Source organism: Rana temporaria, chromosome 2 (assembly GCF_905171775.1).
Source record: "Rana temporaria chromosome 2, aRanTem1.1, whole genome shotgun sequence".
Taxonomy (NCBI): Eukaryota; Metazoa; Chordata; class Amphibia; order Anura; family Ranidae; genus Rana; species Rana temporaria.
Genome location: NC_053490.1, coordinates 171,453,668 through 171,525,756, shown reverse-complemented (window position 1 = coordinate 171,525,756; position 72,089 = coordinate 171,453,668). Strand labels below are relative to the sequence as shown.

The following is a 72,089-nucleotide window of genomic DNA, read 5'->3' as shown; positions in this document are numbered from 1 at the left end:
GCCGAGTGACGCGATCGACGGTCGAATCTGTCCTTCTGAGGAGATCGTAGCACTGAGCGGCGTTCAATGACTGATTGCAGTTGAGCCTTTTTACCATCGAGGTTCCTGAATCGCCACACCCCTCACCCCGCTTACACGCGCCCCATTCACAAGAAGACACCCAGTGTAGGAGGAGGAAGAGAATCCACCGCGGAGGATGAAGAGGCAGATTTGGCACTTCCGCATAGCAACAGCTATTTAGGAGAGACAAGCAGTAGGAGAGTGATTCAACACCAGGATCCCATCACAGCTGACATACATCCAGTCCTCTGAGGAGACGAGCTGAGATCCAGTACTTATTATGCTGTCTTTCACCTAATATCTGGTGAGTACATTACCTATAGGGGGATGATAGCAGTGTGAAGCATACAGTCCTGTAGTGCTTGGAGAAGATTTTATCTACATTTTCTGCTTCAGCAGTGATATGTGAATTGACACTTCATCACACACACAGCTTTGTTTTTTGACTGAGCTGTTCATTCAAAGAGACTGATAGGAGTTGCCAAACAAGTGTTTTGACCCTGAGAGCTTCTTTATCAGCTTATTTAGGTTATGAGATTTTTTGAACTCATGAGTCACGGTAGTGACCAAAAAGCGCTGTTAATGTTTTATTCAGTTTCCCTCTGATACATATTTTTTAATAAAAGTGAAATATTCCTTTAAATTTCGTACCTAGGGGGGGTGTATAGTATGCCCGTGCTTAGAACTGTTAGAACTGTTAGAACAAATTCAATTACCAGGCCCTTTAGGTCTGGTATGGATATTAAGGGGGAACCCCACTGTCAATTAAAAAAAAATGATGTGGGGTTCCCCCCCCAAATATCCATTCCAGACCCTTCAGGTCTGGTGTGGATTTTAAGGGGAACTCCACCCTAAATAAAAAAAATGACGTGGAGTTCCCCCAAAAATCCACACCAGACCCCTTATCCAAGCACGTAACCTGTCCGGCTGCAGAAAAGAGGGGGGGGAACAAGATAGCGCCCCCCTCCTGAACCGTACCAGGCCACATGCCCTCAACATGGGGAGGATGTCCCCATGTTGATGGAGACAAGGGCCTCAATCCCCACAACCCTGGCCGGTGGTTATGGGGGTCTGCAGGCGGGGGGCCTATCAGAATCTGGAGAACTCCTTTAGGAAGGGGACCCCCAGATCCCAGCCCCCCTATGTGAATTGGTAATGGGGTACATTGTACCTCTACCAATTCACTAAGGAAGTGTAAATAATAGTAAAAAAACACACACACACACACTGTGGGAAAAGTCCTTTATTAAAAGAAAAAAAATCCAGCTGTGGTAATTCACTCTCGATCCCCACTTCAACGTTGTCAGTATCCAGCGATGAGTGATCTCCTCTCCGCGGGGTCCAGCGATGAGAAGATCCATCCAGGTCTGGGAATCAAAGCACACGCATTGCCGGCCACCTGTCTCCACCGGAGACAGCCCGGCGAATGGCGCGGCTTGAGCCAGTGACAGCTCTTATATAGGTGAGGCGGGGCCACCCATCGCGTGACCCGTCGTCTCTCCCCCTCCTCTTTTCTGCGGCCGGCCAGGTTATGTGCTCGGATAAGGGGTCTGGTGTGGATTTTTGGGGGAACTCCACGCCATTTTTTTTTAATTTGGGGTGGAGTTCCCCTTAAAATCCACACCAGACCTGAAGGGTCTGGAATGGATATTTGGGGGGGAACCCCACGTATTTTTTTTTAAATTGACGGCGGGGTTCCCCCTTAATATCCATACCAGACCTGAAGGGCCTCGTAATTGAATTTGGGAGATCCCTACGCTTTTTTTTTTTATGAATGAATTTTCTCTGAATTGCTGGGAGCCAACAATTCATTATAGCTGTGAGTGAAGCACGGGAAACATATGCTATTTCACAGGCATACTAGACACCCCCCTAGGTATGAAATTTAAAGGAATATTTCACTTTTATTGTTTCACTTTAAGCATTATTAAATTCACTGCTCCCTTTTTTTTGCATTGATACATGTCCCCTGGGGCAGGACCCAGGTCCCCAAACACTTTTTAGGACAATAACTTGCATATTAGCACTTTAGATTTCTCCCATAGACTTTAACAGGATGTTCCACGGCTTTTCGAATTTGCCGCGAACACCCCAAATTGTTCGCTGTTCGCTGAACAGGCGAACAGGCAATGTTCGAGTCGACCATTAGTTTGACTCGAACTCGAAGCTCATCCCTATTAATAACACATGCACAAATACTGTATGTCGTATTTATGTTTAATAGCATGCATTCTTTGTATTTATTTTTGCTGTAGATAAACATAATATAATACTGCATGCAAACTGCCTTTGGTGTGTGTACTGATTTGTTTTATGTACCTTTAGGGTTCACTAATCCCTACTGAGGATGAGCTGGTTTGTGTTTAAAGGATTTAGGGCCATTTCCAAAATTATTAATTTGCACATAGATGCATAATAATATTTTATTTGACCTGAAATTTGTGTGCTTACTGATTTACTTTGCTGTGCCTGTAGGGTTCATTAACTTGGGATAAGCTAGTTTGAGCTCCGCTGAGCATTAAACTTTACAAAAATGAGAACTCTAGTCACTACAGGGGTCAATAAATGTGCCTTTAATATGTGCCTTCTTTTACTGTCCCAAATCCATCTCCTGATAGTTCAATCCTTTTGGAGTCACTCTGCACATGCTCAGTTTGGTGTGTATTGCTAGAGAGTTTTTATTTTCTTGGGAGGGTACATGTGATCAGCAAAAGACCAATAAGCATTGACCAGACAGAGGTTCAGGGGTCCTGCAGCCTCATAGGACAGTCAGTGGAGACTGAAAGCTCTTCCTACAAGCTTTAACCAGACACTGATAGAAGTCACATGAATGCTATATACTGCTGATGAGAAAAGGTATATAGCAGTTTATATTTACTAAAATAATTGCATTTCCATGTTCTGTGTACTGTGGGGGACCAGATATAGTGAATGAAGGGTCCTGAGTTAAGTAACACTTTAAATTACATATTGGTTTACTGGAGTCAGCATCTTCAGTTAAAGGTGTTGTAAATCCTCGTGTTTTACATTAAGGTGAGAACAATTATGACACTGACCAGCCCCCCAGCCCCCCGTTTTACTCACCTGAGCCCATTCATTCCCATGGTGGAGACGCACTCTACCTCTCTGCTTGTTGTCTCGGCTCATGATTGGATAGATTTATAGCAGTGCAGCCATTGGCTCCCACTGCTGTGAATCAAATCAAATGACACAGGCACAGGGGGCGGGGCCCGGGTCCAGCATTCTGTGTCTTTGGACGCAAAAGCCGGACTCGGGAGTGCACTCGCTTCTCCTAGGTGGTTTACCGATGCAGGGAGGAGCTGATAGCGCCGCCGGGAGACCCAAGAAAAGGTGGATCAGGGCCACTCTGTGCAAAACTAATTGCACAGTGGAGGTAAGTATGACATGTTTGTTATTTAAAAGTATGAAAAAAGTCTCTCCAAAAGAAAATCAAGATTTGGGTACACGACAGAGAATTTTCTATCAACTGGTATTTTGAAAGGCTATCTCCAGGAAAATAATAAACCCTTTCCCACCCGTGCTAATGATAGTGATTGGGAGGTAAGGGGGGGGGGGGCTGCAGATTACCTTTAAAGCATCATGTGCCTTTTCAAAACACACACATCAGCCTCCAGATCAGAGGTATCATATTGGTGGCCCTCCAGCTGTTGCAAAACTACAAGTCCCATCATGCCTTTGCCTGTGGGGGTCATGCTTGTAACTGTCAGCCTTGCAATGCCTCATGGGACTTGTAGTTTGAGACCCCTGCTCTATATAATACGTTTTCGCCCTAGTAGGGATAAATAGCTCAGATCTTGTAGTCCTGATCAGCATAATGCTCCATGGAACTGATCCATGGGGCAATACTTTCTAAAAACATAAAACAAGCCTCAATATAAGAAAAACAATCTTCTAATCGCCAACTTATGCAATATGGACAGTTTACTTAATCATGCAATATTGTCACATTTAACCTTACTTTAAATGGAACAATATACAAATATAAATATACATTTAAATATACACACTATCTGGCCTGTAAATGCCAGGAACAAAAACCATTTTTGAGTAACCAGTAGCAAATATCAAATGAAAATTGCTCATAAAAATGCACGAGGAAAAGATGTGTTCCATATGTGTCTTCAAGCTGTTCCTACAAATACCATCAGACCCATTTGGGAAATAACAGAAATGTTCATGCTATATGCTCGATATGTGTTTCCTCTTGATAATGTAGCAGAGTATATTTATGTCAAAATTAACATAACTGTCACCGCTTTGCTTCCAAAGTATCCACCAGCAGAGCACAGTGAATTAAGATGTTATTATTTGAGCTCACACGCAGCTGAAACTTGGGATGTTTTGTGATTTCATGTTGTTACAACGCACATTAACATAAAGCAAAGTGCTGCTCTGGTGGTTTCCGAAGTAGGGAGTAACAGGTGATGGGAACACCCAGAGGAACTTTTCCGGCATGATGTCTTGTGCTTATATTTTTATCACTTTTCACACTCTTGAGTTATCTAAACTGCTTGTTTCCTCTATGTTTTTAAAGGAAGTCAATCTTAGATACTGTTTATTCCTGCCCCACGGCACATACTGCATTTATCTGGAGAGAAAACGGATTTGGTTTCTTCCCATGCCTGGTTTTTAAAAAAGCCAGTCTTTCATAGGGGGTTATTTACTAAAGGCAACTCCACGTTGCACTACAAGTGCAAACTACAATGCACTTGAAATTTATCTGAAAGTGCACTTGGAAGTGCAGTCGCTGTAGATCTGAGGGGGACATGCAAGGAAAAAAAACTATATTTTAGCTTGCACATGATTGGATAATAAAATCAGCAGAGCTTCTCCTTATTTCAGATCTACCCCTCAGATTTACAGCGACTGCACTTCCAAGTGTACTTTCAGTGCAATTTCAAGTGCACTTTGCATTGTAGTTTGCACTTGTAAAGCAAAGTGGATTTTCCTTTTGCCTTTTGTAAATTGTTCCCGTGGTGTCTACACATAAAACAAAACATAACCATTAAGATATAGCACAAGCAAAATAGCAAATATAACAGTAATGTGCAGCAATACATTACCACATCATGTCCTTATATGAGTTACTGTACTTTACAATATAATTGTATACAGCAATTATCAAACAAATGTACATAAATAGTGTGATGAAAAATGTACGTGTGGTATTCAGGACTGGGACAAGGGATAAGAGGAGGCAACTGCCTTGGGTGCAGTGATTTATTGTGGGAGGAGAGCGCAGTCTGCCAGGTACTGCTGTGACCAGAGCAGATTTTGTATCACAACAGACAGCCAGTGGCCTTGGTCCTGCATGTAGGGCAGATCATAGCACTACATGAAGTAGGAGATGGAAAGTCGGCAACTCGCTCATCCAAAATGATGATATTATTAATGCAGGTAGAGTGCAATAAATACAAAGCCTTGTGCTTTTCGGCCTGAAGTGTTAATCATAGCCAGATCCTAGCAATACATCTGCCTCCCTGCATGCACAGTGCACTGTACTATTTCCTCAGCAACAGTACAGAATGGAGCAGGCAGGTCACATGAGGTTTGGAAGGCATTGGTTGTCAATGCTTTTTTAGACCCTCCCACTCCTCTACTTGCCTACACCGTGGCTTCTGCCACCCCCCCCCCTATTTTCTTCACTCCTACTCTCTCATTTACATTGTCCCCAATGTCTCATTCATATGGGGCACAATTTTTCAGCCCCCTAGTCTCCTGTTTATTTTTGACTCCCTCCTCTGGACAATCTCAAAACCATTCCTTCTCTGTATAGTGACTCCTCCCCCTGTGCCCTTTCCCTCAAGTCCCCTCTTCTCTTGCCCTACTGACAAATTGAGTGGTTCTCTCTTTGTCTCTTTGGTGCTGATGCCCGCCTTAAGTACTCAGCAAACAGGTAACACGCTTTAACATTCAATAGATTTTTATTAAAAATGTTATGTACAAAACATAGCACAAGAAAACATTTTATAGTTGCCAAGAAGATGTTAGACAGCTGGAACGTAGCTGTCGAGAATATAAAAACATCCAACAGTATGAATAGCATATTAATAAACAAAACCTATAGGCTGCAAGTTAGAGTAGGTATCAATGAGCCAGGTAAAATTTTTGCAGGCCGTGAAACAATAAGCAGATCAAAACGTCTGAATAAACAGCATGATCTGCATCGAGGAAATAAGAAAGAAGGAAAGAGAGAAGAAGAGCAAACAGGTAACACACTTTCAAGCTTTATATAATTTTTATAGCTCTAAAGACAACTAGTCACCCAGTTTCCATTTTTAATAGATGCCCATTCACATGTGTGCCCCGTACAGGGCTGTCTTTTACTGGCAAGGGGATGCAAAAGTGTTGCATGCATCCCAGTGCCGGCGTTCCATTAATTTCTACTGGGACCTGCATCTGCATGTCATATTAGGACACAATGCCTGTGTCTGTGCAGCCACATGTCCCAGTACTCCCAAAGAGGGAAAAAGTTCAGACCCGTGGCCATGAGCTCTTTTAAAATCTATGGGACCTGAACATGAAAAATTAAAAATGTCCCCAATTTTACAAGTCTATATACAGGTGTGGACAGTGTCTCAAAAACAAAAAACAAAAACCTAGCTGTTTTTCAGCACTAACTATACAAAAATACAGGCCCTAACTAACAGGCTGAGCAAACCCACAGCTTGTCAGCTTTCACATATACAGCTTGTTAGCTTTTACCAACCTCTTGAGTTTTTTTACAGACAGGACTTGTTAAATTCCCAGGCCAAAAGCACTGTCTGTTTGTCTCAAGTGAGTATAAATTGACCAATTGGAGAGGACCAAGACATAAACTGGATCATGGATCAGAGATCCTTAAACGTATATACTGTAACAGGAGCCTGGGAAATGTGTAATCTACGAACAAGACTTTTCGGGATACTCTACCACAATATTTATATGTATCTCACTAGAAAAACAATGTAACATTAATTTACAGTACATAAGCAAATTAGTCAAAGATTTATTGTCAAAATAATCATCACATACTGATGCTGCAAAACTGACACTGCTAGACAGTCAGACTTGGGGGTGGTTAAATTATAACTTTTTCTAGAGCTGCACTGTACAACATATGTGGTCAGTGTCTCTCAAATAATACATCCAATGTTTATTTCAAGCTAACATTTGCCTAGTCTCTCCCTCTTATATTGCTACCTACCCAAGCTGCTTACATACTGTCCATCCACTGAACAATATCTGTGAGTAATACACTATTTAATGCCTTTTCAAGTGCTCACATACTGTCCTGATTATATCAAATGTTCACCAAACAAATACCTGCTGTCAACATTTTGAAAAATGTTGATAATTATTGAGAATACAGGAATTGAAATGTCTTCTGCCATTTTATAAACTTTTTAGACAATGCAGTGCGGTGCTCATTAAAAAAAAAAATAGACAAATAAAGTATTGTGTCACTGGCCAGTTTTTATGAAGTTAAGGGCTTTAGTTTTATTTATGTTTTCAAGAATAAACTTTCTTTTTTGTTGTGGTTGCTACTTCCACTGGTCAATTCAGGTCGATATCTGTATGATACTAACATCAAGTGTTGTCAAAACTACCTACAAAAGTATTTTAATTAATCAGATTAGGGTCTGCTACTGCTATATTTAACTAAATGTAAATGTTAACAAATCAATTGCTTAACCAAAATATGTGATGCATGAATATGGTGTGTTTGACATTCAGACACTTTTGATCCATTATTATATACAGGATTTATATAGCGCCAACAGTTTACGCAGCGCTTTACAATATAAAATATTGTATATAAAGTATATAAAGCCAAACAAAATACATAAAGGCATGACTCTAGCTAGTGATTGAAATTAATGGTGTTTTTCCTATGTTGTCCTCAACTTCACATTAAACGGACATTCTTCCTGCTATATAGAGCTTTCTTTTCTTTTTCTTTTTTATTTGTTTGTTTGTTAAATGTTCCCTACCAGAGTGCTCAGCTACCAATTATTTTCTTTAATTAGCTTGCCTATTAGCCTTGAAAATGGCCAGAATTTAGCATCAAGATTCGAGCCCCATAAATGTATTGGGGTTTCCTGGAAAATATTAGGTTCTGTTGGTTTTAATAACTTGCTGTGAATCAAATTTAGACATATTTATGCATCTCTAGTCAATATAGGGACATTAGCAAAGAGTTTAGCATCATTGTCAATAGTAGCAGTGTTGAATGAGGGAGATTTTGAGTGTGTCTGTGGACAGAGTGTTAAGTGGGAGAGATATCTGTGCAGTGGAGATCTCATCACAAATTGTATAAATGCTGTGAAAATTTTAATTTCCCTCCTATGGAAGACTAATGCCGCGTAAACACAATTAAAAATTCTGACAAAAAAGCGTGTATTTTTTTCCAACGGAACTTTGCCTCAAACTTGTGTTGCATACACACAGTCACACAAAATTCCGACCGTCAAGAACATGGTGACTTACAACACTACGACGAGCCGAGAAAAATGAAGTTCAATGTTTCCGAGCATGCCTCAATCTGATTCCGAGCATGCTTGTTTTTTTGCGCGTCGTAATTGCATACAGGCGATCGGAATTTCCGACAAGAACTTTTCCCGTCGGAAAATTTGAGAACCAGCTCTCAAATTTTTGCTGTTGGAAATTCCGACAGAATAAGTCCGATGGGGCCTACATACGGTCGGAATTTTCAACCAAAAGCTCACATCAAACATTTTTTGTCGGAAAGTCCGATCGTGTGTACACGGCATAACACTTGCCCTACTAGTTTGGAATGGAAACACAGAATATACTTTTTTGTAATGGGAGTTACTAATGCGCTAACCACACTGGGAAGAAATACACAACGACTAAAATTATAAATATACACAAGCAGCAGCCATAGCAAAAGAAGTGTTCACACACTAAAAACAGTTTGTTAAAGAAGGGGTGAAATGGCGCTTACTCAAAATTATCTATTAATAAATATATGGCAAAGATTCCTGTGCAAATAAATACTGTTCCTGTCCAAATAAATTCCTGTGAAAAAAAAATCTGATAAATACAATATATCTTAAATAAATAAATATAAAAGGAAATGTTATATTTATTTATTTAAGATATATTGTATTTATCAGATTTTTTTGCACAGGAATTTATTTGCACAGGAACAGTATTTATTTGCACAGGAATCTTTACAGAATAGAAGTATTTTCACAAATTAAGGGAACAAGAGCCATATTTCCTAATAGGGTAGATCAGAACAGGCACACATGGTCAACTTGCTCAGGCCATTTTTCAGCTTTCAGCGCTGTCACATTTTGAATGACAATTGCGCAGTTATGCTACACTGTAACCATGTGATATTTTTATAATTTTCTTCACACAAATAGAGCTTTCCTTTAGTGGTATTTAATCCCTTCTGGGTTTTAATTTTTTTCCGAAAAAAAAAGCGTGAAATTTTTTTTCTTTGTTTCTGTCAGTAAATTTTGTAAATAAGTAATTTTTCTCCTTCACTGATGGGCGCTGATGAGGTGGCACTTATGGGCACTGATGAGGCAGCACTTATGGCCACTGATAGGTGGCAACTTTCACACAAGTTGTGCACATCTTTCTTCAATAGAGAGAAATCAGTATATATGGTTTCTATTTGAGATAGACTTTACAATCCTGTATAACCTGCATAATGTGTGCCAGCGTGGGTTCTGCCACCACCACCCTGTACCAGCACCACCAGATAGAGAGCGCCACCGCCATGCTGTACCCGCACCACCAGAGAGAGCGCCATCACCACGCTGTACCCGCACTACCAGAGATAGAGTGCCACCACCACGCTGTACCAGCACCACCAGATAGAGAGCGCCACCGCTATGCTGTACCCGCACCACCAGAGAGAGAGTGCCACCACCATGCTGTACCCGCACTACCAGAGATAGAGTGCCACCGCTATGCTGTACCCGCACCACCAGATAGAGAGCGCCACCACCATGCTGTACCCGCACCACCACAGAGAGCGCGCCACCACCATGCTGTAGCCGCACCACCAGAGAGAGAGTGCCACCACCATGCTGTACCCGCACCACTAGAGAGAGAGAGCCACGCTATACCCGCACCACCAGAGAGAGCCACGCTGTACCCACACCACCAGAGAGAGAACCACACTGTCCAGCACCACCAGAGAGAGAGCCACGCTGTACCCACACCACCAGAGAGAGCCATGCTGTCCAGCACCACCAGAGAGAGAGCGCCATGCTGTCCAGCACCACTGGAGAGAGAGCAGGTCAGTGTCACTGGGCAGTGTGGGCACAATAGGAGACAGAGATTACTAGCATTGTATGGCCATAATAGGATTGAGACATCGTAATATAAAGGGGTCTGCACTGTAATCATTGCAGTGCCCCTTTACAGTGCAGTCCCCTTTATATCATAGTGTCCCTGCGCATTACAGGTGGCGGACCGACACCAGCCACCCCCACGAATGTCTACCGACGACCCCCCCCCAGTTCCTCTGGAAAAGATGGCTGCTCAGTCTAAAATGCCCTGACCTTTTTTTTTGTCCCAGTCTGGGCCTGGTCTTAAATAATTAATATTTTAAGAATTCTTAACCACTGTACTGTACTGTATTGTGAAAAAAAAGGTCTAAACACACAACTCCAGCTCAATGATGTTGTTTTAATCTGCATAAGTACAGAATACAAATGAAAATTCTGTACTGTAATGTACAATTCAATGATGTACAGCACGTCGGGTGGGGAGAGCTGGTAGTAAGTCCAAGTGGTCTTTAAACAGGTAAGTCGGTAAACGAGGAGTATCTATACAGTAATTAGTGCTAAAAAATTGCACTGTCACTGTACTAATGACACTGGTCGGGAAGGAGTTAAACATCTAGGGTGATCAAAGGGTTAAATGTGTGCCTAGCCAGTGTTTGTGTACAGGTGCTTTTTAACTAAGGGAAATAATGGATTTTATTTCCCGCTTTGCAAGGAAAGAAAATCCATTACTTTCCCGCTAACAGGACAGGGTTCTGCCTTGTTTACATAGACATAGCCCTCTCCTGAGTGTCTTCCCTGCGATCAGCAGGTGCTTAATCACAGCACAGCCGGGTCGCCCACAGTGCACGCGCCCCCTATCCGGAAATGCTGAATTAAAATCTAGTTTGTAATCTGGCCCAGGATCGCCTTACCACCGTATATGTAAGATATATGGTCTGAAAGTGGTTAAATCACATATAAGTCCACTTCAACAATATAAGGATTTAGTTTAAGGCAGCACATTGTAAAAGGGACATAGAAGTTTACTAAAATTGCTACTTCAATTAAAAAAATATTTATATAAAATTTGTATGGTAATTTTGTAGAAAATACATCTTAGGTGACTTAAAGTGGAACAATACTCACTTCCAATCTAGCTCCCTCACTTAGGCCTCGTACACATGACCGAGAAACTCAATGGGCGAAACACATCGTTTTGCTCGTCGAGTTCCTTGTGAAGCCATCGAGTAACTCGACAAGCCAATTTTCTCCATTCCCGTCAAGGAAATAGAGAACATGCTTTCTTTTTGGTTCGTCGAGCTTCTCGACAGTTTCCTCGACGAAAATGTACACACGACCGGTTTCCTCGGCAAAAAAATATCTCCCATCAAGTTTCTTGCTGGTTTTTGACGAGAAACTCGGTCGTGTGTACGAGGCCAGACACTGACACCTTCTATCCAGTTACTTCCAGGTTAGGCCCCATGCACACGAGACGCTGCTAAACTCGAGTTCAGAGGCATTTGGGCATTTTTTTCAACTGCCCCTGAACACATTTAATGTTATCCTATGTGTCCATGCACACGATTAAGTTTTTTGGCGTTTCAAAGCAGTTGGGTTTAGGGCCGTTTTTCCAAACCCAAAATTTTGGGTTCAGAAGCTTTCAGCTTTTGCGTTTTAGATGCAAATCGCGGCAAAACGCGGCAAAACGCGGCACAAATAGTTTGATTCTGAGCTTGGGGAGGGTCTACAGTGTTTTGGGGATAAACGCTGACAGCCGCAAATCGCGGTAAAACGCCGCAAATCGCGGCAAAACGCTGCGCAATTCGCGGCAAAAACGGGCGTTTTAAATGCTGGTTTTTGCCTTTGAAAAGCTGAGATTAGAGGCGTTTGTAATAGCGTCTCGTGTGCATGGGGCCTTATGCCGCATACAGACGGTCGTTTTTTGTGATGAAAAAAAACGACGTTTTAAATCATGAAATAAAACGACGTTTTTGAAACTTCATTTTCAAAAACGATGTTGCCTACACACCATCGTTTTTTCACAATGCTCTAGCAAAGCGAGGTTACGTTTCACCACTTTTTTCCATTGAAGCTCACTTCATAACTAGCTTCTGGGCATGCGCGGGTTTAAAAACGTCGTTTTAAACGTCGTTTTTTGCTACACACGGTCAATTTCTGTGAAACAAAAACGACGTTTTGAAAAACGACACAAAAAATTCGAGCATGTTCGAATTTTTTTTTGGTCGTTTTTTGAAGACATAAAACGACGTTTTGCCCACACACGATCATTTTAAATGACGTTTTTTAAAACGTCGTTTTTTTTCATCACAAAAAACGACCGTCAGCTAAACTGGCCAGGTGGAGCTAATGTAACTCCTGTGCAATTAAAGCTCCACTTTAATTACCATTTTAAAATATGTACAAGGCCATAATGAATTGCTGACAAATATACTTTTTATTCCAAGAACTAGTGGACATCATTTGTGCATGAAAGAAAAACTATCTTCCTTTAGTTTCGAAAGGCTTTATGGGTTAGAGTAGTTATGATGGGCCTTGCCACATGAGGTAGTACTAATAATGGCAGAAACAGTAATGCCATTTGAAAAAGGACTTGCTTTTAGTGTAACTAATAAAATCCACAGTTATCATTATCGAAAGCTGGGAAAGAAATATTTTTATGCAGGGAATCTGACCTGTGGGGTTCATGCAAAGATTTTTTTCTTAAATTGGTTGTAAACCCATACAGACCACTTTAACCTACAGGAAAGCCTACACGGTTTAGGAGATATTTGCAAAAAAGACTGCACCGATGTCTACAGCACATGCGCGCCGTAGACAACGGCGCAGGCGCACTCAGCGTGTCGTTAGTGAGGGCGATCGTGCTGTCGCTGACGGCTCCCGCACGCATGCGTGGGAGTGACGTCATCGTGGCTCCGGCCAATCACAGTGCCGGAGCCGCGATACCCGGAAGTGTCTCGGGTATCAATGGCGGCAGCGGAGGTGAAGAATGAGAGTCACTTCGGGGGCTTCGATCTCAGGTAAGTAATTTATAATGAGCTAGTATGCTATGAATACTAGCTCATTATGCCTTTCTCTTGCAGGGGTTTGTTTTTAAAGAAAGGCTTTAGAGGGTTTACTTCTTCTTTAAAGTGTTGCTAAACCTAAAAATGTTTTTTCTTACCTTAATACATTGCTTGCATTAAGGATAAAAAACATTTCCAGTGTCCCTGTGCCCCCCCTTTTCCCTGAGTGAAGTGGAAGATAGGGGAGAAGAGATCAGGGCTGCATCTTTTCTCCCTGTACTTCCTCTTTACACTGCATTCAAGCATTGCTGCTCTTAATCAAAGGAAGTGGGGGCTCCGTAGACACACAGCTCGGGAGCGTGGGGACTACCTCTCCCCATAGCCAGCGGCTGGCTATGGTAGTCCCGTAAAAGGAGCCAAGATCACTGCCGGGGACCCCAGAAGAGGAGGATTGGGGCCGCTCTGGGCAATACCACTGCACAGAGCAGGAGAGTATAACATGTTTGTTATTTTAATAAAAATTTTAAAAGATGAGTTTAGTAACACTTTAATGTGCGGCAAATTTAGCAACAGTTAAGAAGTTGCTTTTCCTGGTCCAAAACTGCAGGAATCAAGAGGTTAATCGCAAAGGACTTGTTTTTTTTTATTTTTGAATATGTAGCTGTATTATACAAATAGTGAGTTCTGAACTTCTCACCTTGTTCCATAAAGAAAATCATCAGCCTAGCACTTCCCATCACTCACTACAGGGACATAGAACTGTTATTGCTCACACTATGAAACTAGTAAACTGCAAATACCGACTTAAAATTGTTCATAGTCACTTCCTTTACACTTCATGCACAGTGAGAAGTATTCAGTGTACAGTACTTTATATACTACTACATGTCCAATATTTTCTGCAATCATGTTAGTCAGTTCATTATACATTCAGGAAAAAGGCAAGTTTTCCATTCCAAACATGGAACAATTTTATTGCCCGTTAGCTGCTGATTTTACTATCTTGGCCTTGATACCAGCATTTATTATTGAAAACAGATTAAAGATATATTTCATCTGTATTCCAGGAACCAGAAGCTGCATGACATACAAGAATAGGGAAATGCTTTGTGTGACAGACCTACAGGTGGCCCTGACTATTGGAAAATCGTAGAATCATACATGCTGAAATATAAAGATACAGCTTTTGACCAAAACTGGAATGCAGGGGTCACATGAGTGTTTCCATTTAACTGATGGAGCAGCAGGAGCACGTTGATGATTCCCAAAACAATTTTCTTGAATAAAAAAAAATTAAAAAGCAGCAGTGAGGCAAATCACCTTATTTATAATAGAGCCTCAAAGACATTAGGGGCTAGATCCACGTAGCGTATCGTAATTTTAGTCCGGCGTAGTGTATCATAATAACGCTACGCCGCCTCAACTTTGAGAGTCAAGTGCTGTATTCACAAAGCACTTGCCTCTAAAGTTACGGCGGCGTAGCGTAAATCTGCCGGCGTAAGGGCGCGCAATTCAAATGATAAAGATGTGGGCGTGTTTTATGTAAATTTGACTTGACCCCACGTAATTGAAGTTTTTTTTTAACGGCGCATGCACCGTCTGTGGGGGTATCCCAGTGCGCATGCTCCAAATTAACCCGCAGCATGCCAATGCTTTCGACGTGAACCTAATTCTACGCAAAGCCCTATACGCAAACGACGTAAAATGTTCAAAATTTGACACGGGAACGACGGCCATACTTAACATAGGATACGCCTCATATAGCAGGGGTAACTATACGCCGAAAAAAGCCTTACGGAAACGACGTAAAAAAATGCGCTGGCCGGACGTACGTTCGTGGATCGCCGTATCTAGCTCATTTGCATACTCGACGTAGAAATCGACGGAAGCGCCACCTAGCGGCCAGCGTAAATATGCACCTTAGATCCAACAGCGTACTAGCCCAGCTTCAGACGTATCTTGTTTTGTGGATACAAAACAAAGATACGCCGGAGCAACCTAGCAGTTACGTGGCGTATCAATAGATACGCCAGCGTAACTGCTTCGCGGATCTGGCCCTAGATTGTCATCCATTCCAGCTGCATGTGTAGACTGTAGTGTGCAATGTATATGTGCACCTTTAGGGTAGAAAGACTGATGAATATTTTGATGGGAACAAGCCTTGACACCTTGCTGCTATGCTGCAGACCACAGGGGGAAGATGCCCCTAGCACATTACTCATGCACAAAGCAAACCAGCATATCCAGGATACCGAACAGGAGTTATGCAGTCTTATCTCTCTGTGTGCATCCTACACTTCTGCCATCTGTGTGATGACATCATTCGACTCCGCCCTACGTCACTTGACTTCCTCAGGGCTCCTCTAAGAAAAAAGCCAAGAGGGAATAAAACATAGACTGAATTATGTACAAGTATATTGGAGTTTAATGGCACATAAAATAGGAAGGACTCACAAAGACACACATGATTAATTTTTGTCTTTATAAATTAAAGCGGGGTTCCACCCGCAATTTTTTTTTTCAAAGTCAGCAGCTACACTGTAGCTGCTGACTTTTAATAAGGACACTTACCTGTCCTAGGCGGGCGCGATGTCGGCTCCCCCGAGGCCGATCACTCAATCCTGGCAGATCCCGGCGCCGCCATCCTTACTGAAGCCTTGCCTTGCGGCTTCACTGCCCGTTTCCTACTGCGCATGCGCGAGTCTCGCGGCACTTTTGTGAATCGGCGGCTGCTTTCTTGGATACACACGGTTCCCAGAAGGCAGCGCGCCCCATTCCCCAGACAACGCGGAGAGGACGAGGAAGAAGACCTGCCGTGGTATGGGAAGAGGCAGATTAGAAACTTACGCATAGCAACCGCCATTTCTGGTAAGTAAAACATTTATTTTTTTCAATTTTTTTTTCATTTTTTTTACAGGATTTTGGTGTATTTTTTAAAAAAAAAATTTTTAGTGGATGTCCACTTTAAGAGGCACGGTGGATTGCATATAATTATTGCTTTTTAAATGCTTATATCAGATAGTAATTGTGTGTAAATAATGTAATAGTTATATGTAGTGCTGTTTAAAGTTTTTGGAGGTTTGGGAATCACAAACAGCATAGGCGTGTGCACAGGGTGTGCCAGGTGTGCCTGGGCACACCCTACCCTGTGTGATGCAGATACCCCCTGTTTAAACCCATGATATTTCACCAAACCCCCCTAACGGGGCTCCTAAAAAATGTGTAAAAAAAAATAAAAAATTATGATAAAAAAAAATAATACAAATAATAACTACTGACACCAATTGTCAGTATATACACACACACACATACACATATGTGTTTGAGCTTTGAGGTGCACACTCGTATAAAAAAAAAGGCTAGCTGGCTGCATAAAATATAAAGTGCCCTACTAACAGTGCAAGGGAGTCATTTGACATTGAATCAATACAGTACTGAGGATATTAAAAAAACATATTCTTAACATTAATCATAATTATTTAGTAACTCAATTTATTCATAAGGAAAACAATTAAATAAGAATTGGTATACTTTTAAATGTTGATTGATGGCACAAGATCAAGGCTGCTATATATCAAAGGATTTTCTTTCTCCCTATTGTAGCCATCCTATTAATGAATAGCATCATCTCGTCAACATCTTTGTGATATAACAGTTTAAATCCTTGCTTTTTAGGTTTTTGCACTGGAACACTTGTAAATATGGGTAAATTCACTGGAACACAATGGTAAGCATCATGATTATGATTTTTCAATAAAAAAAATAAGGAAAAAATGCAATGGAACACATTACAAATGCATGTAAATGGACATGTGGAAACATACAATGAATGTGAAAGAGCTGTGTAAACTGTTGGCGCTATATAAATCCTGTATAATATAATAATGCAGGAATTATGGTGAGAGCTATCCCCTAACATTTCACAGATGAGAAAAAAAAAATGATTGGCAGAATTACTGTCATTGTTATTGGTCATAACTGTGGCATTTCATGAACATTTATGCTTTATTTGCATTTACAGCTAACACTTGGGACACTAATAATTGTTATGCTGATCCATGCAATTACTTACTTACTTATGTTGGGTGGTATACATATTATCATATGCATCCCATGGCATATTCAGTGTAATCACAATTGAAATTTGTAAATGTATGCACTGTGGCAGTAACGGATGTAATTACAGTATCAACAATATTTAACTGATGCATCTAAGTATTATAATTCAAAGTGGATGTGTAAAAAATATGCCTCTTCTCTAATGATTTAGCACACTAAAGCCTCATACACACTAGTAGTTTTTTTGTTCAACCCAGCAGGGCTGAATGAAAAAAACGGACATCTCAGGAGGAGTCGATGTACTAACTATCAAATGTTAGTACAGCGATCTCTCCTACTCTTCTATTGTGTTCTGACAGGGGAACCACCCACCTCCAGAACACTCCAGACAGTGAGCCATTGGCTGAGAGTGCTGATCGGGAGCAGATCGGCAGACCTTTTTCTGTCATGTCCCTTCGACAGAAGACAGCCGAATGGACGGCTTCTGTCGAACCGTATCCAGTAGACGCAGGCCAAATGTTGGGCAGTTTCTATTGAACCCACAGATGCCGTCTGATATTCAGCCCATGTGTACTATGCTTGAAATTGAATCAACGGGGTTGATTTACTAAAGACAAATAGGATGAAAGTGCAGTTGCTCCAGAGCTTAGTAAATGAGGGGAAGCTCTTCTGACTCCCATCATCCAATGACGTGCAGGCAAAATTGCTGTTTTTTTTCTTTGCATGTGATTGGGTATTCTTTGCAATGTGGGACTTCACCTCCTTCACTAAGCTCTGGAGCAACTGCACTTGCAAACTTTACCACCTATTTGCCTTTAGTAAATCAACCCCAATGAGTTGCAAAGTTCAGACAAATCTAAAGTCTGCTGCCACCAGGAAAAACATTCCCATCCATAAAACAACATTCTTCAGGATCCCCAGCCTTGCCAAAGCCACAATACAAACACAAAAAGTAAAAAGCTTTTTTTTGCTAAATTGAAAATGTAATGGAGTGTCCCTTACCCCTGGGTGGTTGATAGTGACCCTCATGCAGCTTGGAAGGCTAGCATCTCAATAACAGGTCCGGGTCCTTTATCTATGACAAGCAAAGCAATTAGGCCGCATACACACGATCAGTCCATCCGATGAGAACGGTCCAAAGGACCGTTCTCATCGGTTAACCCGATGAAGCTGACTGATGGTCTGATGTGCCTACACACCATCAGTTAAAAAAACGATCAAGTCCAACGCGGTGACGTAAAACACAACGACGTGCTGAGAAAAATGAAGTTCAATGCTACCAAGCATGCGTCGACTTGATCCTGAGCATGCGCAGGTTTTTAACCGATGCTTTTGCATACTAACCGTCGGTTTTGACCTATCAGTTAGGCATCCATCGGTTCAATTTTAAAGCAAGTTCTAAAATTTTTGACCGAAGGATAACTGAGCAATGGGGTCCACACACCATCGGTTTGGACCGATAAAACGGACCTTCAGTCCATTTCCATCGGTTTTGACCGACCGTGTGTACGCGGCCTTAATTGTGCTTCAGTCACTTTAGTCTATTTACCTTTTATTGCTGAACTGGAAACTAGAAGAGAGTGTTTAGGGGTTCAGCATACACAAAAGAGCACAAAAGAGTACAGGTCCTCTTAAAGGAGAAGTATAGCCAAAGCTATTTGGCCTATTCTTCTCTTGTGGATCACAGGAGTGCAGTTCGTTCTGCCCTCCTGTGACCCGTTTTCAGCTGACAGTGGGCTAATATCCATTGTTAGTTGATGTCAATCAGCTGGTCCATTTTCATTAAAGATCTTACCTTGCTTTGGAGCAACTGCACTTGCAGAGTGCACCCGCACTTGCAAAAGTGCACAGCCATTACTTCTGTAGTTGATTCTAAAAACACACAGTTCAAAAAAAAAATCTCAGCTCTAGTAGCAGCTATAATCTGATGTCACACACATTTGCAGAGCTAGAGCACAGAGTTCCCTGATATCTAATAGCTGATTGGAGGGATTTGACACATCACCCTATACACAGGCTCAGAAAAAAATACACAGAGATATAGCTATGGGTCAACTGCTGTGTGCAGCTAAAGCAGAATAGTTTGGATCGGCTGCACACCTACACACAGATGATGATTTGATTCCTTTATTGAAAAATCATAATAGCTCAAGGATGGGTACAGACACGGGAAGAAGAAAGGCAAGGTTAATGCTTTTCACCCGATTTATGTGCTTTGTCAAAACCACACAGGTACAAAAACAATACACTCTATTATATGAAGCAGATAACATGACAATTTAGGTGTATTCAATTAAGTGATTGCACAAACCATTCTAAAAAAGCCTCCCTGTTATAAAAATTACAAATGTAAAACATACAGTCTACCTCAAAACAACACAAATTATAAAAAAAAAACAGAAAAGGTTCTATACTATAGCATCTATTCCTATATGGGAAACAAACATTTATTCCCATAGGGGGAGAGGTAAATGCACACCATAAGACTATGGGCCTGATTTACCAAGCCTTTACTCCATGACTCATGGAGTAAAAGCAGGAGTAGCAGCCGTTTGGCCATTTACTAAAGAAATACGCTGCTAGTGCAGTGTATTTCCCTAGTTACTAATGTGCTCCGTGCGCCCAGGAGAGGGTGCATTGTGCACCAGTACAGACCTGGCGCACGGCACATTAAACTGTAAATTGCGGGGGTTCGGGCGGGAGTTTATTAGGGGGGGAGGTGGGGGGATGCAGGGGAAGTGAAGTGACATGTGTTTTGAAGTGTTTGGTGGGCCGAATTGAAAGGGAAAGTGTTTTTTGAAAACAGATCCCCGTACGCTTGCACAGTGCGCCTGAACCTCGGGAGGTTCATTTGCATACTGGGCATGCGCAGAGAGAAAAGTCAGGGATTCCCGTGCGCCTTGTCAGTACGCCGTGAAAATCTTGGTAAATACCAAGCGGCGTACCCGTGAATGCGCTGCGTGACGCGGCACACGGGAATCTCCGAGCTTTTTTCAGCCCTGAAGGGGAACTCCGCGCCAAATTTCAAACTTGAAATCGGCGCGGGTCCCCCTCCAGGGCTACATTAGGCTCTTAGGCTTGGTCCGGAACGTGAGGGGTTAAACCCACGCCGATTCCGCGCGGGGGTCCCCCCCAGATCCAAACCAAGCCCTCATCCCAAGCATGCAGTCTGGCCCGGACAGGAATGGGGGCGGGGACGAGCGAGCGCCCCCCCCCTCCTGAGCCGTACCAGACCGCATGCCCTCAACATGGGGGAGTGTGTGCTGTGGGGGAGGGGGGCACTGCCCCCCCCACCCAGGGGGCACTGCCCCCCCACCCCACAGCACTCTTGCCCCCATGTCGATAGGGACAAGAGCCTCTTCCCGACAACCCTTGCCCGGTGGTTGTGGGGGTCTGCGGGCGGGATCTATCAGAATCTGGAAGACCCTTTTAACAAAGGGGACCCCCAGATCCTGCCCCCCCCTATGTGAAATGGTAATGGGGTACATTGTACCTCTACCATTTCACCCCAAAAAAAATGTCAAAGTGTTAAAAATGACAGTAGCCGGTTTTTGACAAATCTTTTAATAAAATCTTCTTTTCTTCTTTCCTTCGGGTTTCTTCCGCTGCTTCTTTCTTGGGTCTTCTTGTCCACATCTTGCCCGACGTCTTCTTCTATCTTCTCCGTCCGTCCTTCAGCCTTCTGGTCCCGCATCTTGCCCGTTGTCTTGTCCTGTCTTCTTCTCCGTCCGTCCGCCAGCCTCCTCGTCCGCATCTTGTGTCTTCTGCGGTCTTCTTCTCGGTCCGCCAGCCTTCTCGTCCCCGGACCCAGCGTTTGAATTTGATTTGGCCGCCGTGTTCCCGCTCCTGGGACCCGCCCCCCTCTGACGCCACAAGTAAACTCCTTAGAAGGTCATGTGCGTCAGAGGGGGGCGGGGTCACATGAGTGTGACACGGTGGGAACTTCTTCTCCGGGCGGCGCGATTGAAATTGAATTCCCCCGCTGTGTGACGCTCTGTGACCCCGCCCCCCTCTGACGCACATGACCTTTTAAGGAGTTTACTTGTGGCGTCAGAGGGGGGCGGGTCCCAGGAGCGGGAACACGGTGGCCAAATCAAATTCAAACGCTGGGTCCGGAGAAGACACAAGATGCGGACGAGAAGGCTGGCGGACCGAGAAGAAGACCGCAGAAGACACAAGATGCGGACGAGGAGGCTGGCGGACGGACGGAGAAGAAGACAGGACAACACAACGGGCAAGATGCGGGACCAGAAGGCTGAAGGACGGACGGAGAAGATAGAAGAAGACGTCGGGCAAGATGTGGACAAGAAGACCCATGAAAGAAGCAGCGGAAGAAACCCGAAGGAAAGAAGAAAAGATTATTAAAAGATTTGTCAAAAACCGGCTACTGTCATTTTTAACACTTTGACATTTTTTTTGGGGTGAAATGGTAGAGGTACAATGTACCCCATTACCATTTCACACAGGGGGGGGGTCAGGATCTGGGGGTCCCCTTTGTTAAAGGGGGCTTCCAGATTCTGATAAACCTCCCGCCCGCATACCCCCACAACCACCGGGCAAGGGTTGTGGGGATGAGACCCTTGTCCCCATCAACATGGGGACATCCTCCCCATGTTGAGGGCATGTGGCCTGGTGCGGTTCAGGAGAGGGGGGGCCGCACTCTGTCCCCCCCTCTTTTCTGCGGCCGGCCAGGTCAACGTGCTCGGATAAGGGTCTGGTGTGGATTTTTAGGGGGACTCCACGCCATTTGTTTTTCAATTTGGGGTGGAGTTCCCCTTAAAATCCACACCAGACCTGAAGGGCCTGGAATGGATATTTGCCGGGAACCGCACGTCTTTTTTTTTTTTGGTTTTTACGGCGGGGTTCCCCTTAATATCCATTCCAGACCTGAAGGGCCTGGTAATTTAATTTGGGGGAACCCCTACACATTTTTTTGTTTGTTTTATGAATGAATCCCTTTAGAATTGTCAGAGCCGACAATTCATTATAGCCGTGTGTGAATTTTTAAATGACTTTTTTCCTTCTGAATGTCATTTTGTGCAGGGGGAGTTCTAAGTGCGGGAAAAATGCGCTATTTCACATGCTGACATTACACCCCCCCTAGGTACGAAATTTAAAGGAATATTTCACTTTTATTGTTTCACTTTAAGAATTATTAATTTCACTGCTCCCGAAAAAACGGCCGTTTTAAAAAATAAAAAAAGCATTGATACATGTTTCCTGGGACAGGACTGAGGTCCCCAAACACTTTTTAGGACAAAACTTGCAGATTAGCCTTTAAAATGAACACTTTTGATTTCTCCCATAGACTTCTATAGGGAGTTCGGCGCGGCTTTACATATTACTTTCAATGCGCCGGCTGCTACGCTGGTTCATGCGCCCAATTAAGCCTCCACCCGGAGTACTAATTAACGCATGAACCAGCGCAGCGCACAGAGCATAGTAAATCAGGCCCTATGTGTCACCACAAATAGCGCATGGACAGGGAAAAGATAATATTTAAATAGTCATCAATTCTTGTACCATCCTGATAAATGTCCAAAGTGCCAATAGGATTGTTTTTCAGCTCTAGCAACAGGGGGTGGGGATCTGATGTCACACATATTGCCGAGCTAGAGTACAGAATTCACAGATATCTGATAGCTGATTGGACAGAATTTACACATTACCCTATACACAGACTTACAAGCTCATAGAAAAATACACAGAGCTATAGCTACAAGTCAACTGCTGTGAGCAGCTATAGTTATGGGTAACCTACTGTGTGCTAGAAGCAGGTAAGTTGTGTCCCGGGAGGCTGTTGTGTTGGAAAAAACTGGCAGAAGTAGCTCAAGCAGATAGTAGAGAGATCAGAGAGGAACTACACTCAGTGCTTGGAATTCATGCTAGTACACTTTAATTTCTCATGTATGAGATTTACAACCACTTTAATACATTTTTCTAACATTGTCCAAATGACAACTTCTACTTACATCCTATGCAACAATCTTTAGGAAAACATACATTTTCCATCCCAGCTTCCTCCAGATATCCACCCCAGCAGCTAGCTAAAGTCCTTGGGCCCTGGCACATTCACTAGGTTGAGGCCAGGTCCAAGTGTAGAGACATTCCAAATACACGTCTTTTCCAGGAAATTCCAGGGGAAAAACACTCTGGGAATACGCCACTAAATATTTATCATCTCCCAAACCACACCTCTGACCAAGGACCCCGATGATTGGTTTGATCAGATAAATAATCATAACTCTGGAATTGACATTCCCACACTGCTTTCTGGAGCATGCCCTGTAGTAATGGAGCAAAACCCAAACAACCCACTGAGCTTAAAGGGGTTGTAAAGGTAAAAAAAATGTTTTCCTAAATAACTCCCTTGGACTACAGAAGTGTCAGGACGCCCACTAACACACAGCTCCTTTCTCTATCTGTAACGTAGAGAGTGTCCTGACACTTGTGTAGTCCAAGGGAGGGGGCGAGCACGACACTCCACACCAGGGAGAAAGCCTTGCATTACTGTGTGTAGTTACAGACAGAAGAACAGGAAGTGAGGATTTCTCAGAAGAAATAAGGACATTTAAAAGCAAAATCGAAGGATGAGTTAAGTCAAGGAGGACTGCACTATGGTAAAGGAAGCTATTTAGGAAAAAAATTGTACCTTTACAACCCCTTTAAGGAAGGACTGCAGATCCGATAAAAAGGTAAAAACCAGCCTGCGCTATTTACAGTTCATTGACAATCCTTCAAATTTAGCTACAAAATAGTCTTTTACAGCAGTTTTTCTCAACTCCAGTCCTCAAGGTGCCCCAACAGGTCGTGTTATCAGGATTTCCCTCAGATTAAATGGCTGTGGTAATTACTAAGGCAGTGAAACTGATCAAATATCCTGTGCAACATAATGGAAAGCCTGAAAACATGGACTTGAGGACTGGAGTTGAGAAACACTGTTCTACAGCAAGAAAGAAGAGGACATACTTTTCTACTTAGAATGCGGCTGTTTTCTAAAGAAAACAAACTGAACTACTTTTTACAGTTTTTGTTTTAATACATGACAAATGTTTTTAGCTGATTTAAACTGAAAATTTAATTGGGCTGTAAAAAGTATTTTTGAAATTATGCTAAGACGTTAAAGCTTCTATTTGATTTTATCTATCGGGATTATATATTTTTTATTAGGTCCGATATGCAATAATAGTGTTTTCTGTGCTGACATTTTAGAAAGGCACAGACAAGAATATTTACAGTCTAGTTTTTCTGGACTCCATCATAGTCTATTTCCCAATGCAAGAAAATGGTGTCCATTGGCTGTATTTAGTGGTTTTAAAATCTGCTAATTTTAAAACTGTATTCTACGTTTTAATTACAACACAATGGCTAGCTTAAAATTTGCAACTGGGGCATTCACAAGTCAGTTGCTCAGCACATCCTAATCTTTGACGCTTTTCATTCACAGAAAAAGAAAGTTTAACACAAATATATAACTGTGGAGAATCATCACAATGTTCCTTTGGTTGCTAAAAGACACATGCAGATATCAATCTACACCCCAGGGGTTGTATATCCTCACTGACATTCCTTTCTGTGTCTTTTAAGACACAGCACTGCACTACAATAGTCTTATTCAGCTTCATTTAACATGCAGTCTATATAGCCCACAAGGCAGAATGCCACCAACATATTCTGGGCACAAGACAAGAAAATGTATTATAAAATGTGTTGAAATAGTGTTATTAATTACAGTGCAAATCAGCTAAATACATTTAGTGTTTGTCAACTCTGCCTTTAATAACATTCTAAGGTGTAGTACTATATCAAATAGCATACAATCGGCTGTGTCAGCCTGCAGTCTCTATAACGGTTAAAATATATATGACATGTTTGCTTCCCATAGGCCATTCTTTATTACCCTTAGCTGGAACAAAATTACTTACACGTTCTGATGAGGTGTGTTTTAAATAAATAAGGCTCTTTTGGTAATAATGACCTAGAAACGTAAAAAATGCATTTTAAATTCATAAGCTCAAAACATTTATATCACGTTTATAAACATTTATATCAGGATTAAAGGCCCACAACTGCAAAAAGAATATTGTATTATGGTAATCATAGGGTTAACCCTTGAACTAATAGAATTCAGTATTTATTTATATTTTTCAAAATGTTTCCATGTAGACCAATGCCTAGATTCACGTACGTTGCCGCAACTTTGCGGCGGCGTAGCTTAAGGCATTTAAGCTACGCCGCCATAAGTTAGCGAGGCAAGTACATGATTCACAATGTACTTGCCTGCTATGTTACGGCGGTGTAGCCTAAAGCGGGCGGGCGTAAGGGCGCCAAATTCAAATGTGTGTAAGGGGGGCGTGTTTTATGTTAATAAGGCTTGACCTTACGTTTTTGAAGTTTTTTCTTACTGCGCATGCGCCGGGCGCCTACATTTCCCAGTGTGCATTGCGGCTAAGTACGCCGCACAGGCCTATTGATTTTGACGTGGACGTAAACTACGTAAATCCCGATTCACGGACGACTTACGCAAACAACGTAAAATTTCGAATTTCGACGCGGGAACGGCAGCCATACTTAACATTACTATTCCATGTAGGGCTAAGCTCTAACTTTAGGCGGCCTATCTCCAACGTAAACAGCGTAAAAGTACTGCATCGGCCGGGCGTACGTTCGTGAATCGGCGTATCTACTAATTTACATATTCTACGCCGACCGCAATGGAAGCGCCACCTAGCGGCTATCCGAAATATTGCAATCTAAGATAGGATGGCGCAAGCCGTCGTATCATAGATATGTTTAAGCGTATCTCTGTTTGAGCATACACTTAAACATAAGTCGTGTAGATTCTGAGTTACATCGGCTTATCTACTGATAAGCCAGCCTAACTCTTACTGAATCTACCTACAAGTGTTCAACAAAAGTGAAGCCTCGTACACACGTCTGAGGAACTCGATGGGCGAAACACATCGTTTTGCTCGTCGAGTTCCTTGTGAAGCCGCCGAGGATCTCGGCGAGCAAAATTTTTCCATTGCCGTTGAGGAAAAAAAAAAGAAATGCTTTCTTTTTGGCCCGACGAGATCCTCGGCGGTTTCCTCGTTGAAAAGTGTACACACGACCGGTTTCCTTCGGCAAAAAAAAAAACAAAACAGTAAGCTTCTTGCTAGTTTTTGCCGAGAAACTAGGCCGTGTGTACGAGGCCTGACAGTTACAGAGGTTGGAACAACTAAAATAACTGTGCCAGGGCTGCTCAAAAATGTAAATTATTTTTTTCCAAATGAAAGAAAAAAAATGTCTGTACATGCTGAGTTGGGCTTAAATGCTTAAAGCGAAGCTCCAGTCCTCCCACCAAAAAATACTGTAACTGCTAACTATTAGAGCACTTACCTGTCCAGGGATCCCGCAGGGTCCTCACCCAAGCCGCTTCTTGAATCGCCATCTTGGTTAAGGAAAATCAGTAGTGAAGCCTTGCTGCTTCAATGCCGGTTTCTGACTGCGCCTTCACGAATCGCGATGCACTTTTTCAATGCATACTTCATATTCCCATCGCACATATTCCTGGGTGTGTTCTCGAATGTGGGTGCTGTAGCAACAACCAGCTGGATACTGGTACAAGTCACAATGAGGATATTTGCCAGCACACCATGGAACTACGTAAATAGCGTCCAAACGGATGATTTATTGCATGATCACAAAACAAGGAGTGTGCAACGTTTCAGAGCCACGCAGGGCCCCTTCGTCAGCCATGTGATGACATGCCTGATGAAGGGGTCCTGCATGGCTCCAAAACGTTGCACTCTCCTTGTATTGTGATCATGCAATAAATCATCCGTTTGGACGCTATTTACGTCGTTCCGTGGTGTGCTGGCAAATATCCTCCTTGCACTTTTTCAATGGGCTGGCTGCAGCAAACTCAGCAGGAAGTATGAGCAGGTACCTATCAAAACTGGGTAATCTCCCCCGCCCCCAACAGGGTGGCGGAGGAGGCAGAGAGGCAGAGCTTCCCCTTTAAAGCTGAACTACACTTCATAAAATGCTAACCTCTATTTTACCAACACGACTGTTGGATCCCTCTGATGTCTACCTGCGGTTTGCGGGTAGGCAGCCCATTAACTTCAAAACCCGCAAAAACGCAGGGAAAACAGTCCCTGGCTCTTTTTTCAAATTATGCCACATGGTGTCACATGGTGTCACATGGTGTCAGATGGTGTCACTGTATCATACAATTTGTCGCATGAATGTTGCATAAAAATGAATGGCATCCATGCCTGTTTGCTAAAGAGACGAACATTTTGCCTGTGGGCCGAGAAAATGCATGATTTTTTTCAAGCATTCTGGACCCGCTCGAGTGTGAAACTAGCCATAACAGAAGACTGTGAGCAGGTGGGTAAGTTTGTTTTATTGCAGAACAGACAGAGCAAGTTTCTTCTGCAATAGAACGCGACTTGCTCACATTTTTTTTTTTTTTACAGAAGGTTTGTTGCACTTTAAAGCCAATTGAAAGCTACATGTCTACTTAAGACTACCCTGTCTACAAGGTGACAATGCTGCTTTGTGGTTTCATTGCAGAATAAACAGTGTTGTCAACCAGTAAATTAAAAACATCAGATCTTCTAGGTAATAAAGCTACAGCAAGATCAAAAGGTATTAAACTATGTTATACGAGGACTCGTAAAAACAAAAACCGCTGTGATTTTGCCGGTGACAGCATCATATATGTCACTTTTATTTTTCCCATAGCGCCACTTTAAAATTTAAAAGAATACGTTTCTAAACCAGAACATAATTTATAATCAATTGTATATGAAAGTGAACTTGATTTGACATTGTACCGCAGGCAGCAACACTACAGTATTTGCTTTTACTTTTTTAAATATACGTCTTTCATAAAGTAAGGCTTTGTTCGCACTAGTGTGATTTCAGATGCAACTTAACGACCAGTAGAAAATCTGTGGGTCTTGTATTATAAAGTTTCAAACATTTAGACATATTTGCTCTCTATGATCCTTTTCCCTAACATGCTTTTCTTCTATATTTGGGAGATGGAATTAAAGCCCTTCTGCTCTATATATATATATATACATTATTCAACATGGCCCAGTTTGGACCAAGTCTGAATTTAATATCACATTGTTGCCTTGATTCAGACACTGCGCAAATAAACATTTTTAATTTTTTTTCAAACACGTGAAAGGAAATCTTAAATTAACTTTTACGTTTTTAAGATGTGGTTTGTAAACTGTTGCCGCTCTGTAGTATTTTAGGAACGCTCATGTCTGATGTTATGACATATATGTGAAGGGTTATTCAGTTCACAAGATAAAGTGCACATTTCACATCAAATATTTACAAACCAAAACAAAAGTCTCTAAACTGAGATTTTTAGGAGCCAGGTTTGTCTGCAGTGATAGCCCAGTTTGTGATCTGTTGCAGTGATGCTGTCCAGACAGCCAGCAAGGGACAGGGATAGGGGAGAAAAAGGTTGCTGCTTTGTAGGAGGGAGCAGGCGGGGTCTGCCAGTGACCGATGTACAAGTATTTGACTAGTGGATTTCAGACACATGCACATACCAAGGAAAGGTCTCATATGTTCACTGATGTCCACTGAGATGTTACAGGAGACTCTGTGCAGAGGACAACTTACAAAGTGCAATTTATGAACCTTTAAATTCCCTACTTTTCATCATTCCTTACTAGTAGCAGGACAAATAATAAGGTAAATAACAATTAATTGTATTCACTTTTTTTAAATATGTTCAAATACGTTTGTTTTAAATGTGCCTTTTATTTTATTTAGAATTTAGCATTTTTTTACCTGACAATACTTTTTTAAGGTAAATTGCAGAGTAATATATACAGTAAATGTTTACCTGTAAATGATTTAATATGCAGAAATCAATAGCAATATTATTTGTACATACATGTATCTAATACTTATATAGCTAACTATTCAAGGCAATAATGTATCACGCATTATTTTTATTATTATTATAATGATATCATAATTTGTATGCCTATTTGTTAAAATGTGTTTAGTTTTTAACACAAATGAAATAAAACAATATTTTGTGTTATAAAAATGATATATATTAATGAAATTATTACATTGCTCTTGTTTAAATACTGTTTTATTTTTTTATTTTGTTGCTAGATTTTAAGTTTAAGCCTTGTTTTGCACATTAATAGAATTATTATGCTATAGGTTAAATCACAAAGTAGCAAAATAAAAAATGTCATGCATGTCCTTTCCTGGGACCACCATTTATGAACAAAGACCAAATCATATTTATTTGACATTGGACATTTGGATTTTAAATGTGCCACAAGTAAGCAAGGACTATGTTACATGTACCCAAAATAAAGATTAAAAAAAAATAAAAGTTAGATATTTTTATTATATAAAAGGTATATATATATAAAAAAAAAATATATGTGTAACGTGATTTTTACTTTCCTAGTGGCACACTTAAAATCCTTGATTGTCTTATAAATGGTTTGGAATTTTTATTCTATAATTTAGTTTAAAATAATAAAATAAAAGTATAAAATAAAAGATTAGGTTATAATACAGTTACACTCTTGTCATTTTGCTCAGGTCCTGCCTGGATATACTGATCGATTATCCTTCTGTACACCTGCTTATATAAAAGAAATAGCATTTTTTAACCTAAAGCACCATGCAGATCACAGAGCAGTCCGCAGGTTTGATGTTACTGCTGTTGTCTGCAGTTGCAGTTTTTGGAGAAGAGAATGGTCCATCCCTTCAGCCATTACCTAATGAAGGACTTTCATATTTGGGAAGCGTGCCCACGACAGCAAAGTCAGCTGATTTCAGGACTTTGAATACTAAGATGTTTAACCACACCGCATTTTCAAACAAAGGTTTTGCTGGTGAAAGAAAATTGACTCCAATGTGTGATAGACAAGCTAGGATTCAGGACACATTCAAATATATTACCACAGTGGTGTCATGCCTGATATTCATAGTGGGCATCATTGGTAATACAACACTTTTAAGGATCATCTTTACAGATAAAAGTATGAGAAATGGTACCAATTTACTGATTGCCAGTTTAGCTTTGGGAGATGTCCTTCACATCATCATTGATGTGCCAATCAATACATTTAAGGTAAGAAAGGCAGAATTTTCCTCTGTTACTTGTAAGATTATGATAAATTTGTGAAATTTATGCTTTTATCATATAAATGTTTACATGTATATGTATGTATCTAATAGTTATTGTGGCGCGAATACCAACTTGGATAGTACATCTGGAATATACAGTATAAGAGATTTCAATTAAATGTGTTTGCTCGATTTAATTTATTAATTGGTTCTGGTAAATTTGTGAAATTTATGCTTCTACCATATAAATGTATAAATATATATGTATGTATCTAATAGTCATTGTGGCACTACCAACAACTTTGATAGTACATCTGGAATATATAAGACATTTAAATTAAATGTGATTGCCCTTTTTCATTTATCAATTGGTTACTTTGGGAGTATATTACACCCAACCATTGATCGTCATAACAGAAATGCTTGAATAACTCAGAAAAAATCAAGGGATATACCATAGTCATGGTTTAATTTTATTATTTTATATCATCCATGTCATTATCCTGTTTACCTGTCTTATTATATGATCATTAATAATAACAATATATGAGCCCCTCTCTTATATTTATGATTTTGGTTTTATGCAGTTGGATCCTACAGGTAGCACTTTGCAGTTTTTTATTGATAATAAATAAGTACTAACTGAATAGATCACAGCATATATTTTTTGGGTTTTATTAATGTGTGATGTGTTTATAAACTGGGATACAATTATTATTAATGGATGTTTATTTAATTCACAGTTTTTTTTTCTCCAAATGCTAGAATGCATGGATGATGATTTTATCCAACTTGCATAACAAAATTAAGGGAGTAAAAATGTAACCATGTGTTTAAAAAAAAGGGCTCTTATGTCGTTTGTATTGTTTTAGAAAATAATACGCTCATTCATTAAGTAAAGCCTTTGTATGAGTTGTACACTGCCTCTAGGAATACATTTAGTAAGTAATTTTAATGCATTGAAATAACGTCAGGAATGATGTGCTATGATCTAAGAGGAAGGAGAAGGGCAAGTACTGTAAATATACAAAACTTGACATAGAGGTTAAAGCAAAGAGGAAGCCATTTATAATCCTAGACAAGTCATGTAGACTGCTGAACTGGGATCAGATATTACATAAGAGGATTAGCACTGTAAGCTGTGTATCACAATGCTGCCATACAATGCTATAGGGAATTAGCTATGTTACTGAAATGGAAACATAGCTTGTCTCTTTTGACTTGTATGAAATATATACAAAATACAATTGCAAAAAAATGTATACAAGATATAAAAGCTTCTTTAAGGAGATGTACTGTAAATATCTTTACTATCAGTCACATTTCCCCTTGAGCTTAGACTTATTCTAAAATAAATATACATTCTTTGTATGAAACCTACCTAATCATATGGTCAGTCTGCCACAAACTGTTCATGCCTAGCAAATGTAATACTTGGAGCATTTCCATAACAAGTTACCTTACAGTAATAGGTTACAGGAAGGGAATCTTTCACAAGTAAAGCAAGACTTTAAGGTTGCAGATTGTAGTAATGTAGAAATTACTTATTTTTTTAATTTGGCTTTTGCATTGCCAAGTAATCAACAGTGGAAAATATGTGTTTTTTTTTTAAGTGTCTTCTTTTGAAACAGAAGCATGAATTGTTGACATATCTGTGCATGGACAATACAGATAAGTTATTCATAATGTCCACGCTGATGTTGAATATAACATTACATTGTATTGTTAATCCAGGCACTGACAGATTCAGTGGAAACATGCTACTTTACTCACTAGTAAAAGACTGAAAACGCCATCCCCAGGGACAACGGGCTTTCAGCATGCTGCTTTGTAGAATGTTATCTATGTTTCTTTGAACAATATGTGTTACATAACCACGGGAACTGCAACTCTAAAACCAATGTAATAATAATATATTTTATTTCACCAAGTCCATCTATGTCCTTATAGCCTATGGAACTAGTTCCCGGACATTTTGTTACCTAGATATTAATGATAATATAATTTAGTAAAGATACCAGACATGTCACATGTGCATTCGTTTTCGTCCAAATGCATTTTCGTCCAAATTTCAGGTATTTTCCTTAACGTTTTAACAAAAGAAAAAGAACGCACCGAATACGAAAAACCGAAAGATCCGATATAAACAAATGCTTTATTTTAGTTTTCGTTGGTCGAATGTGCCTAACCTTAACTCTATTAGTCCAAGATTATTCTACATAGAGAGAAAAGTTTCGACATTATAAAGAGAAAAGATTAGACAGTATAGAGAGAAACGATCGCTGCTGGAATTGGGTGGGGGAAGTAAAATAAAAATAATGATGATGATGAATTTTATTGGCTGATTGTTATCAAAGAGGAGGAGCAGTAAAATAGCTAGAACTAACTTGACAATTCAACATGAACGACGAAGATTCGACAAAGCATCGAAAAACATACAAACGTCGAATCTGTTATTGAAGGCTTATGGTGTCTGTTGATAGTTCTAAGAAGATTCGACGAAGCAGCTAAACTGTACGACGCTGCAATCATACATTTCTGGTCAAATGCTCGGCCCATAGGCTATAGAAAAATTCTAATGTTGGTTGACTAGTAATAATAATTAATACATATAATTATCACTAGTCATACAACATTAGAATTCTACTATAGCTTGTAGGCGGAACAATCGACCGGAAAAATATGATTGCAGCGTCGTACAGTCTCGCTGCTCCGTTGAATCTTCATTGAACATTCGACAGACACCATAAGCCTTCAATGACAGATTCAACCTTAATTCGTTCGGATTTTCGGACAAATTCAATTTCCAACGAAAAACGAAATAAATAAAAACAAATTTCGGGAGTAACTAAATACATTTATTTTTCTGGACGAAAACGAAATTCCGAAATGAAATATTTCAGCGTGCACAAAAGATACCATATTTAATGATTTCTAACCAGCTATGTAGCTTATGAGAAAACTATAATTAGAAGGAAAATATAATAAGCCTGTCACATTTTTAAGGCAATCATGGTGCTGTATAGACTGAGAAATCTTCAAAAACTGCTTTTGTTTCTTTACTTTATGCTGCCTCAGACACTTAATAAGCTGTGGCATAATATCAGTAATTTAACTAATTTAAGACACAATTCTGGAGCTTTTGAGGAAAGCAGCAATAGGGTCACGTCTGAGAACACGGTATACTGTGTACTATAGGGATTACTATAGGGTGAACAAATTATGGAATGCTTTACATGTAAATTCACATCAGTCCCTGCCCTCAATGAGCTTTCAATCTAAAATCCCTCTATCAATCATGCATAGATACATATGTCCAATTTAGACAGGAGCCAATTAACTTACCAGCATGTCTTAGGAGTGTGGGAAGAAACCACCCATGACCTATGTAGACCTTGGCAAGCACAGGTAGAACATTCGATCTTCATGCAGATAGAGTACTGACTGGGATTTGAATCAAAGACTGTGTTGTGTTATTCATCATGGTTGTCCACAGGGCCAGTGCTAGACTATTTTGCGCCCTAGGCAAAACCAGCTTTTTGCAACCCCCCCAGGAAAAAATAAAACTGAATGATCTAATATAAGCATAAATGGGGGAGGTCAATCTGTTAGTCCTTGTACACACGAACGAGGAACTCGTCGGAAAAGACACATCGTTTTCCTCGACGAGTTCCTTGTTAGGCTTGTCGAGGAACTTGACAAGCTTGCTTTGAGTACACACGGTCAAGACAAAATCTCCTCGTTCTCAAACGCGGTGACGTATAACACATACAATGGCAGGGGAAGTTCGATTCCACTGCTTTTGCTAATCTCATGTTACTGCGTGTTAAGTAAAAGTTTGGTAAGAGACAATTTGCACTTTTCAGTCTGTTACATCGTGAAAAATGTGTTATCTCCATTCGACATGTGCACAGAAAAAAATGTGGGTTTTTTTTGTTCCGTTTCGTATCGTTCCGTAGGTTCGTTTACGTTCGTTTTTCGTAAGACGCCCGTTTTCCTGTTCGTTACCGTTCGTTTTTCGTACGAAGAGATTTTTTCGTATTCCGATCGTTTCGTATTTTTGTTACCGTTTTATTTTCGTACATGCGGGATGGTTCATTATTCTGTTTAATTCATGTTCGTTACTTGTTAGACAATAATTTTCGTGAATTTTCGTCAATGATTTGCATTCTGTATTTTTAATTCCTTTTTCTGTTCGTATTTTCAGTCGTATGTTCATATGACATCTATAACAATTTGTTATAGATGTCATATGAACGTGCGACAGAAAATACGAACAGAACAAGGATTTTCGTCATTTTGTACTTTCGTAAATATATCGCGGGATTCGCGGCACTTTCAACACGCGGCTCATCCATATTAACTATTGTTAAGCCCCATACACTTGGTCAGACTTTTTTAACAACAAACATAAAAACTATCGTTTTCCGTTCGTTCTCAGAAAATTTGTTAGTTTTTAAACTCCATCAGAAAACCATTTTTGGGTTCAAAAGTCTGGCCAACTGATCTCCCTTCAGATGAAAATCCACAGAAAAGTTTATTTGGCTTTACTGTACTACTCAGCACAAAAGAGAAGCTGCTTCACTAACTACACTCACTGCCCATTCAAAAAAACGAAAATGACATCTATAACAAAAGATTTGCATTCTGTATTTTGAATCCTTTTTCTTTTGGTATTTTCAGTCGTATGTTCATATGACATCTATAACAAAAGATTTGCATTCTGTATTTTGAATCCAAAATACGAACAGAAAAAAGGAATTCAAAATACAGAATGCAAATCTTTTGTTATAGATGTCATATGAACATACGACTGAAAATATGAACAGAAAAAGGATTCAAACAAAATACAGAATGCAAATCTTTTGTTATAGATGTCATTTTCGTTCTTTTGCCGTTTTCGTTTTGTCGTATTTTCGTCGGATCGTTCGTTCGTATTTGCGGTTGTTCGTTATGCGGCTCATTTGTAATCCCGTAGTTTTCATATTTTGATGCTTTCATTTTTTCGTATGTACACATTATACCGCGGGTACGAAAATGAACATTTTTGTACGAAAATAACATTCGTACGAACGGGAATGCACATATCTAATCTCCATTACAAACGCTACTTTTACTGAAGGTGCGCTCCCGTCTCATACTTTATTATGAGCATGCGTGGGTTTTTTAGCATACACACGCTCGCGTTTCTCATCAAAAACCAGCCCGACGAGGAAATTGAGACTCCCGTCGAGGAAAAAGAGAACTTGTTCTCTTTTTTCCTCGTCGAGTTCCTCAACAGTTTCCTCGATGAAAAACGTACACACGACCGTTTTCCTCGGCAAAAAAGCTCTCCCACCAAGTTTCTTGATGGATTCTATCGAGGAAAATGGTCATGTGTACGAGGCCTTAGAGTGTTTTATAAGGATAAGGGTGGGAGAGAGAGAGCGGGGGACGAGGAGGGACAGGACAGAGAGATCCCTAGCCATGTCCCTGTCTGCAGTCTCTCCTCTGCCCCCTGGCCCAGTCTTTGCCTGCGGGTAAGTGTGTATGATGCCCATTACCTTCCATGCCAGCAGTAAGACATTTATGATGGCCAGCAGTGGGCAGGGTCCATTCACCTTCTTGATCCAGGGGTTCTCTACTCCTTCCAGCGGATCCCTGACTGTCTGCACCTCTCGCCCATCCTTGTCCTCTGGGCTCCCAGTCAGTCTGTCCTCAGGGCCGCTGACACTATTGATGTTGGAGCAGAAAAAAGGTTAGAGAAGGAACCCAGGCTCTGGGAGGCACTCCCATGCCGTGGATGCTGCACCCGCTGTTGCTTGCCTTTTTGGGTGTCAGGGAGGCAATGGAGCTCTTCTCTCTCCCAGTCTCTCAGGCCTAGCTACCCCTAGCTGTTTGCCTACCCTGCGGCCTCTGTCTTCGGAACCATCTGCTTACCGTATGGAGATATATGCCCGCCCCCCCGAGGGCCTTTCTGTTTGCTTCCCTTTCATGGTGATGTTTTCCCTATAAAAATAATAATGACCTGCTGAGGGATTTCTTAACCATCTAAAGTCCACTTTCATCTCCTTCTGGCCCAGGCCATTTTTCAGTTTTTAGCACTGTCACACTTTGAAGAACAATTACTTTTTATTGTTTTTTTGTTTACAAAAGTTTATTGGAAGTACGAATGAGCAGTTACATAATGTAGTTGATCAAAAAGTTCAACAATAAGTCAGCGGTAATACAAACATTGCATCTTAAGATAGACCTTTTCTTAGGTGGTATTTAATCACCACTAGGTTTTTTTTTTCTAAACAAAAAGATTAAAATTTTAGAAAAACAAGTTAGTATTTTACAAATAAATTATCTTATTCTGCTATATTTCTATTGTAAAATGAACCCAAATCAGTGTATATTATTTAGATTTACTAAAACTGGAGAGTGCAAAATCTGGTGCAGCTCTGCATAGAAACCATTTTTTTTGGTCAAAACTTAATTGAACAAGCTGAAGTTAAAAGTTGATTGGCTACCATGCAAGACTGTACCAGATTTTGCACTCTCCGGTCTTAGTAAATTAACCCACAGTGTGAACGTTATAGACTCTACAAACTATGGTTTATATATTTGAAAATTGATCTGTCCTGATGTACTGATATGGGGGAATCGAGTTGATGGGGGAATCAAGCTATTTTATTTCTTTTCACCTGTGGTGGAAGGAAAAAATAAATTCCTCTATGGCTTGCATTACTTAAAGGATCAATTAGTCCAGCCAAAACAGAGATTTTTGGCACATGCTTGAGAGTTTAGCCACTGAAGGGAATATGTATCTCTCAGGATCTGTACTTGAGTTCTAAGTCTGCACATGAGTCATTTACAAAGAGGTCTTACTGTAACTGCTGTTTGTTATATTATATTATATTGTATTACTGCATTATAGTTTGCAAATTATAATTATAAAACTTTTTTACTTAAGACAGTAGGCCCAATTAACAAAATTAAACCACCAGGATAAGGATCTTTATTTTCACAAAAGTTTTTTTTTTTTTAACAATATGGTATAGTTATGGTATTTTTAGTTGAATCCAATGAGATTTGAAAAGTATATATACATACCTAAAAGTAAAACTCATTATTTGTGTGTAAAGCATGAATAGTTAACCTCCCTGGCGGTATGATTCTGTCAGAAAAAACATGCTAAAAGCGGTACCATTATTTGCAAGGAAATTTGGCGTTTTATATTGTAGGTCTGTAATTTTTAGAAATAACTCACTTAAATCTGACCAAACAAGCTTCTAATAGGCATCCCGGGTATGACATTTTTTTAAAAACAAAATTATAAATTATAATATAATAAATAATTATAACAAATAATAATATAATTATAATAAAAATTATTCAATAATGTAATCAAATCAAAATCACTGAAATTTGCTCAGTTGCAGAATTGTTGCTGTCATTATTTTTTTTTTTTTATGACGAATTTCCCCACAAATCGCTATCGCACAATTCTGCAAGTGATTATAATTTATTATCGCTGTTTTTTAGCTGATCTAAAACTATTTTTGACATAAAGGGACACTTTTGGTTGCTATGGACAATCTACAGTTTGCAGGGAGAAAGAAACGTTTTTATTATATAAAATGACATGCATGACACAGGACAGACCACTAGGGACAAGGGGTGTGTGTTTTTTTTACATACAGTACTGTAATCTATAAGATTACAGTATACTGTATGTAAGGTGTTTGTTTACTTTTTTGAATTTGGCGCCGTTCTCCGTCCCCGTGCGTCGTAACGTCGCAGGGAACGGAGATCGGCGTCACACGGAGGCACTGTGTGAATCGAGCGAGGTCCCGCTCGCTCACACAGCGCGGTGGCATCGCTGGATCCAGGGACAAGGTAAGTAACTTGTGCCTGTGGATCTAGCGAGGCAAGCCCGTGGCTGACACGGGGTTACCGATCGTAGCAAGAAAATCTAACCCCGTGTCAGACACGGGAAGACCGCCAGGGAGGTTAAACTGCATCTATAGCCAAAACATTTTGTTTTGTTTGTTTGTGGAGAGATTACCTCAATTTCCCACCTGTCTGGTAAAATTGTTGTCCCCAGGACACCAAGTGCGGGGGACACATCTTAAACAGAAACAGGGACAGAAGTAAAAATGTTTAATATGTAAACCCCACATTTCATATTTCTTATATGTGCCTGCTGTACCATGTTCTTGTATGAGAAATATTCCTGTTCTCTTTGTATTGCTTCCTTTGGCTAAAATCCATTGTGTTCCTGTCAGTCTCTGACCACCCTAAGCAGGAGAACACAGTTAGTTCTCTATCTATGCTAGCTTCCTTTTGTTTCTTTTATTAATTTTCTAATTCCAAATTTTTAGAATGATTCAAATTCAGATGGGTCGAAAAATGATCGACCGATTTAAATTCTGTGTGAAGAATAACTGGTTGTTAAGCAGCGGGCTGGGAAGGAGGCCACTGCATCCTTAACAACCAATGATTCATCAGCTGTCAGCCCCCCCCGTGCTCCAAAGCACCCCCCCCATGTTGAGGGCATGTGGCCTGGTATGGCTCAAGTGGGGGGCGCTCACTCATCCCCCCATCCGTGGCCTGCTGGGTTGCATACTTAGATAATGGTCTGGTATAGATTCAAGGGGACCCACACTATTTTTTTTAAGAATTTTCTATTGCTGTCATTGTTTTGTTTACATTTCAGCTGTCAGTTGCGAAGCCAGCTAACAGCTGATGACTCATCGGTTGTTAAGGACGCAGCAGCCGGCTTCCCAGCCTGCTGCCTAACAACCAGCTATTCTTTACACAGAATTCTAATCGTTAGATTATTTTTCAACTGATCCGAATTCTAATTGTTCTAAAAATTTAGAATTCATTCGAAAATGAATAAACTAAACTAATTTTAATGAGGTTTAATGAAATTCGTTACTATGCGTTACTATTTCATTAATAAATAACCAAAATTGTGTCTGAATTTGTATTCAGACCCAAACGAATTTCACATACCTGTTAAAGACACCTAATACAGCCATATCCATACACAACCTGGGATGGAGATATATACATGACCAATGTATAAAGCAGATGAAATATTATTAAGCCACATTTTAACGTTACACCGTTTTTTCTCTTTTGTTGATAGCTTCACGCAGTTTATCAAGGTGTATAACAAGGTCATTTTAATATACTTAGTGTAAATTTTAAAGAATTAGAATTAAAGATGTTTGCTATGGATTGTAGAATGTGATTCACAGTATTTACCAATTAAAGATGTATATTTTGGACCAATCAAAACCAAAAGTATTCTATAAAACATCAACAATGGAGATGAGAGGTTATTAATGGCGGTGTCCCTTTTGAGAAATATTAACCCCTCTATTTTTATTGGTGACCATTGGCACAGGAACCGAAAGTAAGGGCTCGTCCACATGTGAAGAATGAAGCAATCTTTAATAATGCACCTATAGCCTTTATGACATGCTTTTGATGCATTTTTATTGTTTTTTTGAAGCATTGCAAAATTATCAGGAATGCTTGTTAAATGCCCTTAAAAGTGTTGTTTTTCTAGGGGGAAGTGATGTAGCAGAAATTATCTGCTTTGAGGTATGATTAGGTTGTGATGTGATAGCAGAAATGTTACTAGATAAATTTGTATACTTTGTCCTCTTTGACACTTGCCATGGCAAGATGATCATGGAAAGAATGGCCTAGCGGAAAAGGAGGAGGGTGTTGCATTGGTATTGGGCGCATGCCATAGTCAAGTAGAACATTTCCGTACTCTTTACCACGAATTGCGGGCATTCGCTTAAAAGTCCTTATTATACCTGCATAAAGGTGTTCACGTTTTGATGCCCTTCTTGAGATTGTTAGACTTTATTTATTACTTATTTATTTACACTATTTATTTTTCTCTATTATTTCCCAGTACATTCTGGGATACAGGAACCTCCACTGCTTTCCCCCCAGCTAACAATTTATAAAGATTTTACTAACATACCATAAATGCTGTAGGCATTTTTACAGTGTGGTTACAGCATGCTACCGTTGAAATTAATGGAGGCAGCTGATAAGCATTGATGTCTCATAAAAGCGGCTTGCTGTTTAATTTTTAACAAAACACATTGCTACAGTTTCTAAGTGTACTGCACTGTGTGGTGCACATAGTAATATCCATGGCAGTCATTGAGGAGCGATTATGAGGTTTTTTAAAAAGCTGATTAAATGCTGCTTAAAATCTTGCAGACTGCCCGCCCGCATTGTACCGTGGATGGGAAGCCCGTACAGGCACAGCTATGTACTCGTCAGTAGCAGTTAGTCAGTTCCCCTCCTCCAGCCTCAGTTTGTGTAAAAAAAATCTAAAGTATGTACCATAGTTTGAAAACACTATAACTTTCACGCAAATCAATCAATTTGCACTTATTGTTTTTTTTTTGTTTGTTTTTTTTACCAAAGCTGTAGCAGAAAACATTTTGGCCAAAATGTATGAAGACATTTAAATGTAAAAAAAAAATATTGGATATGTTTTATAGCAAAAAGTATTGTTTTTTTTTTTTTCAAAATGTGCCATCTTTTTTCATTTATATCCCCCCCAAAAATATATTTTTTTAATAAATTCTTGTGAAAATAATGATACAATTTTTGTTTGTATATAGCATTGCATGACCGTGCAATTACCAGTTAAATAGCACAGCGCTAAATAGTAAAAAATGGCCTAGTCATGAAGGGGGTAAAACCTTTCCGAAGCTCAAATGATTATACACTGGGTATTAATGCATATGTGAACAAGCCTTAATTTGAAAGTTGTAACACTCTCACCAAAGGTGAGGGCTTATCTTCCGGTGGGAACATTTGTTCTAATGGCAACTATCTAAAAAGGAAATTTCTCTTATTTTGTGATGTTCTTAATAACTTCCTGTTGTGTCTCCAGGGCAGGAAGTTAAGGGAAAGCTTCCCATCTGTACTTAGACACCCTGACAAGGGTTTATCTTTTTTTTACTTCTGCCAAAGCTAATAAAAAAGCTTTGGCTTGACATAGACTTTGATTAAAGCCTATTTTCTGTTTTTCCATAATAGATTTTAACTGGTAAGTGGTAATTTGGACATACACAACAGCAGCAGCATGTTACTAATTAATGAACAGACAATAGCTCATTTTCAGTTATAGTGATCTCAGGTTTAGCATATATCATATCAATTACAACCCACAAATTTTAGAAGTCAGTTTATACATTTATGATGTACCTAAGTATGTCTAATTTTTCTCTGAACACTCTACCCCCAACAGAATAATGCACTGCTTATTTGTTATAAATGGAGCCCCTGTAATTCATTATTATATTTAATATGAATTATTGTAACAGAAAAATGTTCTTCACTGCTTGATAAATTACCCCAAAAACGATGTTGTTTTAAAACCTGCATATTATAACTGCTAAATGAATTGTCTCAATAATAATAAATGTGATCCTAAAGTGGAGTTCCACCCGTTATTTCATTTATTAAAAGTCAGCAGTTAAAAAAGCATAGCTGCAGACTTTTAATAAACCGACACTCACCTGCCCCACGGTCCAGCGATGCAGGGCGTCCCTGGATCCCCACTTTTCCCCCTCCTCTCTGTGGCGCCGTCATAGCAACTGTGGGCACCCGGCTGTGACAGCCTACGGCTTCACAGCCGGACACGTCTTGGCCAGTCAATCTTCTGGGACCTGTGACATGTCCCAGAAGATTGCTGGCAGAGAGGGGCCACATAGGGCGAGAGAAGGAGTCACCTAGGTGGCCGAAAAGAGGAATAAGGAAATGAGAAAAGAAGTCCCACTAAAAAAGTTACCCACTCCCCCCTTTTGGGTGGAACTCTGCTTTAAAGGTAAACTACAGGAATTAGATTTTTTGCTTACCTACATTGGTCTTGCTTGCCTCGATGTGCTGTATGTATAAATTAGTATAAAACGGATATCTGGAGGGCTACTGGGGAAGCTGTAAATCAAGTAGTAGTCCACTCTACATGTAAGGAGCGCTATGATCTTCGGGGCTTGCTCAGCACCTTCACCATTCACAGAATACCTCGACATTCAATGGTTATGAGGCATTCTCTAATTGAGTAATGTGGAGATTTATTAATCTCCACAAGGATTCATTAATAATGTAAACAGTTCAATCAGAGAAGAAGTTTTGTAAAGAACCATCTGAGACACAGCTCACAAAAATCCGACGCTGTAATAGTTTTGGCGCTTGTTAAAAATAGAATATAGCATAATGCTTAATACCAAAATGTATATTTTTATGTAGTCCGAAGACCTGATGACCTAATACACTAAAGCAGGCCATACATGGATTGAAATTTGGACGGTTCAGCAGGGACTGGTCGATGTATGGACACTGTAGTTGTAGAGAACCGGTTAACGGTTCTACCGGTTAACGTCTGTACAACCGTTCATAAGATTTTCCCCACTTGACCAGCATTGCAGGCTACAGATCAGTATATTCTGATGGCAGGGAAGTCTCCCCTCTGTCATAATACAATGGCACAGCTGAGAGGATTCTCTAACTCACCTTGAATGTGTGAATTGGAGAATGGGGTCAGATTTTTCTGTTCAATCCACTGCTTGAACAGGAAAAAACTGACTAATATATGGGGGGCCTAAGCTTGCAATGGGAAAGGGCTCAAAAGACTTTACAACATCCGTTTTCAAGTCATTGGGTGCACTTCTTCTTCATAAACTCCAGTCCCAACTTCCAGTAGTAGATGGGTGCTTGTTTTCCAAAAAAGACCACTGCGCAAATACGGTGTGACAAAAATTATTGAAACAACTGCCATTTTATTCCCTAGGGTGTTGAAATATATATATATATAAGGTTTGGGGGTTCTACGTAATTTTCTAGCAAAACAAAATAGTTTTTAACTTGTAAACACCAAATCTCAAAAGGAGACTCGGTCCTTAAGTGGTTACAATTATTCCTAATGAAGTTACATTTTTTGTCAAAGAGACAACTTTTTTTTTTTAATGAAAAATCTAATAATATTTAATTTTAGGCATGTCCAGATGAGTAATGTTGTCTTTATCTACACCATTTTTTTTTTATAGCTCATAGTGACTTTGGGACACTCCTTATAATTATAGTACCATAATAGTAAACAATTCAATACACCCACTATAATACATAGAAAGTGACATATGTAAATATCTCAGAGACTAAAACTCCATTCATGACAAAGCAAATTAGCATCACACACATCCCACTATCTGGATGTTTTCCCCTAATTCAATCTAAAAGGGATGTATTGTCTTGTCAAACAGTATTCTTCTGAAAACCAAGTGACCCATGTCAGCAATTCCCTGTTGTTAATTTGACAACACAGAAACATTGAGAAATGTAGAACCACCCACAGTCTGCACAGTCTGTAGTGAACAAGTACGTTCCCATACTTAATAGTATTCACCTATCGTCAATTGCCAATCAATGCCAAATTTCCCACATTTTGTCCTTCTAACCCCCAAATCAAATGAAAGTATTGAATTTCAATATTTATTAATGAATAATTAGATGCATTAAGGATCATTTAATTGATAGTCTGATTTTCTTTTTGTGTGTAATACAATTATTTAACACATGAGTCCTAAAATATGCTGCTCAAAGATTTGCTCTCTGTTTTTAAGATTGGATAATAATCAGGAATCAATAGAATTAGTGTGATGAGGCTGGCAGAACACGTAAATATGCTAATCTTCAAGTCTCCAATCTACAATTTTAAAATCTCCAATTTAGTGACATTCATGAGCTATAAACCGTTCTCCAAAGCAGTATTTATTTTTGAGTTTGATTTTAGAGATCCGCGTTTACTTGCATTTATTGTTTATTGTAAATTATATGTAAACCCTAAAAATGAATGACTTTTTTTCTGGTAAATATACCATTGACGTTGTTTTATCTGCTCAATAAGTGTGAAAATCTGTCATGCATCCCATGCATTCCGCTGTGTTATCAGGAAGTGAGTTAGGACTACCAAACTCCCCTCAATTTTTAAAGTAGAAGAGAGTGGAAGGTATTCTGTAGTCCTGACACATTTTTTTTCAAACAATGTCTCCCTTGAACAGGAAGTGTGTTTCTGGCAGGATCACCAGGTGAAAATAAAGGAAAGAGACTGAAAAAAACTAAAATTGATTCAGCCACCTGCAGTATATAAAAAAAATGTTGGATTTAGATATACTTTAATATGAACCAAACTACATTCCAAATGTATCTCAAATTCATAAAACTCTTTTCTAGTGGCTATCTATAGTACATTGCAGTCAACCCCCTCCCAGATAAATATGTAGAGATCTAAAATATCAGCAACATGCTTACATTGCTTACAGTCTGCCAGACTTGGCTAATAGTCTTGTATGGAAGAAGGACCAGTAAGTATGGCCATAGACAGACAAGTGCATCACAGAGAAGAATAAATGATGGGACACCTGTTTGCCCTTATTAACATTAAACATGTGACATTAAAGTCCATTAAAACAATGTATATTAATGTCAAAGCACATTTTTTATTGATTTTAATAGATAATGTATGTGCCTTAAAATAGAGAGGTGTGACTCTAAGCTTAAACCCTAACACCAGCCCATATCTACACTTTGGATAACGTGGGGTAGAGTTAACACTTCTGTCATGCTTTTATTTCTGACTCCATTGGGGCAGTGCTGGATTAAATTCTGTGGAGTCCCCTAGGCAGTCAAAACCTTGGGGCTCCCCTTGCAGGTTTCTGGAGGTTTCTTGTGCATGCTCTTTAGTGTGATAACATTAACATAAGTAGTGTGCATGTCAGCAGCTAGATGGAGATGACCATCACTACTAAACATTATACATATGTAGCGCTACCCTCTAAGGAGTAGCTTGGTAATTCTGGGCTTCTTGTTCCACGCCTCAACTCCAAGAACAATATCAGCCCCTCTGACACATCTTCTGCAAGCACAAGTAACACAATAAATGTAAAATACTCTTCACCTAGCTGTATTGCCGCTAGAAAAAAAAACACACACACCAGGTTAGGGATAACTACTTAATCCATGAATGCAGATTAAGATAAATGGCAATTTCAACAGAATTAAAAAACAGATCAGGCAAATTTAGACACAGGCTGCTAAAAAGGGTAAAATAACTATACCCAAGTAGAAAATTGGAAAGGAGGAAAAAAAAAAGTAATTTCCACCTGTTTGTACCCCTAAAAGAGTTCCTCGGAGGTCAGCATTTCCGCACTGATGACGAAGTGAAGCAGGCTATTATAGGAGGTTTCAGGTGTACTGAAAAATCTTTCTATGCTGATAGTTTTCCAGGCATTAAACGCTGGGATAAGTGTATAAATGTAGTGAGGAGTATGTCGAAAAAATAAATGCAGTTTTCATTCCTTGAAATTTGTACTTTTATTATAAAAACTAAAAATTTCCAGTTTTACTTGAATTCCCCTCCTATAAATAATGTCACCTTGTTGGCTATGGAAGGAAGAGACCAAGCACATGGGAATAAGGGGTGGGCATGCAAAGCAACATAGGGGAACTCACCATTTTTACCAGGAACTAAAAATTGTTCTAATGCTTTAAAGGGGTTGAAAAGGTAAAAAAAGTATTCCCTAAATAGCTTCCTTTACCTTGGTGCAGTCCTCCTTCACTTACCTCATCCTTCGATTTTGCTTTAAAATGTCCTTATTTCTTCTGAGAAATCCTCACTCCCTGTTCTTCTGTCTGTAACTCCACACAGTAATGCAAGGCTTTCTCCCTGGTGTGGAGAAAGCCTCTTGAGGGGGAGGGGGCGAGCAGGCAAGTCAGGACACTCTCTACTTTGCAGATAGAGAAAGGAGCTGTGTGTTAGTGGGCGTCCTGACACTCCTGCTTACCCCCTCCCCCCTCAAGAGGCTTTCTCCACACCAGGAAGAAAGCCTCGCATTACGGTGTGTAGTTACACACAGAAGAACAGGAAGTGAGGATTTCTCAGAAGAAATAAGGACATTTAAAGCAAAATAGAAGGATGAGGTAAGTGAAGGAGGACTGCACTGAGGTAAAGGAAGCTTTTTAGGGAAAAAAATTACCTTTACAACCCCTTTAACGTTAGATAAATATTTGTAGATGTCGAAATTGGATGTATTTATATGGTTAAAGACCTGGTTCACAAAAAACATACTCATCTCTAATTAAGAACTAGGAAAGGCCAAGGGTGGATAGGTTAAAATAAAAAAGCCCCCCCCCCCCCATCATATATGTATATATTTAGAATGTGTTTTTATTCAAAAGCCAAAGGGTTTAATACTTACAATTTGAAATGTATATGCCTGTGATTTAATCAATACTTATAACTAACTCCTTTTTAAATTATCTTCTGTTTAAAGCTTGTTACTCAGACTTGGCCGTTCGGTGCTGAAATCTGCAAACTAGTACCATTTCTACAGAAGTCTTCAGTGGGAATCACAGTTCTTAGCTTGTGTGCACTCATTATTGATAGGTAAATTTATTTTTATTATACATGGTTTACTATTTTAATTAAGATGCCTTTTTTTGTTTTAAGCTGATTATCGCTGGAGATTATGATCTAGATCTAATATACTGCTACTATAAACTGATCTGTAAAGCCTCGTACACACGATAGGTTAACCAGAGGACAACGGTCTGAAGGACCGTTGTCATAGGTTAACCGATGAAGCTGACTGATGGTCCGTCATGCCTACACATCATAGGTTAAATAACAGATCTTGTCAGAACGCGGTGACGTAAAACACAACGTGCTGAAAAAAACGAAGTTCAATGCTTCCAAGCATGCGTCGACTTGATTCTGAGCATGCATGGATTTTTAACCGATGGTTGTGCCTACTAACGATCGGTTTTGACCTATCGATTACCAATCCATAGGTTAATTTTAAAGCAAGTTGGCTGTTTTTTTAACCTATGGTTAAATAACCTATGGGGCCCACACTAGATCGATTTTGACCGATGAAAACGGTCCTTCAGACCGGTGTCCTCTGGTTAACCTATTCTGTGTATGAGGCCTAAGAGTTACAAATGACACCTAAAGTCCTACAATATCAGCTAAGCCTGCACAATAAGTCCACATAGGCTTCAATGAGACGGTACACAGAGGATCTAATTTTAATTGTATAGCCTCATTTAAGTCAATGCACAGGTATGGCTGGTGTTAAAAATAATTTCTGCAAAAAGGATGGAAACTCTGGAGCAGGCCACTATTATAATATGAAGGTACAACAGCTGGGTAGGTGAGTTAAGGTAGATTTGGAGCAAGTGTAGGTTGGTTTTAGTTCATAGAAAGGTACAGTTGTATTGATTTTTAAATGTAGCAACCAAGAAAAAACTGAATCAACTCCATTCTATAAATAAGTCAGGTTAGAGTGTGGTTGCCAATGATGGTGTCAATTAAGATATTGGAGCATTATGTTTTTTCTAAAGAGAAAGAAAAGCAAAAGGTCATACACAGCCCAATATTTGCAAGAATATGACCAGTTTTTGCATTGCTTGCAATAGATGGGTGATATCAGGTCAAACAGGGTTTCTCTAGTGGTTCAAAATATGTGAGTCTCACTATCAGAAGGGCTTAGTATAGCATACAGAGATGCATTCATCCATTGGTCTAGAATAGATGAACGTTCATTAAGGAAGTTCCCAGTCATATACAGTATCACCGCCTGTTGTTATCAGTTTGATATTTAGCTATGACCAGCTCCACATCCAGTGCAGTCATTTTCTTTATAACATGTACTGCAATATTGTGAACAAAGATAAACATGGGTAGAACAATAGAAAATCACATATCTCACAAAGTTTTAGAGACCGTAAGATTTTTGCATATTCTGGAAACCCCTGGAACCTTCTTCATTGGCTAATGGTAAAAGAGACACAGGGGTTGATTTACTAAAGCCAAATAGGCTAACCCCTGGAACCTTCTTCATTGGCTGATGGTAAAAGAGACACAGGGGTTGATTTACTAAAGCCAAATAGGCTATTCACTTGCAGGGAAAATTCCGCCAGAGATCGTTGAATGTGGTGAAATTTCAAAGGATACAAAATCACGTGCAAAGAATTTTTTGTTTTTAAACAGCAGAGCTTCATCTCATTTACTAAGCTCTAAGTAAACTTCCCTAGCAAAGTTAACAGTCTATTTGCCTTTCGTAAATCAACACCACAGTTAACTTATGAGATGAGGACACATCAGCTTGCTCACGTAGAGTTTTTTTTAAGTTTATAATTTATGTGTAGGATTATTGGCACTTAAAATATTTTAAGTGCACATTATTGCCTCTAAATCTGACCACAGATGTTACTATAAATTGCAATCTCCTTTAGATTTAACAGCAGCTTGCAATATAAATGTGTAATCTATAGTCATTGTACTTTACAGTAGATCTACCAAAATGATTTAGCAGCATCTCTGGCTAAGCAATCCACCCAATTTGTTGTCGGGTAGGCTCAACAATCAAGATTAATCAATCAGATTGCTAGATGCATGGCCAAAATAAATGAGATTGTACATACAATTTTCAATCATACTACAATGTGCATGGGCAGTTTTAGTATAGTCCTGACCTGATACTTGTCCAAGTGCTGGCAAAAGTATGGTTACTTTAAAGTTATTGTAAAGATGAAATTTAATTAAAATAATAAACATGTTATACTTACCTGTAATACCATTGCACAGAATGGCACCGAATCTCCTCTTCTTGGGTCCTCCGCCAGCACTCTCCGCTCCTCCTCTTCCTGGTGCGCCACCATAGGAAGCTGCTTCCTATTTGGGTGCACCTTTGGGTTTGCTCCTGAGGCGGCTGTGTGTGTCTATTAACACAAAGCTCAGCTTAGCTCAGCCCTGCTCTCTGCTCACATGATTTGAATGACAGCAGCAGAAGCCAAAGGCTCCTGTTCCTGCCTCTGTGAGTGAGCACAGAGAGAGGAGAGAGCTGCTGCAGATGGACACAGTGCTGGATTCAGAATAGGACTCAGGGAAGTATACAGGGGGGAGGGGGAGATATAAAAACGGGGACATTTTTTACCTTAATACAGGAAATGTATTAAGGTAAAACATGTCCAGCCTTAGAACCAATTTAAGAGATAAAATTAAATGAGAATAATCTGTGGGGATGTAATATATATATATATATATATATATATATATATATATATATATATATATATATATATATATAGATATATAGATATATATAGATAGTATATAGTGTATTGGTTTTCTCATTAATCAATATTTTCTGCCTGTGTAGATATAGAGCTGCAGTATCCTGTAATTGTATTGGTGGAAGTAGAACATCCAAATGGACTCTGCTGGAAATTGCATTTATCTGGGTTTTATCAGTAGTGTTGGCAGTGCCTGAAGCCATAGGCTTTGATATTATCAAATTCAACTACAGAGGACATAGCATAGAAACTTGTATGCTCCTTCCAGAACAAAAATCATCCTTTATGCAGGTAAGCTGTGTTTTATTACACCTAACACATATTCATAGATTATATAGAATATAAACAAGAATTGATGTTCTAATACATATGGAGCATTAGGTGGATATTAAAGAATATTTTGATATGCTTCTATCATTATGCTAACATAAGCAAGGTTGTTAATAGCACACATATATCCCAGTTTACTAAAAAATGCCTTTCCCATTTTAGTTCTACAAGACCTACAAAGACCCATGGCTTTTCAGCTTCTATTTTTGCCTTCCTTTGCTTGTGACAGCAGTCTTTTATACTTTGATGACTTGTCAGTTATTATGGAAGAAACGTGGACTGGGGATTTCAATGAATGACCACTTTAAACAGGTATGTAATAAAATTAATTAAACATTATTATTTTTTTGTGATAATGTGGAAAAAAGTTAAGCCTCATACACTGGCAGGCAGCTCAGGTCAAATCTGTTGTACTAATAATCTGATGTTAGTACAGAGATCTCCCCTGCTGTGCTATTGTGTTCTGACATATCAGGAGCCAGTCAGCAGACCTTTTTTTTTTGCTCATGACCCTTTGACAGAAGTTTCTATTGAACCGGCCGATGTCACCCGACATTCGACCCGTGTGTACTAGCCTTTGGGCTAGGGTCACACCTGAGCTTCGTCTTTATTTAGCATGTTTGGAGCATTCTCTCTTGTACATCTGTACAATAAATGCATTTTCAGGGGTTTCAGGCTTAACTGCATTTGTTTCAGCAAAAGGAAAGCTAGTTACTAAGAGAAGGAGAGTCAAGAAATCATGCATTCAAATGTGTTACCTGCATTTTTTCACACGTTCCTATTGAAGTCTATAGGGACCAAAACATGCAACTCTGCCCCAGTGAAGCTCCTCTAGTTATTCTAGTTTCAAGCAACAAGCTTCAAATGACACATGGCATGCAGTACATTTTATATTTCCATGCTGTTCATTTCAAATTCTGGCTACCTCATTCGGAATTTCTAGCTCTGCATTTCATATTTTGGCTGCCATATTCTGTATATGTTTTGCTTTAGATTTCATCTTCTTTCTCACTTCATTTCGTACAGCATGTTGTAAATTTCCTATTTCAGACCACCTCATTATATATATCATGCTGTACATTCCCCATTCCAGACCACCTCATTCCATATGTCATGTTGTACTTTACCTATTTCAATCCACCAATGTGTATTTTTGCCTCCACATGCCTTTCTGAGAACTGCTGATTGGGTTCAGCTGGCACAGTTCTTTAACACTTTATTGATATGCGCTGGTAGGAGTAGTGATTGGTTGGCTGATACTGGTGTCATTTTCTCTTTGAATTACTTAATGGGAACATTGTTTACTGTGGGATAGTCAGTCAAGTCAAGATTTCTATATTTATTTTTAAATTAAGATTTTTTTTTAAATTAGATATAGTATTTCCCTTAACTGTATCTGCTCTTTTGCTGTTATACTGTATTATGGTTTGGGTTTTTCTGTATACATTTAACCAGGCAGGTATTACCCATGAAATACTTAGGGTACATGTAATGAAAAAAGGGCAGTTATTTTGGCAGAAACAAACATCCCATAGAGCAATTGTGTGTAGCATTGGCAAGCCCATAGAGTAGAGTGTGTAGCATTGGCAAGCCCAGATTGCAGGTTGCCGACCTGCCATCCGAGAGCATCAGTGTTGTAAATGAAGCCAGCGGTAGAGGAAGCAAGCGACTTTTCAGAAAGTGCACCACACCTGCAGGATATAAATAGACGTCTATGGCAAAGTGCAGCTAACCGGTGGGAAAACCACAGATACACTGTGCTGCAATAGACCGCAGACCATCAGTGTAAAAGCAGCCTTAGGCCCCTTTCACATGATTGGTCCGACCCAATCAGACCCTCTAATCACCTCTATGGAGCGGCAGGTGATTAGAGGGTCCATTTACACCTGCCTACCTCCAATCTGATCTGCTAAAAAAAATGGAAATGGATCTGCCCCCTTTTATCTGATTGGATCGGAGGGCCCATAGAGTAGATTGGGCTGTGTCTGCTTTGCATATGCAGACTGGACACAGACCTGTCATCTGCCCACTCCGCTCATTGTGGCCCGCGACTGGTTACTAAGTCACTTAGGTGGCCCTCGGCTGTCAAAAGGTTGGGCACCCCTGATTTAGTGCTTCTAACCATCCTACTGTGCATGGATGCATAGGATAACATTAGCAGTTTCTACAGACAAAATGCTAATCTCCTCAAAAAGCAGAATTTGTTTTAAGCCAGTGTGCATGGACCCATAAAGAACTATTTTATGCAATTTTTTAACACTCCATGGTTATAGTGTGAACTGTTAGTGCTCTGTGACTAGTACGTGGGATTAGGAAGAGAGATGCAAATTTCACCTGACAATTTGCTGCCTTGTCAGTTGCTCTAGTGGTAACTTTATTGAATATAATTAGGCTATAAAAAAACACAGTGATCCATGCAGTTTAGTAATTACTTTAAATTTTGTATTTATCTTTTAGAGGTGGAATGTGGCTAAAACAGTGTTTTTCCTAGTTCTTGTATTCACCATATGCTGGCTACCTCTGCACCTCGGTCGTATGATCAAGTTTATATTTTATGACTCTGAAGATGTCAAGAGATGTGATCTTCTAAGGTAAAACCAAATACAGTATTAATGTGTGTTTTTAAAGCAGATGTATTACTGGCAGGAACATAACTTAGAAATGGGATTCCAAAAGAGGATGCATACAATATAACACAACCTGGGTTTTACAATGATGTAGAGTATGCTCGGATTAGGACAAATCAGTCTTACGTACCCATGGTTTGTATTCTGCTGCTTATGACAGTGTTATTATATGTACCAGCAAATATAAGAAAAATGGTCCCCAGATGGCAGCCATGGAATCCTAAAGAGACTGTAAATGCTCATCTATTTTTTCTTAAAGGGGTTGTAAAGGTTTGTTTTTTATTTTGTAAATAGGTTCCTTTAAGCTAGAGCATTGTTGGTTCACTTACCCTTTCCTTTGGTTTCCCTTCCAAGTGTTTTTTTTTCTTTGTCTGAATTTCTCACTTCCTGTTTCTCCTCAGTAAGTTTGCCCCCATCATCAGAGCTGTTCTGGCTGGGGGTTTGTCAGTCAGAACAGTTTACTTAGGAGGAACAGGAAGTGAGAAATTCAGACAAAGAAAACAAAGAAAAAAACATTTATAGGGGAAATCGAAGGAAAAGCTAAGTGAACCAACAATGCACTAGCTTAAAGGAACCTATTTAGAAAATAAAAAAATTAACATTTACAACCCCATTAAAATTCTAAACATGTTATACTTACCTGACTAACCTATGCACAGAGCGTATAGAAATCAGAATTATTTGGTCCCCAAACCAAGGTCCCAAGGGGTGGGGGGCAATTGGACTATCTCGGTACAGATTTGAAAAGTAGAATCAGGTATGAAAACACATATATAAAAAAATATATAAATAAAATTTTTATCGATACAAAATTAATAAAAGACAGCACAAAATCATGTTCAGATTAAAAGCATGGTGACAATCTATACATATCACCATTATAATAGTCTGAAATGGAAGTGGAATTGTGGGTCACAAAGGCATCTCAACTAGTTTTGCGGCCTATTTCCGCTTCGTCAGGAGAATGTCTGTAATTTAATTGACAATTAATTAAAAACTATACAATTAACCAAATCAATAGTATAGTCTCAAACATAAAGAACAGGAATATTATGTACACGGGGAAAAAGAGCAGAGCTGCTTACCTATAGCCCATTCTTGGATGATGGTACTACTGATCTATAATATATTACATATATATCCTTTAGATGCTACACTGAAATTCTATGCACAATTCTATGCAGAGAGCAGTCCTAAACCTTTAAACTTCTTTGGTCCCCTGCCAGCATTCTTAACTACTCCACTTCTGTGTCTGCCCCCATAGCAAGTGCTTGCTATGGGGGGCAGAAGTATGGGCTTGGTCCTGAGCTGAGCTGTATGTGTGCTTTTCCCCTGGCCTGCTCTCTCACTAGGGACAAAGGGGAGGTGAAATGAGTTCATACATTAATGTAATCTGTAAGATTACAGTGTACTGTATGTGATATGAATTTTGTACTTTTTGCCGCTGGAAACGGAGCCTTGCGCATAGAGGCATCGGGCATAGAGGCATTTGGCAGAGGACATAGCCTGCAGACACAGCTGGGGAGGGACATCACAGGATCTTGGGGACAAGGTAAGTAACCTGCACCAGGATTCCGAGATGCAATCCTGAGTGTGGCTCTGGGTTACCACTAATGGTACAGAAACTTAACCCCAAGCCACACTCAGGATTGTGGCCAGGGAGGTTAGGGTGTCTTCCAGATCTACAATTGCGTTACCGCTTAGTCTTGCCTAGGTGGCTTTCATGCACATGAAAACTTAAAGCAGAATTTAGCTTAGTGAATGTGGTGAAAACTCACTTTGCAAAGAATACCCAATAGCATGTAAGGAAAGTAAAAAAATATATATATTTTTTTGCTTGCATGTGATTGAATGATGCAGGTTAGCAGTAAAGTTGTTCACTAAGCTAAGGGTAAATTTCCTTGCAAAATGCTCTTTCACTTGCAATTTGAGCAGGCTATTTACCTTTGATAAATCAACCCCTGTATGTAGTTAAAGGCCTTTTAGAATAAGTACTTTTGGAGTTGTGCATGCTTCAATAGGAACTGAGCTCCCAGAAACTGCCCCTGCAATAATTTTATATGCCCGGTGATGATATTACCTTTAAAAATATACGTTTCTTACTATAGAAACAAGGTAAAATAAAAATAAAAAGAATGTTCGGACATTCTCTAGGTGGGAAGGGAGACTTGAGTTAAAATTGGTAAAATGTAGTTAGTACTTTTATATTCATATTCTGCATGGGTGTCAAGATAAATTAGGTAGTTTTGCTAAATGCTGAGCATTAGGAATGAGCTTTATGTTCGGGTCGAACATGAGTACGTCTCGAACATTGGCTGTTCGCCCGTTCGCCAAACAGCGAACAATTTGGGGTGTTCGCGGCAAATTCGAAAAGCTGCGGAACACCCTTTAAAAGTCTATGGGAGAAATCTAAAGTGCTAATTTTAAAGGTTAATATGCAAGTTATTGTCATAAAAAGTGTTTGGGGACCTGGGTCCTGCCCCAGGGGACATGTATCAATGCAAAAAAAAAGTTTTAAAAACTGATTTTTTTTTGGGAGAAGTGATTTTAATAATGCTTAAAGTGAAACAATAAAAGTGAAATATTCCTTTAAATGTCGTACCTGGGGGTGTCTATAGTATGCCTGTAAAGTAGCGCATGTTTCCCGTGCTTAGAAAAGTCCCTGCACAAAATGCAATTTCCAAAGGAAAAAAAGTAATTTAAAACTACTCGCGGCTATAATGAATTGCCGGGTCCCGCCAATACAGATAAAAGTAATTAAAAAAAGTGTCAAAATGTTAAATACGTCAGGAGACGGCTTGGGACAAGTCCTTTATTAAAAATAAAAATAAATAAAAATAAAAAATAAATTCCATCAATGTAATCCATTCTCGATCTCCAGCGATGTAATCCATTCTCGATCTCCAGCAAGGATACGACGCACCCCATCCTGCCTCCACCAGAGGCACCCGATGAATGACGCGCTGCCAGCCTGACAGCTCTTAAATAGCTGAGGGCGGGGCCAGAGACGCAAGGGGAATCGCCGGGGTTACCCAGTGACGTGTATGGGTGACCCTGCGCCCCTCTGACACAACGCAGGTTTCCCTTTGCATCAGAAGGGAGCGGGGTCACCCATACACGTCACTGGTTAACCCCGGCGATTTCCCTTGCATCTCTGGCCCTGCCCTCAGCTATATAAGAGCTGTCAGGCTGGCGGCGCATCATTCGTCAGGTGCCTCCAATGGAGGCAGTATCGTGTTTGTCGTATGCTCGCTGGAGATCATCGCTGGAGATCATTGCTGGAGATCGAAAATGGATTACATCGCTGGAGATCGAGAATGGATTACATCGCTGGAATCTTTTTTTTATTTTTTTTTTAAAAGGACTTGTCCCAAGCTGTCTCCTGTCATTTTTAACATTTTGACACTCTTTTTTGTGAAATGGTAGGGGTAATGTACCCCTTACCAATTCTCATGGGGGGGCTGGGATCTGGGGGTCCCCTTTGTTAAAGGGGGCTTCCAGATTCTGATAAGCCCCCCGCTCGCAAACCCCCCACAACCACCGGACAAGGGTTATGGGGATGAGGCCCTTTTCCCCATCAACATGGGGACATCCTTCCCATGTTGAGGGCAAGTGGCCTAGTACAGTTCAGGAGGGGGCGCTCTCCCGAGTCTGGTATGGATTTTTGGGGGGAACTTCATGCCATTTTTTAAACTTTGGCGCAGAGTTTCCCTTAAAATCCATACCAGACCTGAATGGCCTGGTAATGGAATTTGGGGGGACCCCACGCATTTTATTTTTTATTTTTCAATGACTTTCAATGACTTTTATCTGTATTGCCTGACCCCACAATTATAGCAGTGAGTAGTTTTAAATGACTTTTTTCCTTTAGAAATGTCATTTTGTGCAGAGACTGTTATAAACACTGGAAACATGCGCTAGTTTACAGGCATACTATAGACACCCCCAGGTACAAAATTTAAAGGAATATTAGTTTTTTAATGATAGTGAGCATTAGTACTACGCTTTATGCAAAATTACAGGACATTATTGCAGAGTTACTACTGCTGAGCATCATTGTTTTTGGCAAAAAATTGTTTTTTAGGGATGCCTTTTTAATTAACTCAAATAGCAATAGTAAAGCAACTCTTCAAAAATGCAATATGCAAGAATTTTTTCCAATGCATTACCACTTTGTTCAGTGGTGGGGACAGATTTTTTAAAACAATATTGTTTTTGTACATTCATACATTTTGTCTTCCATGAACCAAGCCTAAATGGCCTATATTGTAATTCGTCTAATCTCAAAGATTATTTACCAAGTGAGCTGGCTAAAATGATCTGACACACATGGAGAGTGAATAAATGGGGATACTACAAATATATACAGTATCAAATACCTTCTTAAAATATAGAGTACCATAAAAGAAATTCATTAGCTACATCAAAAATACTGTAACATTCTTGTATTACTTAGTAGAAATTTTACTACAAGCTTGCAACTGTATCTTGTCTTCTTGGATTATACAAAAAATACTACATTAATTAAAAAAGTTTAATATGTGACTTTGAGTATAGTGTTTGCTATATAAAAATGACTATAAACTGTACATATTTTCTTTTTCAATTGCAGCTTTCTGCTCCCGTTGAACTATGTTGGTATAAACATGGCCGACCTAAATTCATGCATTAATCCTATTGTGCTTTACTTAGTAAGCACAAAATATAAAAATTGTTTTAAGGTAAGATTTTACAAAATAATTATTTTTTCTAACATACATATATAGTATTGTTTACATCCCAGGTGAATGCTTGCACTTTCTTTAAAGCCCTGTGTCCCAAAAATGTTATGTTTTGAAACTGATTTATGATTGGAAATGCATCAAAAGTCCTCCTTTTCACCCTGCAGTGCTCTAGGCTGGCAGAGCTGAGTAAAAGCCACACCCCTCAGGACAAGTCTTCTTACTGATTGTATTACAGAGAAGGGGTGGGAGTGTGTTTGACCAGTTCTGTTACATTATATATTTTACTGAGTCTAACCTATTAAAGTCACATTTAAACTCACTGCACAGTGTCTGCAACAGGAAAGGTAAAGCAGAGGTACACCCTAAAAAAAAAAAATTATAAAAAAAAAAAAAAATTTTTTTTAACTTACCCGAAATGGTGGTTGATAGGCAAATGGATCATAATTTTTTATCAGACATTCTGTAAATAAATAGCTTTGCATGTTATATCATTTTTACTGAATTTAATGTACCAAAAGTTAAAAAAAAAATGTGTTCAGTTAAATTGCAATTTGGAAGTCCAGTACATGATGTAGTTCATGCGATATGACTTAAAGTGGAAGTAAACCCATCGATTTGATAGTTTAAATAACTGTTAACATTCCCGGCATGCCGGAAATGCTAGCTGTCAAATTTGCTTGTGCTCTCAACCAAACTGTCAAATCATCCAATGGCTGGTTTCATAACTGATCACATGTGCAGCATCATGGCAGTTGCAGAATAAACAGAGGCAAAGATGGCAGCTTCCTTGGCTAAAAACGATAGTTGGGTTTACTTACACTTTAAAATCATATCATGCGTGATTTTCACTACTACTATTAAGTGATCTTACCTAAAGTCTACCAGACATGTTACAATCTACCTGTACAGTTTATGTACAGTCTTCCTCAGATTTACCCTACAGTAACTATATAATATGATGATCTAGCTAAACTATCCAGTCAATCTGTATCCAGTCAGACAGGACCTTGCACTAAAGAGTTGTTGATAGATCTAAAAAAATTGCACTGTCGTACTATAATGTGTGTGAGCTTATTGTTTGCTCATGGATCTACGGACATAACAACTACTGTTCTAACTAGGTTCTAGATAAATAATGAGAGGGCATTTTAGTAAAAAGGAAAAAAAAAACTGTCCTTACAAGATGCTACAAGGCATAGAAGGCATCTAATACATTCAAATTGTATTCTTAGATGGCGGTCCAACAATTGATGCATACATATTATTGATACATTAACCACTTAAGACCTGGACCATTATGCAGGTTAAGGAACTTGCCCCTTTTTGCGATTCGGCACTGTGTCGCTTTAACTGACAATTGCGCATGCGACGTGGCTCCCAAACAAAATTGGCATCCTTTTTTCCCACAAATAGAGCTTTCTTTTGGTGTTTTTTGATCACCTCTGCGTTTTTTATTTTTTGCAACAATTTTGAAAAAAAATCAATATTTTTTACTTTTTGCTATAATAAATATTCCGAAAAAAGATATAAAAAAAACTTTTTTTCCCCCTCAGTTTAGGCCGATACGTATTCTTCTACCTATTTTTGGTAAAAAAAATTGCAATAAGCGTTTATCGATTGGTTTGCGCAAAATTTATAGCATTTACAAAATAGGGGATAGTTTTATGGCATTTTTATTAATAATTTTTTTTTTACTACTAATGGCGGCGATCAGCGATTTTTTTCATGACTGCGACTTTATGGCGGACACATCGGACAATTTTTACACATTTTTGGGACCATTGTCATTTTCACAGCGAAAAGTGCTATAAAAATGCACTGGTTACTGTGAAAATGACAATTGCAGTTTGGCAGTTAACCACTAGGAGGCGCTGAAGGGGTTAAGTGTGACCTCATATGTGTTTCTAACTGTAGGGGGCGGGGCTGGACGTGTGACGTCAGTGATCGTCTTTCCCTATATCAGGGAACAGACGATCACTGGCATTGCCACAATGAAGAACAGGGAAGGTGTGTTTACACACACCTCTCCCCATTCTTCAGCTCCTGTGACCAATTGCGGGACACCGGCGGCGATCGGGTCTGTGGGTCCCATGGGTCCCGCGGTCATGGCCACGGCTGGGCTCTTAAAGAGGACGTACAGGTACGTGCTTGTGCCCTTCTGCCAGCGTATATCGGCGTGAAGGCGTCCTTAAGTGGTTAAAGTGTATAAAAAATCTGATTTTTTTTTCATGTAAAAATTAGAAGCTTTAGAATCTTTGTCAGGTTTTATATACTGTATCCCTGTGGGGAAACTTGTTCTCATTTGTGGCTCTGGTGACCATTGTGATCGGAACAGAAAATTATGGGAAAGCCAAGTTTTTGGAGATTTTACAGGAACAAGAGGTGAGGGGAAACCTTCCAAAACTCTGAACAACTGTCTAAGAGGGGTTATATTCTTACTTTAGTGAGATCTCTGCTGACTTCATGCTGTATGTCTGGGAGAATATATGAAGTAAAATCTCCCTGATGTGCAAGAGACATAAAAAGAAAACCTGGTTGTGGTCTTAACCATTCCCTTCCCAATCAAAAACAAGACAAAATGGATTGGCTTTATATACGCATTACAGTACTCCTGAGGGTACTATTATTTACACTCTATTGCCTAATACACTTGTAGCGCTACCCCCTCAGGAGCTGCTTATTGTTTTGGGATTGGCGTATTAAGTTACCTCTATGTGATGTCTAGGGGTGAAGGTAGTGAGTAGAGCAGTAATTGAATGTCCAATCGGTAGATGAAGTTTTCTGAATGCTTTATTTCCTTGGTCCAACACGACCAACATCAACTTAAAGTAGATAGAAAAGGTTGATGAAATAAAGGAACTTTGCGGTATCAGGCTTTGGATAGAGAAAAGCAATCCTGCTATTCTGTAGCTGCATCAATACGTCGCCACTCCAGCCAGAGTGGGTGAAGTGCCTCCGGACAGAGCCCTGCCACAGGCCTGGCAGCCAGAGCGTCACTTTAGGTTGCTGGGAGGAACAAGTCTCTGCCACAGACTTGGCTCATATTGAATATTGGGGCCTCTGCCACAGGCCTAGTGCAAGATTTACTTTGAAAAGCAGAGTGAATCCTCCCAGTAAATTACGTAGGGTCACCGGTTGACAGTGCAAGTGTACCTGTCAATGTCCGGTCACCAGATCCCCGATGGTTCGTTCAAGCCCTTTTTGGATAACCTGCCTCCAGGTTTTCCTCAAGCCGAACCCCCACCGAACGGCATACAGCCTGGGATCTCCTCAGTAGAAGTGGGGACCCAGTAAGTCACTGGGGCCCCTTTGTGGCATCAGTTGCTCCAGGCCAGGAGGGCCCAGAGTCAGGAACTCAGCGTAGCGCGCGACCCCAGGCCAGGTAGGCCATAGTGGTGGGGCCCGCGATGTGTGCACACCCTAAAGGTGGGTGCCGCACCTAGAACCAGGAACCCGCGAAGAACCCAGAACAACAGCCTCCGCCACAGAAAAACCCCCTCCCAGCATGCACAGCGAGGCCCAACTCCTCTCATTGGCTGCTGGGAAGAAGCGGCTCTGCCTGGATCCCTCTGGCACCATCTGCTGTCCAGAGATGAGACCGTATCTCTGGGCACACATACTGACCCACAGGACAAACCAGGATTTGGCGACAGCCAAATTTAAAAAAATTAAGAATGAGAGCAACTTATCTCTCTCATTCTCCCACTAACTTTAGCGTAGTGCCCTTTCTGAAAGTAAAAGGGGCGCTACACACACAATAAGAAAACAAAGTTGAAAGAACGAACGATTTTCACATACTTAGTATAGTATTTGTATGAAAAAAATCATGTGTCCATGCTCAAAAATGAAAGAATACATTACAATACAATACATCACATTACAACACATACAGTTTGTTTCTGTTGTACGAGAATTTTCGTAAATTTATTAACCTATTGGTTTTCAATATGAGACTAGAATGCAAAAAAATGGGTGATCATTTTCCCGATATTCTGATCGCGTGTACTAGGCATTATATATATCAGTGGCTTTCAGTCGCTTTCCTATACTTTTATTACATATCATGCTTTGTTGTACTAACCAGAAGTATATGTTTCTGAACTCTAAAATGTATATTTTAATATTTAGATTTTCTGTTCTGAAATATACAGCATCTAACAGCCAATTACATAAAAGTATAAACAACGAATATAATATTAAAATGTTTTCATTCATTATTTTCCTTTTAGTCATGCTTGCGCTGCTGTTGTCAACCCAAAGAGTCAACAAATATTGAAAATCGGCAATCCTGTATAACATTTAAAGGCTGTGATCATGCCTATGAGACTTTTTCTCCAACAACTAAGTCCATTCTTGTTGAAACAGAAGATGTGTCCATATGAATATTTGTATTCAAGATCAAAAGGAAATTCAGCAAGGACTGGAAATTCTGAAGATTGGCAATATGAGAACTTGGAACCCTTTAGAATAGGCAAAAAAAAAAACACTTCAATAGGTCTGCACTTAAATGGCACTTAAACTATGACTCCAAGTTGCATCTATTATTTCTAAATCGCAAAGATAATGCTGCATTTTTAGGTATAATAATACAGCCAATGAATAGGCATGCAATCAACTGCCAACACCTTGGCTCGTGCAAGCCCAATACAAGAAGAAAATAGAAATCTAAATTAGGGTCTGCTGGTAGTTATTAGTATGTTGACCTGCTGCTGGTAGAGTTTATGACAGGTGAACAGAAGCTAAGAGAACTACACTAGGTAAAATGTAAGCAGTTCGGGCCAAGCAGGTTTTTTGGTGCAAGCTATCCTTATGATGTTCCTTTAATGTTTAAAGCTGAAAGACAGGCAGATATAACAGGCACAAATAAATGCAGTTCTGTATTTATCACTACATCAATACCTCTAAATAAAGCTTACAATTGATCTTCTTATATTCTGCCTTTACAGGTCCTACCCCACCATGACCATTCTTAAGAGATTTTTATAGAAATATTTTTCCTTTTTAATTACATACTTTATATTAGACCCAGTGGTGTCATTGCTGGGCCCCGCCACTTGTTTATACAATACAGACAGATCATGGCTGTTGGGAAGGACTGGCAGGGTGATGTACATAGGTTCCTGAAAACATCACAGCATTCTGGCCCAGTACATCTCTCAAGACCCCTAAGGACACCCTGCTCCATTACACCTCTCAGGACCACTTTGAGAACCCTGCCCCCAGTACACCATTCAAGACCCTTATTAAAGAAGTAAGCTGGCTCTTGGGTGGAATTGTGTAAATATCATAACACATTAATTGATGAATGCCAGTTTGGAGGAGAGGATGTTTCTAGGTAGACTACCTTTGTATGCAGACCACCCTAAGTAATGACCAAATGTAAAGTCCATGACTGAAAGAACCAAAACTCAACAAATATAAAGGGTGGGCAAGAAACAGTAAGACTGAGGAAGAAATGGCTCTATGATGCTCTTCCAGTCAGGAATTGAAGCAGGCTTTATCTAGCTTAATTTAACTTGTAATGCACACTATGGGTGTGTTGTAAAATCAAAGTAAGCAAGTTCAGCACAGGAATGGAGCCTGTACAACTATGAAATACTCACGGTATGACTGGAGTTTAATACAGAGCAGAGCTCAGAGATCTCTCTGAGCTGAGAGAGAGAAGCAATATAAGGAGCCAGTCAGTTGTACTTCTGTGCTCATGTACCAACAAAAAATATGCTGATAGCAGGTGTGCTGTTCTATTTTCACTGTTCAGTCAAAAAGCCTAGGTGTGCAGGGAGGACTTGAATAGTATGTGTTAACCAATCACACCAGAGAAAATTCAGGTCTTTCATTCTGCCAGACCGGCCATTTTTTGAGGCAGAGATGTGTACATCTCAGGATTAGATGGACAGAAATATAAAATTTTGCTTTGGCAGGTAAAACTGATTTAATACATGTATATCACATGTTTATTTAGCCTATTAGTCTATTTAAAATATGATTCTTTATTATCTGTTTTGGCAATTAAAATACAGTGAAATAAGCTTTAGGACTGGTTCACACTGGAACACGATGCTGGAAAGGTGCATACCATGCATGTTTCCTGCACTGTATGTGAATGTAATGCCCTTACGAGACGTGAGTGGATACCATTACTTGTTAAATTGCTGTACCATGCGTATGGGTACAGCGTGCCATGAAAAAGTAGTGCTTGCACTACTTATTTCATTGTAAATTGATATGAATAGGCTGTCAAAACCAGAATGTGCAGGACCACACAGGAACGCACATTTTCTAATTTTGAACCAGCACTTAACCTTAAAAACTTGGAACTTAGTGGCTATGTCTTCTGCAATCAGGCTCTGAGGAGAAGGTATCCCTTTGAAACATGTCACCCAGCAGTGGTCCTTAAGGCTCCATTCACACCTAGGCGTTTTGTCGCCTGTAGCGCGACGCTATTGCAGCCTGAAATACGCCCGAGGGTTGATTTAACATTGTCGGCTATGGAGATGGTTCACATCTCCACGCCGAATGCCGAAACGCCATACGCCTGAAGCTCAAAACAAGTCCCGGACCCTTTTTTCAGGCAGCTTTCGGCGTTCGGCATAGCCGACAATGTAATCACCCCTCGGGCGTATTTCAGGCTTAAAAAACGCAGCGTTTTGTCGCGACAAATCGCGGGACAAAACACCGCAATTTTTCGCTGCAAATCGCGGTAAAATACGCTGCGTTCAGGTGTGAATGCAGCCTCAGTCCTCTCCTTCACCATCTGGAGACTGTTGTAACTAGATTGACTGCCACCATTTGGAGGCTTTTTATAAAACAAACTTTACATGTTTGTGAGTAGTTTTTAACCTGTTTTTACAAATACATTTACTAAAAGGATAATGCAAAAGGCTGGTGCATCCTCTTTTCTTTATTCCCTCTCTTGATTGCTAGGATACCCCTATCTAGGAGGGCAGGAAGGCCTGAGGAATTATGCTTTGAACATTAGCTCACCCCGACATTACGCTTATGCGCAAGAGTATTTATTTGCTACAGTACATTTTCAGATTTCCATTGGTCATGGTGCTGTGTTCAATGTCTGCACCTACTTTAAAAAAAACTTAAACATTTTTTTTAAAAGCCAAGGTATATTTAAAAAAAGTAATATGTAAAAATAAATATAGCAAACATTATTTTTTCCTTGGTTTTCCACAATATCATACGTAAAGTATTAAAATTTAGCCATGAATGTTCTGTTAGACTTAAAGCGGAAGTAAACCCATCCATAAAACAGTTTCATTTCTGGTACGTGCCAGAAATGTAACACTCCCATTGGTTGTGCTCTCAGCCAAACTGTGAAACAACCCAATGACTGGTCACATGTGCATCATCATGGCAGTTGTAGAATAAACCGAGGCAAAGATGGCAGCTTCCTTGGCTAAAAACGATAGGAGTTAGCACATTTTTACCCTTTCAATTATACATATAGCATCAATACCTTCACATCCTCTCCATCAACAATATAGCAGATATCCATTTACAGTATTTAATGCCTGTTCCCACAATAGTGTGGTTACTGACATTTTTCAGCACTAGAAGAACACCAGTCACCGCTAGAGCACATAGAATACAATTGTTTCCTTTGTGCCCTGTTTATACTACAATGTACGTGTGGTTTAGAGAGCTGCAACAAACTGCAGGCATGCTGTATATTGTTGTAGCACACCGGAAGGCACCACATGTCACCGCACATCAGCGCTAAGCACTACGCTGCTATGCAGTGACATAAACATTGTGCGATGCGCTGAAACAAGCTTTATGCACCCCCACCTCTGCTCTCCCCTATGGGTGGATCGGATGAACACGGACTGTCTGTCCGTGTTCACCCGATCCGATCCGCATATGGATGGAAAAATAGGGTTTTCCTCCATCTGCAGAGTCGGAGGATTGCGGACCCGGATGAGATCGGGTGTCAGCGGATGTTCGTCCGCTGACACCCGCAATCTCATAGGGATCAATGTATGTCCCTTTTTTATCTGTACACGGATGGATGAAAAAGCAGACATACGGTCCGCCCGTGTGAAAGAGCCTTTAGTTTCCTGAATATTTCTTTCAAGGATTTTTGATAATTTGCAATAAATACTGATTCTGTAGCTCCTGCATATTTTTTTATCTGTGAAGTACATAACACGTTTAAATGTCAACTATGTTAGAATTGATGGTTGGAGAAGAATGTGGTCCAAAGAATTTGCATTTCTGACTTTTGGTTGCCACAGTGGTGGCTTCATCATGGAGCTGCATGTTGCAATGAAGATTTAGAATGTATAATGAAGAAAAAATGGGGACACAGCTACAAGTGCAACGCTATATATGCATGCATGCCCATCTACATGTCTAGGTATAAGTCCAAAATAACTACAACACTTACAAATGATCATAACTAATCTGAATCATTGATTTAAAAAAAATAGAAAAAAACATGGTTGTAATGTTACACTCCGTGCTTGAGCAAAATGAATAATTAGCCAATAGATGTTAATGGTCAGGGCCCACAACACATACAGATAAGTGTCAAACAGCCTGCATTAGAGTCAAATTATCTAAACTTTTGAATTCAGCTTGCTGTGTGATCTGTAAAACGTTTTTTTTCTGCAATGATGTGCTAACAAACCATACACCTACCTGTAATCAAATAATATTATGTATTTAAACCTAAATAGTAAAATGTAAAAAAAAAATTTTTTGTATAATTGGTAGCTTAGCATTCAGCAACCAACCTATCAGAGTTGGCAAGACATGCTAAGCAAGTGGATATTTTCTACAAGTATTTTACTGATTTTGTACCTGGACAGGTTAATTCTACAGTAAAACGGGTAAAAGCAAAATTATTTAACAGACAATGTTAATGTTCATAACAATTTTCCTTATGTATTTTTATTTTATTCTATTAAAAAAATCTATTTAGAAAAAAAAAATCATATATGTGCCTTTATAGAAATTTTATAACATTGTGTATGCAAAATACATGTCAATAAAACTATTTTAGTTACATTTTGTGGTTGTCTTGCTTGCTTAAAGCCGGTAAAGCTAAAAGTTAGACGATATTATCATGGGACAGCATTTCATAAGAATTCATGCATTAAAGAGTAAATAGCAAGTAGGACTATGGTGTTTTTCTTTTTACATTACAGGCAGGGCCAGATTAAGAACATCATGGGCCTGGTGCTGAGGATTTTGATGGGGCCTTTTAGGGTGCATTCACACCTCCGCGACAAGTAACGCCGCGTACGCGGCGTATTTTGCCGCGAATAGTGTAACTTTTTTTTTACAAATCCTTCCTATTGCTTTGTATGGCCGAACGCCAATGCCGCCTGAAAAAAAGGGTCCGGGACTTTTTTTCATGCCGCAGGTGTACGGCGTCTATGAGATCTGAACCATCTCATAGACAGCAATGGGAATTCTCCCCTCCAGCGGCACGAGTGGCCGGCGTCGGGCGTTTTGTCGCGGAGGTGTGAATGGGGTGTAATAAATAATAAATAAATGCGTGGGAATGACATGAACGCAGCCCAGCCAAGGCAAGTGACCAATGGCACAGAACCCAGAAGGAAGACCGGGTGAAGATGGAAGTGTCCAGGCCCCGCCTGATTCATCGCAGCACTGGAGGGCTCAGTCTGAAAATTGAAGTGTACACTAATGTGCTAATATGCTGTGCATACTTGTACGTTGTGGCATAACCTACCCCAGGGCCTCTAAAAAGTAGTAATGTCAGGAAAGTTTACTACCGCTTTATTATCACAGGATCCCAGGAGCCTCTCATGGGGCCCCCTACTGACCCGGTGGACGGTGGCCCTTGGGCAGTGCCTAAGTGCACAGTTGCCAACATTTAAAAAATATTTTCAGGGCCACTTTTTTATATAAGTGCTATATTTAGAGTAGCTGAGATCCCCGATGTTCCTCTATACATCACAGTAGTAATCACAAAATTAAAGGAGTGCTAATAATGGGGCAGAACAAATATGAGAACTGATATTTCCTTTAGTTGAACTAACAAAAGTGTGTCCATTCTAGAGCTGGTAACATTGAGGATATTCAGTATAATTTTAAAGAACTGTTTTTGTGGGTAAGCGAAATAGGGGAGGAGTATGGACGGTATATAAGTGGGAAGTATGTGCAGGCGAGGGAGAGGAATGTGGAGGGTCTAACAGTGGGCACTATGTACAGGAGAGGAGTACAAAGGGTACGGAAAAAAGCACTATGTACAGGAGAGGAGTGTGAAGGGTATGACAATGGGCAGTATGTACAGGAAGAGTGAGGGGGTATGACAGAGGGTCGTACGTACCAGAGAGAAGTGTGGAGGGTATGATGGGGCAGTATGTACAGGAGAGGAGTGTGGAAGGTATGACAGTGGGCAGTATGTACAGGAGAGGAGTGTAGACGGTATGATAGTGGGCTCTATGTATAGGAGAGGAGTGTGGAGGGTATGACAGTGAACACTATGTATAGGAGAGGAGTGTGGAGGGTATGACAGTGGACACTATGTATAGGAGAGGAGTGTGGAGGGTATGACAGTGGACACTATGTATAGGAGAGGAGTGTGGAGGGTGCGACAGTGGGCACTAAGTACAGGAGAGAAGTGTATGACAGCAGGCACTATGTACAGGAGAGGAGTGTGAAGGGTATGACAGTGGGCGCTATGTATAGGAGAGGAGTGTGGAGGGTATGACAGTGGGCACTATGTACAGGAGAGGAGTGTGTAGGGTATGACAGTGGGTACTATGTATAGGAGAGAAGTGTGGAGAGTATGACAGTGGGCACTATGTACAGGAGAGGACTGTGGAGAGTATGACAGTGAGCACTATGTACAGGAGTGGAAGGATATTTAGGGACTGAGTAGTGGTTAAGCGGGTCATACATGGATTGAAATTACGCCAATTATGCAGAGACCAGCCATAGTCAATCTATGTATGGGCTAGCTGGTTTTACACAAGTCAATCTATTAATCAACTTGAGTACAACCAGCCTGTTTTTTTTTCTTAAAACAATCAGTGCTGCCAGCTAAAGTTAGCAACACTGATCATTGTACGCACTGGCAGAACACAATAACACTGCAGGAGTGATTCCCCCATCCACAGGTCAGCAGGTGAGAGGGTGTGTGGGGACAGGCTGGGGAGAGATACTAGTCAGTGGCTGGGTAGGCACTGGTAGTATCAGAGCCAGATACACACAGGTTACATACGCCACGATCGTTAGAGCGAGAACAATAATTCTAGTACTAGACCTCCTCTGTAACTCTAAACATGTAACCTAAAAAAATGTAAAGCATCGCTTAGGATACCAAAAAAAAATGTGCTAACTTAACTAACTAACTGTTTTTTTAATGAATGAAACATTTTTTTCCAAAAAAACATGTTTGAAAAATTGCTGCGCAAATACCGTGCTAGAGCTGCACAATTAATCGTTAAAAAAATCGTGATCTCGATTCAACCCCCCTGACGATCTCCAATGCAGAGTTTGCTGATTCTTTCATATAACAAGTGGAGAGACTTTCAGCTGTCAAAAGAAAATATCTGGGCAGTCTGCCAAGTTTTTAACAGGAAACATTGTAACTAACGCTTCCTTCTTAGATCAAAGGGATAAACTTCTGTGTGTAAGAAAAAATCTGGGCAGTCTGCCAAGTTTGTAAACAAAATGAAACATTGTAACTAACTAACATTGTAACTAAATTTAACCACTTAAAGTCCAACACTTGTTTCTTAAATTAAAAAGTAATATTATTTGCTAGAAAATTACTTGGAACCGCCAAACATTATATATATTCTAGCAGAGACTCTAGGGAATACAATGGCTATTGCTGCAATATGTTATGTCACACTGCATTTGGACACTTCAATGAATAATAAAAACCATAAAAACAAAACAGTGAAGTTAGCCCATTTTTTTTTTGTTTTAATGTGAAAGATGATGTTACGCCGCAAGAATCGTGAGAGAATCGTGATCTATCTTCTAAGCAAAAAAATTTTAATTCTCATTTTAGCCAGAATCGTGCAGCTCTATACCGTGCAACATAAAAAGTGCAAAGACCACCATAGAGTCATTTTCTAGCAAAAAACAAATGATGATTTTTACATGTAGTAGAGAAGTGTCAGAATTGGCCTGGGTGGCAAGGGGTTAATTACCATGAGTAATATACAAATAATTATTATAAGCCCTGTGATCCTATCAGTTTGCTGTAGTGTGTCAGCTTGTATTTATATTGGCCGCTCTGAATGTAGCTTCTGACAGGCTGTGCAAGCAGGCCCGTATCTCCGGAACCATAAATGATAGCCGTCCCATATTTTAACCAGTTGTGGGGTAGCTCTTCCCATGCCTACCCCCAAATGTGGGGTTTCTGTGACCTCTGGTCATCAAACTACAATCCCCCAAATTCGATCTTAAAAAAAAAAAAATTCTTAAAAAAAAAAAAAAAAAAAAAAATTTTTTTTTTTTTTTTTTGGGCAAATGGGCCTATCTTGAGAAAGGGGCCTGGAGCTGCAGCTCCATCAGCCCCATTGTTAATCCGGCCCTGATTACAGGTACTCACATCCATTATACTGTAGAGTACTACTGTCCAGAATGTACAGCATTCCTCAAATTGCTGTTTTTCCACACAGGAAGTAAAGTGTAGGAAGAGAATACATCTAGATCTGCATGTATAGTTTACCGCCTGATAGGAGGAGCAATGGGGATGGCTGCATATAGGGAACAGATCTCTCCAATTTCCTCCTGCAGCCGCTGAATGCCTGTGGGAGAGAGAGGAGGAGAAGTGGGCATTCAGCAGGTGCAGAAGGAAAATCAAGAGATTGGTATTTCTATATGCAGCCACTCCACTGCTTGTCCTATTCAGCTTCTTACTGCTGCCCATCATGTGCTCTCCAGCTCCCCTGTGTTCTTTACCACCCTCCCCCCCCTCATCTCTGTTAGGATCTGTAAGGATGGACAGTGGGGGAAGGGGCCAGTAAATGTGTCATTTTTCATCTCCTTCCTTTTCTGAATAGAGAGTCAGTGATCCATACCGATCACTGACTCTGTCCAGTTATAACTGGAATATAGTAATCTATTTTACTGTGCTTCAGTTTGTGAATGAACAGGAAGCTCTGCACAGAGCTATTCCTGCCTATTTATTCTGTGTAGCTGAGGCTGCAGAGATGGAGATTAAGGGCTGTGTCTGTTTTTAATATTATATATATATATATATATATATATATATATATATATATATATATATATATATATATATATATATATATATTAATATTAAAAATATTTTAAAAAAATTTGGTAAAAAAATGAATGAACAAAAATATTTAAAATTACTGATACCAGTGGTGGAACTACCAGGGTCACAAAGGTTGCACTTGCGACTGGGCCCTGGTGTTTCGCCACTGAGCTTGCAGGTAAGGGCCCCAGCCAGGACTCAGGGGGGCCATTCATGGTTTCTTGCACAGGGGCCCTGAAGGTTCTGGTTATGCCACTGTCTCCTGCAAATCAAATTTTGTATTATACTTTCAGGTCTTTTCTATAGTTGTTAATTTGACAGGTGAAATGGAAAAATCTAAAAGAAATGCTCCATGGTGCTAAGCTTATATTTCACATGGTCTCATTCCACCTTATCGTTCATCCACTCTTAGCATCACATAATATAATATTATCTTCAGTAGTTCAATACCTCAAATAGTTATACTGTAGGATCAATAGAATGTTTGTAAATAGAATTCCTCACCACATTTTTTTAAACCATGTCAATTTCTATCTATTTCTTTTTCTCATATAACTTTTATTATACCTTAGACTTGACAGCCTTTTCAATGTGTCATAATTAGCACAACGCATTTATATTTGTTCTGGTTGTACTGCATGTGATGTGTGTAACATTATATGGAGCAAGACACGATGTGAGTTTATAAAAGGTAATCTTTATGGAATTGTGTTAAGAAAAAAATGAGAAGTACAGATAGATTTACAACAGCTGTAGTAAAGTAGACCAGAGCAAAACTTGAATTGCAACCACATTATTTGTTGCAGCTGAAAGATTGATTGGCTGCAATGGGCAACAGTCTGTTGTTCTATTCTTTGGAAATCAGGCCCATGATCCTTTAAAATACAATTGTTTTCAGGCCAATGGACAAACATATACATATATACATACACACTATATACTTATATATTCTAAATAATCCGTAAAATAAGCCCTTACTGACCTCTTAAGTTGCATTTACTGTGTAGAAATTCGTGTTCCAATGTAAGAGGAAAGCCCTTGCCTAAGCCAGCTTCACTCTTGGTAGCCTTCAAGCCCTCTATTCTCTAACATAAACTCAGATTATACATACAGTATAATATGTAGACGGTAGAAACAAGCCCTCTTAGATATATATGCTGTTGGACTGAATATTACGTTCCAAAATTCACATTTGATGTCCAATATAATTTTAGTATATTATATATGCATATTTTTCTCATTTTAAAACCTGGTTTTATTTGAAGGATTGCTGGCAGCAATTCACAACGGCAACTTAGGAAAGATGGTGCCCAATCTCTATGAAAACCAGAAGACATGGCAGCATAAAAATGATGCCACAGCACAAATATAAACTGTTAGGAACCTGGGGTATGTTTCACCCTTAAGCAAGTCACATGGTGAGTAATGAAGCGCGTAGGGTGGAGCCTATGAAATCAGCACACATACCCAGAAGTGGGCGAAGAGCTGTAATCTTTGAGTTGCCAATCCGAAGTCCTCTTAAG

General features: G+C 39.8%; 1 protein-coding gene across 1 annotated transcript; it reads left to right on the top strand.

Moving 5' to 3' along the window:
• Positions 1-28,908: 28,908 nt before the first annotated feature.
• On the top strand, positions 28,909-62,271 carry EDNRB (endothelin receptor type B). The gene is made up of 8 exons (XM_040341425.1): positions 28,909-29,104; positions 29,984-30,518; positions 46,858-46,970; positions 49,747-49,951; positions 50,153-50,302; positions 52,448-52,581; positions 57,230-57,338; positions 61,571-62,271. The coding sequence occupies exons 2-8, from the start codon at positions 30,066-30,068 to the stop codon at positions 61,721-61,723; spliced, it is 1,317 nt and encodes a 438-aa protein (XP_040197359.1). The 5' UTR covers positions 28,909-29,104; positions 29,984-30,065; the 3' UTR covers positions 61,724-62,271.
• Positions 62,272-72,089: the final 9,818 nt, after the last annotated feature.

Bases quoted from the DNA above. Each gene is read 5' to 3' on its own strand.
- EDNRB (XM_040341425.1), top strand. From the start codon at position 30,066: ATGCAGATCACAGAGCAGTCCGCAGGTTTGATGTTACTGCTGTTGTCT. The intron at 30,519-46,857 runs GTAAGAAAGGCA...TTCTGTTTAAAG, and splicing joins TGCCAATCAATACATTTAAG to CTTGTTACTCAGACTTGGCC. The intron at 52,582-57,229 runs GTAAAACCAAAT...TTTCAATTGCAG, and splicing joins AAGAGATGTGATCTTCTAAG to CTTTCTGCTCCCGTTGAACT.